This window comes from Gigantopelta aegis, unplaced genomic scaffold (assembly GCF_016097555.1).
Source record: "Gigantopelta aegis isolate Gae_Host unplaced genomic scaffold, Gae_host_genome ctg1250_pilon_pilon, whole genome shotgun sequence".
Taxonomy (NCBI): domain Eukaryota; kingdom Metazoa; phylum Mollusca; class Gastropoda; order Neomphalida; family Peltospiridae; genus Gigantopelta; species Gigantopelta aegis.
Genome location: NW_024532763.1, coordinates 115,240 through 187,328, shown reverse-complemented (window position 1 = coordinate 187,328; position 72,089 = coordinate 115,240). Strand labels below are relative to the sequence as shown.

General features: G+C 33.6%; 3 protein-coding genes and 3 pseudogenes across 3 annotated transcripts; 4 read left to right on the top strand and 2 right to left on the bottom strand.

The window, feature by feature from the left end:
• Nucleotides 1–3,260: 3,260 nt before the first annotated feature.
• Nucleotides 3,261–5,986, bottom strand: LOC121391050 (annotated as a pseudogene).
• An 8,830-nt stretch (nt 5,987–14,816) lies between these two features.
• Nucleotides 14,817–15,242, top strand: LOC121391049 (probable low-specificity L-threonine aldolase 1). The gene has a single exon (XM_041522808.1). It carries the CDS (start codon nt 14,817–14,819, stop codon nt 15,240–15,242), a length of 426 nt encoding a protein of 141 aa, XP_041378742.1.
• A 738-nt stretch (nt 15,243–15,980) lies between these two features.
• LOC121391048 (serine/threonine-protein phosphatase 2A activator-like) lies at nt 15,981–24,366 on the top strand. The gene is made up of 9 exons (XM_041522807.1): nt 15,981–16,055; nt 16,238–16,324; nt 16,366–16,491; nt 16,755–16,833; nt 16,893–17,031; nt 17,728–17,852; nt 19,888–19,988; nt 22,846–22,953; nt 24,292–24,366. Exons 1-9 carry the CDS (start codon nt 15,981–15,983, stop codon nt 24,364–24,366), a joined length of 915 nt encoding a protein of 304 aa, XP_041378741.1.
• A 9,959-nt stretch (nt 24,367–34,325) lies between these two features.
• On the top strand, nt 34,326–34,882 carry LOC121391047 (annotated as a pseudogene).
• A 255-nt stretch (nt 34,883–35,137) lies between these two features.
• LOC121391036 lies at nt 35,138–36,465 on the bottom strand (annotated as a pseudogene).
• Nucleotides 36,466–36,589: 124 nt separating this feature from the next.
• On the top strand, nt 36,590–38,577 carry LOC121391046 (DNA polymerase epsilon subunit 3-like). The gene is given in 6 exon segments (XM_041522806.1): nt 36,590–36,655; nt 36,751–36,836; nt 37,056–37,080; nt 37,082–37,175; nt 37,223–37,285; nt 38,252–38,577. Coding segments are annotated over 6 exon segments (660 nt in total).
• The last annotated feature ends 33,512 nt before the right edge of the window (nt 38,578–72,089 follow it).

Sequence of the window (72,089 nt, the reverse complement as noted above, 5' to 3'; positions counted from 1 at the left end):
ATTTCCCTTGTGAAGAAATCCAAGAACACTGTAGTAACTGATTTTTAGAATGAAATATAAAGCAATCATAGCATGAAAGCCATGGAATGACTTCCCAAACCAAGTCATAATTACGCTATTGACATCATGTTGTTATCATTACTACAGCACAATTCATGACCACATGGGATGAGGCACAAATATATTTAAATATGCTATGAATGCCTGAAGGTCCAGTTTATAGATGTATTCTAAAAGTCATAACAATTTGAGATTAATTACATTCTTTTATTGTTTTGCTTTATTTGGAAACACAAAATAACAAATTAAATTTGAAATTCACATAAAAATTGTTATATTAAAAATTATGTGCACAATAGGAACAATATAAAATGTAAAATATCATAATATTTGTTTTAGACTGGTGTCGACATAAATATACCATGTTTGGATGCACTACGCGTAAGAGTGCTAATTTCTAATTGACGTTCTAGTCTACCCAATCTCAAGGTTTAAGTGGTGATTTTCTAATAACAAACAATTATTATGGTACTCTACTAATTTGTAATTGCGATCAGATTGGTTTACTCCCCACATCGAGCTTCAGCTTCAAGGCGTGCAATTCTCTCTATGAGTATTTCATTTTCTTTTGCTTGTAATCTGAGCTCAAGACTTGTTTCTCCTCCTCTAATTCTGTTAGTCTTAAATGAAGATCTTCCGTACATTGGTTAGGTAGCTGTAGATATGGTGATGGACTACCAGAATACTATTTTCTTCTCCTTCATCATCCACTGTTTTCCGATCACTTTCGATATCAGTTAGTGGAATAGATGGTGTACTAACTGAATTCTCACGTGTGTGGGTAAATGAAAACAGTTTCCATAGAAGGAAATGGGAAATCCCGTAGTAAATTGAACTCTTACTATAGTATTTAGTGTAGTAATTTAGTATAGTAATTTCAATAAAATTATGTTGTTTATCAGTATCATATATCATGTGATCAAGTAATAGTAGCTATAGTGATGCACTTTTCTTAACCAAAAGTTATGTCAATGTTGATAAACTTGCCTTGTTTGGGTAATACACTAGTTGTTTGTTGCTGAAATTGAGCTGCACAGTGATACAATGCTATCTCTCGGGCAGAGATCTTGACGTCCTATTGCGTTGAGTCCTTTTCGTAGCAACTCTACATTAGCTGGAGTAACAAGCTCTAGTTTGCGCCAGTGTGACATCAATTGTACTCAGTCTTTACTTTATCCTCATTGCGAGTGTGTGTCTGGCAGCTGTTTTCAAAATGTTTCTTCTTGTTTTGTCAAACCAAGGCCAATGCATTTCGCATTTTTTGGAAACTTTTGTCTGTTCCTTCTTTCTGGAGAAGTAAGTTTACCTCTCTTTATTCTCCATGTTAAAGAGTTTTCTCGGCTATTGGGCTGAGAAGAGCTTGAGAGTTTGAAATAGATAGCGTCAAGAAGGTAACGTTTATCCTCTAAAAGTTCCTCCAGAAAGACAAGTTATTCAATTGATAATTTCCCGTGATCTTCCAATGACCAAAAGAGGTCCAGAATGTTATCAATTTTTTTTTCAAGTTTCCAGCAGAGAAACATCAAGACTAAGCAGTTTCATTGTTTCCAAATCTCGAGGACTTAATTGGTCAGCTAACTTTTTCATAGCTAAACGAAATCGATACTCTCTTCGTGTCCACATTTTATTATCATCATCAGATTTCTTTTTTAACTTACTGCATATCGATATGTGCTTGTCATCTTGTGAGTGCTGAATAAATGTCATTTTGAACTCATCAAAATAAATAGCAGAATCTTCTCTACCAATATCTTTTAAGACAGTAGTGAGGAAGTCTGGTTGTGTATCGTTAATGTAGTTTCTTTGTCTCACAGCACCCAAAACATCAACACCATCTTGCATGGTAGCTGCCTTGAATCGAGTGAGTAGATCTTGTAGAAGGTAACACAAAGTTTTGACGTTTTCTTGAGACATACGTGTCCCATATGAGAAGTAACAAGTTGAAATCCGATATACCAGTACTTGCTGTTTTTGAAGAGAGCATGCAATCTGATGGAAAACTAGTAGGGGTCTTGGACCGTCTTCCATTTCCAGACCCTCGCTTATTTGCAATCCCTTAGACTTTCCTCCCATTCTTGCTTCATAGAGTGGATAAAGAAGATCTGCTTTACCTAATTCTTCAAGTATCTCGCGTAGCATTGTAAGATCTTCTGGAGAGATGAGAGAATGGTTGTACATGGATTGAAATAGTTGCTCATACGATGTCATGTTCGCTAAACCCCCGATCCCAGGCATTGTTCTAACCGACGAGTTTGTAGTATTTGTGGAAACTTTTGAAGCTGTTCTGATCCAAGTTGATCAGCTATCTCGACAAGACAGCGTGAGAAAAGTATCTCGTTCAACTTCCATATCTAATAGAGATGGCGACCAATAATAGTTTTCCAACGACCACTCTGTATATATATATGCTCGCACGGTCAGCTAATTAGTAAAACTTTAGATCATATGAGAGGCGGTTACAAATGTTGTCATTGGAACTGAATATCAGACAACCACAATTACTTTTTTTTGTGATGATAACTACACACAAGGTCAGTATCGTAATTATCAGATACTGAACCCAAGATGTTTTAACTCTCTAAATTGTAGTATATTACATCATAATTACACAATAGTACTATATAGCCTCAGCCCGAGATATACACACAAAGCGAAAAGTAGTTCTGGAAAATCCCAAACATTTTCTTATATTTATACTGATATTAAAATGTGATCATAAACAATACACATAGTAATTAAATTATCTATATATATTTGTATACAATGATAGTACTATCATTCATACTTCTTTGTAAATAATTATAACTTTTGCTGTGACAGAAAGTAGCAATGAAAATAAAGATTTCATTGGAATATATATATATATATATATTATATTCACTGTATGTAATTTACTATTATAATAAAAAAAAAAATATGGTAAAAAGTGGCAACATGTTGAACATGTTATTGATGATATTATGCCTTCGTACAAATAAAATAACAACAAAAATAATAACAAACAAAAACAGACTCACAATTAATGAAAATTAAAAAGGTATTGTCCGGAAAGAGCTGTTTTTTACTTTTTACTTATTAAACAGGAAAAAAAACTTCCTTTCGAAGGCGATCTACAACCTCTGAACATTGCTTATAACCTTCTTTTGTGTAAGCTTCTGACACCTTACTATTAACTTTTTTCATCATAGCTCCTAGTGGCATTAGAGTGCATTGTCTTGAAAAACTTGGCACAGTTCAGAAATAAACCATGAGCCATGACGACGACTTCGGTAAGCTGCTTTGCCTGTGGGTGTGGCATATCCAAAGAGGAAGTCAGCTTCTGCTGGAAGACTGCTATCCCCATCCTTCTCAATAGGGATACCCTTCTCTTCTGTTTCCCCACGGCAGGCTTGAATGAAGAAAAGTTTAGGTTTATTGAGGAGGGATCGTGTGAATGTTCCTTTCATCAGTCCCGTTAGATCTCGGAGGTCAACCGGTACACTGTCAGCCCGCCGAAGACTTGACCTTCTTCTCCATGCGTAAGAATGCAGCAAACGAAACTATCATAGTTAGAATGATCACGACTGCTACTTCTTTAAACGTATCTATCATCTCTTATCACTCTGGTCGTGATGTAAGGTTCACATACTCTTCAACTTTATATTTTTAAGAATGTAAATGTTGTCACAAGGTTTTTTTCTGGTCCACTTGAGCTCCACCTCTATTAGTCAGCTGTTCATGTTGGTCGTTCACCTGATGGAAGTTGAAGTTATTTATTATGATACAATAACCATGGGGATTTTTATCCATTGGGTAGAGTTCTCCAAATGGAGCTGTCAATAGAGAGCCTGACTAGATGGATTCAGCATTCTATTATAAAGCTCAGTAACTTCTTGGTTCTTGTGTTGTAAAGCTTCTTGTAATTGTTGTATCTCTACTTGTTGTATATTTAAGAGTTCTATGTTTTGAACTGTCTTGTGTTCTTGTGTTGCTCTCTCTTGAATGAATTGTTGTTGTTGTATATCATGGACCCCCTGGGTTGACTCACTTGTTTTTAATATTTGCATTTCAAGTCCATTTTCACCTTCACAAACGTCAAATCCAGTAGAAAAACCTCCCATGTTTAACATGTTAGGATTCTTAAGATAACCGTTGCTACCATAAGCTGGTGACCCATCATTGCTACCACTAGCAGCCGAGGATGGACGAGGGGAACCACGTTGGTCAACATATCCAGCCCATTGCTTAGCAACTGGATTTTCTGGAACACTCTCTTTACGACCATAAGGAGGTAAAGGTCCTGGTGGAGGACTGAGGGTGATGTTAGCTGTTTGGTGGCTGATGGAAGAAACTTGAGAATGGATATCGTTCACACTTGCTGGAGATAGAGGGAAAGGGAGATCCATTGGACGATGTTGTCCGTTATAAAATTGTATGTAGTAATGATCTTGAGAAAAACCTTGTGTACTAGGATATCCTGACAGGTTCTCTGGAACATGAATTAAAACCAGATAAACAGGTTTTCAATTTTACATAATTTATTTTTTACAAAATTATACTACATTAAAACCATTCTTGCATAAGAATCATCCAATCAAACACATGACTTCACTATCTCATAGATATTCTTAAAGATCATTCCACTATTTATTAGTACATGCAACTATATAGTTTCAGCTACTAGTTGGCTGATAAAACAGAGCTTCAAATACAAATACTTGTCAAATTACATATTTGCTTGTCCCTTTTATTAGAAGCAATTAAAAGTCTTCCCTACAGTGGGGAATTATTGATATTCTGTGTATTGTAATTTGGTGGTGGTGTTTAATAACAACTACATTAGGTACAAATCACGATATAGATTGTTATGTTTAATTAGAATATCTTTCTTTTTCTACATAGCATCAAGTCAGTTATATAACTCATCCAAATAAGGTCGTCCCACGGAAATGCACAAAATTAATTGCTTTCAATTTGAAAAAGTTGAAAGAAAAAGACAACATTGTTGTGCACAGAATCAACTAGAGATAACTATTTTGAAAACAAACCATAGAATTAATAATTGACCATTGCTTTAATCACTTGCTGTCTATCCCAAGGAATGAGAAAACAACAAGAAACATGTTTTAAATGTTTAACATTTAAAATGGACTCTCTCATAAAAAAAAACATGTATTCATTGTACTCATTCTATTGTTGTACACATTTATTCTCAAAATTATAGTTGTGCTCCAAAGTAGAGGGATTTTATTGTAAATACAAGAATATACAATCTCTTACCTTCCTCTACTTCCTCTACTGCTAAAATTGCTAGGAGTGGGGTGAAGGAGCATGTTGAATTGTAGAATTATAAGGGTGGCTGGTTGATGCCCATAGTATGGTAATATTCTTCAATTATTTTACATAAATCTTGCCGTCCCATTTCGCTTAACTCGATATACAGAACCTGTAAATTATCAGGAGTAATTACAAGTCTTTGATTCATTAGAGTAAACAATTGGTTGGCAGAGAAGATTTGATCTACAGTTCTGTTCAAATAATGATTACACCAGGAAAAGGCCAGTCGATCTACTTCATCAGAGTTTAACTTCTGTGATATTGTTAAGAGACATTTCGTAAACGGGGACTCTGCAGCATCAGTTTCTGTGTCATTTGTTGGAGAGCCAGATGCAGGAGGACAAGAAAGATCCGGTACGTGAAAACCAAATGCTTCGAAATGAGAGAGAAGTTGTGCACGACCAATGTCTGACAATCGTCGAGCCAGGTAATCCAATTTGTCTTGAGAGAGTAAGTTACGTTCTTCCAAAGCAATGAAGAGATCTCGCGCTGCATGAATGTGCTCACGACGTGACTCATCTATTGCGTCTCGACAGGCAAATTTTAAGTCGCTGAGATCTCTTTGACCAATCTCTTGGCCAATTCGATTGAGTGCTCTCCTAAAATTCATAGCGTTTCTTTAAGTTTCTTTTACTTGAATAAATTCGGCAAGTGCTCGACTCGTCTACTTGTTGACTGAATAATGAGAGTAGGTAGAGAGATATTTAAGAATGGAAATTTTCGTTGTCAGGGACAGACCACAAAACAAATAAGTTAGTGGAAATTTCCCTTAAGCTAATAATAAAAATCATAGCCTTGCCCATGGCCTAATGCCTGTTAAGCCACGCCCATCCAAGATGGGTGTCTGTTCTAGCTCGTCAGAAAAGGCGAGAGAAGATCCATCTTCTCCATATAGAAGTTCACAAGATGAAATAAAGATCCATCTCATCCATTCAGAACCTATACATTGTCTGTGTGTAGCAGACTCCACCCATCTTATAACAGCCAGTGTTGATAAGGTAGCTTGCATTGTTGTGATAGATTTGACACGTTGAAATTGTTTCCCTCTCAGCAAATTTTTGTCTACAACTGGACAAATCATGTTCTTGAAAATGCACTCACAATGCCATCAAAAGCAGCAACTAAGGTGATCGCTAATGATTGAGGACTTGATCAAAATTGTTAATATGTTTACAGATTGTTTTATAACAATTCATCTCAATGGATACATGCGGTAGCAGAGATGGAAAGGTCTACAATTGGAAATGGCCTCATAATGTTGGAGGAGAATCATCAGGAGAACAACTTAGACAATGTCCGAAAATGTGTTTACTGAGCATAAGTTAGGAGTGATGGCTTTAGCATGTACTGGTAGTAAGTGGTGTTTTTCTTGTACCAAATTATGAAAAATTACTTTTAGGTCGAGCACACCTATTAATGTCTGGATCACGGGATAATTCTGTTAAGATATGGGACGTACCCACGGGTAAATGTACAGCTTCTTCAGAGATCCCACGAAATCTAGTAAGTAAAAGAAAATAAAGATCATTATTTACATGTTGATAATGGAGAATTTAATCAGTTATCTTTTATTGCATCCTTTTTGCATCTATCCATCTTACTCATCCATTCATCCATGTACATGTACACACCCCTTCATTTATCTACCATTATCCATTCATCCATGTACATGTACACACCCCTTCATTTATCTACCCATTATCCATTCATCCATTCATCATTATAACATGTGTCCATTCATTCTAGTCAACAGAAATGAAATGGATACAAGGAGAAGACAATGTTGTACAGTCTAGTGAGGATAAAACATTACGATATCTGGGACATAAGGACATGTTCCACAGTTTCAACAGACACCTCCTAAACAACACATTCAAGTAAATATTACATTTGTTTACTAAAAATAGAATTTTGCTATTAATAGTTACACTGTGTCTTATAAGGGCATGACAAGCCTGCTCGTCACTACAAATGCTAACATAACTAATCACTGATAATCCTCTTTGTTATTTTTTTCATAACTTCTCTGTTATCGTTTTCTCATTTTTACTTGTTACATATGTAAATAACAAACTTTCTTTCATGTGTTTGTTGATATCATAATCATACAACTACAATGTACAACAGTTGTCGGTCTCCCCTCTCTGTCCCTTTGTAATGAGGTCATAATTGGTTATATAGGCGTATTAATTATATTTGGGTTAATTAGTTGCAATTGGAAGTGATGATAGGACTTTTTTGTTTATACTTTCTCTGCTTGTCTTCTCATTATATCACATACTATAATATTATCTATTGTCATACTATGATTAATAGAATTATATCATTAAACATTGCAATATTTGACTAATAATTTTTACAATATCATCATTACATGTGTCAGTTTACTTACCTCATCTCAGCTTTTCAGTATAGAAAAAGAAATGATTTTTTGTTCTAAGATAATGAATGCATTTTAATAATCTTAATAATCTTCAAGACTTATTGCTTTATAATCTATAAAAGGACAATCTTATATTGTTTCTGCATCATTCTTTCTATAGTTATGTTGTAATGTGTCCCCATGTGGTAACTATTTGCTCAGTGGTAGCAATGGACAAAGAGACGAAGGTGCAGAACTGACTGTAAGGAATTGGCAATAATATTACTAATTGGAGACTATATTTTGTTACTATAGTTATGGGATCGTAGATTTTTTTGATCACGAAAAGAGAAGAAGTGGACAGATCATTGAATACTATGGTCATACTGGCAATGTTAATAGTTGGTCTGTTTTTAGGACAACTACACAATAATAATATGTTAGTATCTATATTATTATTATTAATTTAAACTAATATTGTTTTTATTTTAAGAATAGCTTCCTGCTCTAATGATAGTACTATATGTTTATGGGATAAAATATCAGGAGGTAAGTAGGTATTTGGAACTAAACTGTTTATTTTATTTATCAGTAATCAATTAATTAAAGAACTATATCGTGTGTTGTTTTAATGAGTTTCTTCCCTTTAATTACACAATGTGTATTAAATATAACAAACTGTCGCCATAAGAAACAGCTGTGGTGTACTTATTAACAATAATATTCGTTAAATTAATATCACTTAACAAGTTTTGCTTCTATATTTATGACTTATCATGTGATATTAGCTATGGTCCAATGACCTATAGTCAATAATCACATAATGACTGTTATCTAAGAACTATTAAATATTATTAGTATTTAAATAATTTAATTTCTATCTATTTGATTAGATTGTATGATATCAGAATATATGTCAGGAGCAGGACCCATTTCTGCTATAGTCAGTCCCAGTTCCATGCTGTAAGTGGGTATCAAATAATAAGAATGTGTCCCAGTTCTATACTTAAGTGGTAAAGAATGTGTCCCACTTCAATGTTTTAAGTGGTATCAAATGTTAAGAATGTGTCCTTTATCATAATTGATGTGTATAGAATGTGTCTCACTTCAATGTTTTAAGTGGTATCAAATGTTAAGAATGTGTCCCAGTTCTATGGTGTCCCACTTCAATGTTTTAAGTGGTATCAAATAATAAGAATGTGTCCCAGTTCTATATGTGTCCCCACTTCAATGTTTTAAGTGGTATCAAATAATAAGAATGTGTCCAGTTCTATGGTAAAGAATGTGTCCCACTTCAATGTTTTAAGTGGTATCAAATGTTGGGAATGTGTCCCAGTTCTATGGTAAAGAATTTGTCCCACTTCAATGTTTTAAGTGGTATCAAATGTTAGGAATGTGTCCTTTATCATAATTGATGTGTATAGAATGTTCAATAATTTATTAGTTGAGAAGTGAAAGAGCATGTAGTGATTATCATTGATCGTCTGCTAACTAGAGTAGCCTCATCTGACTGATTTCAAAACATTCACATCCATGTAACAATCAAGTGATGTACATTAGCATTTAGGAGATAACAACAAAACTATTTACCTCACAAGTTAAACTATTTCTACCTGTGTGCAACAAAAGATATATAGGTTATTAATAGTTACCGTCACCAATGTAAAGGAAAGAAGACAAGGCCATTTATTTGTAAGATCAATAACAAAACTGTCCCCCATTGTCATTGTTACTGTGTCTAACTATTTGTATACCAGTAATATATATTATATATAATATATATATATAATATATATATATGTATATTTGTAATAAAACACAATGACAAAAACATATTATATGGCTCAGTTATTGGATTGTCTGATAGTAATATATTATATAATTAGTTTTACAAGATTTTTTTTAAATTATGGCCCACTTTTTAAAAAATTACAAATTATTAACAGCATGTTCTTTTACTATAGTCTTGCTTGCAGTACATTTTATGAAGGAGTAAACATCTGGGGTGTTTCAAAAGTGGGTAATGATAAACCTGCTCTCCTCCATCTGCGAGCAAAATATTACTAGAATTAATGATATATATGGAATTATTATTTTTATTGACAGCAAACCGATCACTTAAATAAATTAGTAAGGTTCATGAATAATTGATAATTACAAAAAATTCTTAATTGTTTTTATGATTATATCACAGCTGCTATTGATATTAAAATATTCCACTATATCTGTTAGTGAACGGTCTTGTTGGGTGCATTTGGAGGTGTGGGCATTGTACCAAACCATGACATCTACGAGAGAGAGAGAGAGAGAGAGAGAGGTGACAAATTAGCTTTTAAAACTAACTTTGTATTGCAAATAATCTCGGACATATTTCTCCTCTTCATTGCTTAATTCAAGTAACGTTGCTACAGCACGTACCAACTGACACGCCTACATAAAATAAAGTCACTTAAGGAACAAGACACCATACCACTTGTTAATTATAATTTATTTTATACACAATATTCTATGATATTTAGGATAGTAATCATTTCTTAACTTACTTCATCTTCTCTACTGCAAAGAAATCTTACCACAACATTTTTTAGATATCTAAGTATCAATTAAGTACACAACAAATAAATTAATATTTATAAAACACACATTAGAGGGACATACTTAATATATAATAAAGTGTGTTTCCTTAGCTAATGCACTGTTAATTCAAGAGACAATGCTGACTAGAATTTGGCGGAAACAGAGATATCTAATTTGTAAACATTCACTCACTATAATTTGATTAGAAGAAGCACTAGTTAAGGTTGAACTATATTCCTTTAATGTTTACACTATACTACTATTGCTATAAATGTATATGATGTGATGTCTACATTCAGCATTTTCAATTTGGATGTCCACAAAGACTAAAAATAGATTTACAGTAGATGACAACACCCATATAAGTGATAACCACATAATACCCATATAAGGGATAACCACATAATACCCATATAAGGGATAACCACATAATACCCATATAACCACATAATACCCATATAAGGGATAACACCACATACTACCAATACATTGGTGTTCAAGGATACTGAAAGTTAATATCTGATGATATAACAAATCTCTGTGATGATTTTGGTGTGTTTTCTTCTTCCATTGATTTGAGAGTAACTTGTGATAATGGAGGTTGTGAGAATGAGATCGGTAACGGGAGAAGAGACGGAGGAAGAGACGGAAGCTTAGGAGGTGATGGTTTCTAAAGATCACAGATAGATATATTGATATAAAAATAGCACCTGCTAATTATAATTATAATTAATAATAACTCTGTTACTAATAAAAATTAATGATAATGTAAAAATCCACAGAAACATAGAAATATTGTTCCTCTCAATCTCCTGTTATATATGTGATATAGAGAGTAGATATATTGTAAAGTCACTTCACATTTAATACATACTACTATTATTATTATTATTATTATTATTATTATTATTATTATTATTATTATTATTGTAAATACAATTACTTTATATACTTACAAGTTCTTTGTTAAGAGCTTTTTTCATATCTGTCAATTTTTGTTGTTGTAATCTTATTGTCTATAAAGAGAGAGAGAGAGAGAGAGAGAGAGAGAGAGAGAGAGAGAGAGAGAGAGAGAGAGAGGAGAGAGAGAGAGAGAGAGAGAGAGAGAGAGAGAGAGAGAGAGAGAGAGAGAGAGAGAGAGAGAGAGGAGAGAGGAGAGAGAGAGAGAGAGAGAGAGAGAGAGAGAGTAATACATCTTAAAATTATTTATTTTGTCCAACTTTATTTTTTTCCACTAATTCTTCTCTAGTGTCTCAGAATATCGTCTCAATTCTAATAACTAAAACAAAATCATTTGTCACATGACAAACATGTGTTAGTCATGTGATTTACTTCATATTGGGACAGCATATCAAAATCCATTGATTTGTTTATATCATCTCCAATATCTGTGTGGTTTTCAATAGGTAATATTGCAGGTGGACTCTCTGTTCTATTGTCAGTCATAGAAGGTCTGGGATCTGGTCCTATGAGAGGATCCACCTCTTTACGATAAAACTAATCCAGGAGTTCGAAGAGTGGAAGAAAAAGAGTTGGCCATGTGAGTACGTGAGTACCCTTCGAGAACAGTTCTAATGACAGGTTGATTGGGTAATTCATTGAACAATTCTTTCCAATTTCTGTTCTTTGTCTACAAAAAATAGATTTTGTGACTAAATTATTTACATTGAATTATTGTCAATATAATTGCCTTTCAGTTCTTCTTTGGCATTTTTTAATTCTTCTTTCAAATTATTCACTTCCTTCGAGTGTTCTTCATTAAGTTGATCTACCGCTTGAGAATGACTGGCAACTTGATGCTCTAACTAAAAATCATTAATATAATATAATAACTAGTTATAATAACTGGTTATATAAAATGTAGTCTTCTTACTTCTTGCTCTTTTAGATTAATGTTTTCTTTTTGTTGATCAATCTTATCTTCTAGTTCTTGACGTCTTTTCTCTACATCTCCAAGTTGACTTCTGATTTTCTTCAATTCTGATGTCAGGTAACTTAGTTTTTCTTCTTTTTCTTTCATGGATGTTTGTAGAGAGGTGACATGATCTTGAAGATTATGCTAAGAAAAAAGAATACTTTTCAAGTCAGAGTTCAATGATAACAGCTGTAATATTTAGTAGTATTTATTGTATATGGTAGCTATCCTAGGTCACTGTGGTAAGTACTGATGTTCACTAGTCTAGAGCTTACTAATGGTAGCTATCCTAGGTCACTGTGGTAAGTACTGATGTTCACTAGTCTAGAGCTTACTAATGGTAGCTATCCTTGATCACTGTGGTAACTACTGATGTTCACTACTCTAGAGCTTGCTAATGGTAGCTATTCTAGATCACTGTGGTAAGTACTGATGTATACTAGCATAGAGCTTATTAATGGTAGCTATCCTAGGTTACTGTGGTAAGTACTGATGTTCACTAGTTTTATTAATGGTGGTCACTGTGGTAAGTACACTAGGACTCACAGTGGTAAGAGTATCAATACTTACTGTTTTTTTTTTAATAGAAGCCATTTGGTCATCATGACGTTGCTTAGATTGGGCTGAGATCTGTAGGATATAAAGAGATCACCCAACAATAAAGAAACAGAGAATTAGAAATAGTAAATATTCCTTTCTTACTCTAGTCTCATAAAGTTCTATATCCAAGTCTCTTTGTCGTAAACTTGATTCAAGCTCTGAAATCTGTAAGATATAATAAATTACTGTTAGTAAAATCCACAAACAATTTGTTCTTGCCTGTTTTTGTAACTTCTGTATTACTTCATTGTCTTGATAGTTGCTGTAAATTTGAAGCCCTAGAGACAATTAAAATAAAAACAATTCATTAACCCCTCACTCTCTCACCTTGAGGTCAGGCTATCTACAGTCCATGATAGCTCAGATATTTTAGTCTCCATTTTTATGGCAGGTCTTCTCTTTCTGTAATTACAATATACCATAATACTGTTCACAAAAAACAACCTTAAATTGAAATGATATTAACAAGGTACATGTTATGTGAAATTGATTTTTTTTATCAAATCCAATAACAGATTAAATAGATGTTATTATTACATATACAGGGTTTTATTTAGAAAAATGGACAAGGGGGGGGGCAAAATAATACTTAGAGAAAATTTAGGGGAGCGAAGCGACTGCGGGTGACAGTGTGCCCTCTAGAGGGGTCTGGAGGCATGCCCCCCAGAAAATTTTTGAATTTTAGACCCTCTGGGATCACTTCTGGCACATTTTCAGACCATTTGTGGTTTTCAAATGACATGGAAAAGAAAGAGTAGAAGAATAGCTGTTTAGGTTAAAAACTGTACATTCTCCTTGTGTTTAGTCTAAGGTTATCTTATGCTGTATATTCCTTGTGTTGAGTTTCAGTTCTGTATTCATTACATCCAATTACCCGTTGAAAAAGAATGGCTAATCTAATTTCCAAGGGGGGAGGGGCATTTGGCCCCCCCTAAATGAAACCCTGCATATATCATCATCACATGTCTATTTTAAAATAAATACTATATTTGTTAATATCTAATTTATGACTTCTCAAAAACAATATATTACTGTTATATTATAAGAACCTCTTGTAGTGCAGTTTGTAGTTCATTTTCATTTCATCAGTTAGTTCCTCTTCTCTCGTTTCCTTCTCCTTTAATAGTTGATCATACTGACGTCGTAATGACATAAGTTCTGCTGTCAATTGTCCTAAAACTGACTGGACTTTATGGTTCTAAAAATATAACAGAGAGAGAGAGAGAGAGAGAGAGAGAGGTCATAAATACATTAAGTGGCTACATAAAAACTCAGTATTTTAAATGATTAATATTATAATTGTTCTAGATTCTAAACTTTGGTGCCAAAATTATATATTAAAGTATAATTATTATTAACCCTGTAGTCACTACTATATTTATAAGTTAAGGTTAAGTGAAGATTTGGTTCATACAATTTATATGCGACATTCAATAAATTAATTTCCCCAATCTCTCTATTGAGCTATGAATATAATTAACTAGGAAGTTATCGTAGCGATATTAATTAAATAAAGATCCTTTTCTTCTTACATCATTTTTCTTCTTTGTAGATTGATGCACATTGGTGTCCTCTTCTTCTTGGTCACTTCCTCTACCACTCTCTTTCCCTCCCACTGAACTTTGATCACCCACTATCATAGGAGGTTCCTCAATCATCACATTATCATGTGCTCTTGTGGGGAACTCTAATGTCGTGTTCTCAGATTCAGACGGAGGAGATCGAATAGCAAGTCCAGGTGGACGTTTCAAAGAAGCAGAACCTTTCTCTAAGTTGCTCTCTCGACAGATTCTATCCTTTCTTTCAATTTCTTGAACATTGTAACAGTGACAATAACAATGGGGTTAAATTATAGGATTAAAATTAATTTTAACCCCTAGTTAATACTGTATTGGTTTGGACTTTTGATGCCATTTGCTAGGATTTATAAATTTGTACCTAACATATCTCTTTCTTTCTGCAGCTGTCTTTCATCTTCCCAGTACAATGGCAGCTGCAAACAAAGTCATAGACATGAGAAGTGATACTGTCACAACGCCCACACAGAAAATGAAGGAGGCCATGATGCAAGCCAAAGTAGGAGATGATGTTTATGGAGAGGATCCGACTGTCATCCTCTTACAAAATAAGATTGCTGGTTTGTTAAAGAAGGAGTCTGCATTGTATTTTCCCTCAGGAACCATGTCAAATTTAGTTGGTATTATGGCACATGCTAACACTAGAGGTGATGAGGTTATCCTCGGTGATCGCTCTCACATTGCTATATGGGAACAGGGAAGTATATCTCAAGTGGGTGGAGTCTTTGCTAGGCAAGTAAAGAATCTTGATGATGGCACTTTGGATCTAGACGATTTACAATCCAAATCCATAAAGGTGGTTTTGATGGTCACTATTGTCATACTCGTGCAATAATTATTGAAAACACTCATAATTATTGTTATGGGTCACCCATTACTTTAGATTATATGGATAAAATAGCCTTCATAGCTCGTAATAATGATCTGAAAATTCATGTTGATGGTGCAAGGTTATTTAATGCAGCCACTGGTCTCAGTGTTCACGTGTCAGAGTTGGTCAAACATGCTGATTCAGTAAACGTGTGTCTCTCTAAAGGTCTTGGAGCACCCGTGGGTTCAATATTAATTGGCTCAGGTGATTTTATTGCTCAATGTCATCGTATTCGGAAAAGTTTAGGTGGAGGGATGCGTCAAGTTGGGATGCTTGCTGCAGCTGGTATTTTTGCATTGGACAATCATGCTCCATTGTTACATGTTGATCATGACAATGCTAAACGATTAGCACATGGGCTAGCAAAGATGGTAGAGACGGGTGTGTCTATTAATGTGGATTATGTCCACACCAATATGGTAATGTTTAGTCTCAATCGACCAGATCTTAGTCCAGAAAAAATTTGTGACTTGCTTCTTCAGCCGATAAATGAGACTGCCCCCGTTATTAAAATGATCCCTAGAGGTTGTCCCCATAAGATCATACGTGCTGTGATACACCATCAAGTCAATAACGATGATGTAGACTTTACTTTAACTAGAATTCAGCAAATTTTGCAACAAAACTATTAACTTTAAAATTAATGTTTTGTTATTTATCTACTATGAATATTCATTATTTTATTGACGTTGAATTTCCAAGATGGCTGTTGAATTCAAACGACCAGAGCGGTTAATCAAGAGAGAAGAGGACATGGACAGATGGCTCAATTCAGAGGTATTCTCGTCCCAATTTGATCTGTAATCTAATGAAGTCATTTATTTGCTTAAATTTACAATTAATAATCATATACCATTACTTGATCACATGATACAAGCATTGTGTCACATGAAATAAAAGAATAATCACATGATATATGTCTTGTTTCACATGATATTTTTTCTGGTACCATAATGTAGGCATACGCCAGCTTTGTTGGGTGGATTAAAGTACTTGCTCAGTCTGTGAAAGGAAAGAAGGTTTCCGATTCAATTCCTGAATCACCAGTAAGTTTCATGTAATTGTCATGTGACATTTTCTTTTTCAGATTATAGGCAGATTGACAGCAATGTTAGATAAGTTGTCAAAATGGGTTGATGAGATTCCACCTCTTGAACAACCTCAACGATTTGGGAACAAGGCTTTTCGAACCTGGCTAGATCGAGTTAAGCCAGTAAGTATGTAGATCGAGTTAAATCATATAATAAAAACAATTAAAATTAGAATGAGATTAATTAACTAATAATATAACTACAGCTAGTAAATTTTTAGTATAACTTTGTGTACAAACAAATAGAAATATTGAACAAAGTTCTATTATCATTTATAATTTACAGTATGTTAAGAATTTAGCACTCCACAATTAGAATTTTCTGATGCTCCACCTACTTTTAATTAACCCATTGCTGTGACATTGTGCAATAATTCACACTTTAGAATTCCAAACAGTTAATAGAAGAAATACTCCCTGATAATCTGAAGGCAGCTGCTATTGAACTTCAAATATATTTTATAGGTTAGAATATTTATTATTTACAACAAAATTATAACAAATATTTTGCGATGTATTTTTAGAGGGATTTGGTAATTATACAAGAATTGATTATGGGACTGGACATGAAGCTAAATTTATGGCTTTCTTGTGTTGTTTGATGAAAATTGGAGCTGTTCTGGTAGAAGATGGTCCCGCTATTGTTCTTAAAGTAACCACAAAGTATGTCTCTATTCTATTATTATTATTATTATTGTATACTTGTACAGTGTTATATATACAATATTTTAATATAATGATTTCTATGATATTCTGAGCCATGTCTATTTCAACAATTATTAGTAATTAATAGTTGTTACAAATAATATTAAAAATTATAGTACATGGAATTAATAGAGGTAATAAACCATAACATATTAATTAATTAATTAGTAATAAATTAATAGGTTAATAAACCATAATAAATAAATTAATTAATTAGTAATAAATTAATAGGTTAATAAACCATAATAATATTATAGTTAATTTGTCCTAAATTGGTTCATCAAATTATTCATATTTCCTAGTTATTAAAATAATACCATTTAAAGTCATGTAATATATTATTATTATATACTTAATATCATTAAGGATAGTAATTATTATTAATATTCCTTTTTATAACTGGTTGGCTCATTTTTAAATGAATTACTCTGTTTTATGGATTAATTAACAATTACAAGAATACCACTTGAAACTAACCACTACACTCTTAAGTTCCCATATTTTTAAATATATGCTTACTAGGAGTCTATATTCAAAATGTATAGGCTATGAATCTCATTATAGGATGTGTGTGTGTGTGTGTGTGTGTGTGTGTGGATTCATACTACTTTAGTGATGATAATATTATATTATATTGTGTGCATTTCTTTGCAGATATCTTGATTTAATGCGTAAAATCCAGCAAACATATCGTATGGAACCAGCTGGTAGTCATGGAGTGTGGGGTCTAGATGACTTTCAATTTATACCATTTATTTGGGGATCTGCTCAGCTAATGGGTATGATCAATATGATGGATGGATGGATGGATGGATGGACAGATAAATGGATATTTGGATGAATATATTGGTAGATAAATAAATAGGTCATTAATTAGAGTAGTTCTGAATTTTATTATGTTCAGTTGAAAATATGATACTTAAAGTTAACATTGTACTATGTGAGATAAAATATGATATCTACATATATATATATATATATATATATATATATATATATATACTGAAGTATCTAAGTCTATTGAAGAGTGCTCGATATCGTTTAGACAGAGCGGGTTAGAACAGAATTAAAGGACAAAAGAACAGAGCTCTCGCTATGTTGCTGTTACTCCAAGTTTCACGCATTATGTGATCATCAGACAGCTGCCTGAAGCGTGAAACTCAGAGTAACAGCAACATAGCGAGAGCTCTGTTCTTTTGTCCTTTAATTCTGTTCTATATATATATATATATACAAGTGTCACTACATATTCTGCTTTTTAAAACATACATTTATTACCATTGAGTATTTTATGAAGTATATTTCACACGATTCTTACTCATTCTATTACTTTATAAGTAATGTATGTCTGTATGCCTTCAGCTAATAGTGGGCTGGGTCATCAATGATTTGCTATGTCAGAATAAACATTCCATGTCCTAAAGAATGAGAACGAGTTATAAAAAACACTTTTAAAATTAAAGAAGTTGTAGGAAAGACTATGTCAAAAAAGAAAAGTAACAAAATATAGAGATAAAACAAATTTATATAAAATTCCTTACATAAATAGCAAACCAATATTATTAGTCTTACAAACTTTATATAACTCAGTGTATATGTATATGTCACCAAAAGACTATAATTAGAGCTTTAATACTTAAACAATAATAATTAATTAATATTAATTATATTATTTAATTTTATTATTAATATTATTTTTTTAATATTTAAGTTATGACTACTGACCACTCTCAGTCTTCTTTACTAGTTAAAGATTTGACTTCTTTGTGTAAGGATTTGTTATGGATTCATATTTGTTTCTTTTGTTAATGACATTGTCATCCATACATTTCCTTTCATTTTTAAAAGTCTTTCAAAGTCTTTCATTCCTTGTATATAATAGAGAGAGGAGTACTACATATACTAACCATATATGGTAATATTCATCACCACAATGTCTACATGTTCTTAACATTATTTCAAATCCATAGCTATTCCTTAGAGTAATAATAGTAATTATTTCATTTGTTTGACTATTACAGTGTGTTGTAGTTAAAGGTAGTTAGTTATAGGTGAAAACTTAAGAAGTTAATTCTGTTATTTATTATTGAATTAGTGGTCAACCACAAATATACTGGTGTTGTATGTTAGCTGATATCACTGACCAACTAGCGGTTTGTTACTGACTACAATTTAATTTACTCTACCCCACCAGAATCACTTTGTTCACACGAACACTTTCTATGGTCTTCTTATATCATAAATTTATATGACCACAATTTTAAATTTCATTTAAATGCCTTTTTTGTAATATTTAAAAATTTCTAAATGAACATGTATATATTTTTAAAATCTTAAGATCACTTCAACATCTAGTCACTTTGAATCTTCAATTAGTCATGCCCACTTTGTAATAAAAGTAATAATATTCATTGGTTACTATGTGTTTGGCGGTTACTATATGTGGATAAATTTCATTCGTCAGTCTTGAAAGTCACGTGCAACAATACAGTAAGATAAAAACAGTCATTACCTGTTAGATAATAATATATTGTTTTTTAATGTTGACTTATAATGAGAGGTTGTTCAAAGTTAATTTTATTTGTTGTTATAGCAACATTAATTTATATTAATACTTAAATTATTTCCCTGTAATTAACAACAATAATAATGATGATGTCATTATGACAACTCATTAAAAACCAAGGGACATTGTGACTCTGTTATGATAATATTATGACCATATTTGGGCAGGAGAACAATGATATCATAACGATGTCATCTATTACTTATGTAATAATTTCAGCAATTTCCTTTTCTCTTAATTGTCAATAGGACAAGATGAAATTAAGCCTGGACAAATTCCTGACCCTCCTATTGCTGCTCGTTATTCAAATGACTACATCTTTATGTCCTGTGTTAATTATATTAACCAGGTAACACAATATACTTAATTTAATTCGTTGATATAGTATTATATACCCTATAATTTAATATTTTACAATAATATAGTATACTCCCTTTCTGTTGAAAGGTGTTAATTTTGAGAGCAAATAATATGGTGATCATGTGATATGTTTATTTATATAAGAAGATTGGTTGTTCCAATATACCACTTAATACTGAAGCAGCTGTAATATATTATATTTACAATCAATTATATAATCACAAACTAATTAACAGGAGTTTTACCATGTATCCTATTGTCACATTATCGATTAGTGCTCAAAAGTGTTTGAAATATAGCAGATATATTATATTATATTATTAAATTCAATTGGTATAGAGCGTAACTAGATTGTTATCATGATTATTATCGCCTCTTGATGTGATGTTTACAAACAGTAGCCATTGTTGTGTAGCTGGAATGATGTAGGTCAGCCAAATGTGTACTATAATTGCAATATATCACTACTACTAATAATTATTGGTATTTCAGTAATATGTCTACTTTCTACATGTACATGTTTCAATAGTACATGTACATGTTTCAATAGTACATGTACATGTTTTCAATAGTGTACATGTATATGGTGTACATGTATATGTTTCAATAGTACATGTACATGTTTCAATAGTACATGTATATGTTTCAATAGTACATGTATATGTTTCAATAGTACATGTACATGTTTCAATAGTACATGTACATGTTTCAATAGTGTACATGTATATGGTGTACATGTATATGTTTCAATAGTACATGTACATGTTTCAATAGTACATGTATATGTTTCAATAGTACATGTATATGTTTCAATAGTGTACATGTATATGGTGTACATGTATATGTTTCAATAGTACATGTACATGTTACATGCACTCATTTATTTCATTTGGAAATTAGCAATTAGCAGCTGTCTTCACAGTATATACAACCACTTACCACCTGTAGTTGAACTTATAGTAGTTATTACACATTAGTGATCAATATTATTCAATTATCCTTTGATCAAGTCTCAATTACAGTAAATGGTAGATACTCAGCTCAGTAGCTAATCATGAGGGCAAATTCCTGTAATTATTGCATTGTAGCTGTGTTTGTTAATACAGTGAGTCATGATGATATTTAGTAGTAGAAATGTCCCTGTGCTTTGGACATTCTGCTAATCCAGTGACTTCACTGTCAGGTGTCTTTATGATTCCATGCCAAAGTCATGTACCTTAGCAACTGTTTACAACAGAGTGGTTGCCAGAGTAGTTGAGCCATACAAGTTAAATTCAATAATATGAGATCAGCTCTTATCAGAGACAGAAGCCAGACAGCTGTTCAGACCTACCCATCCTTTGTCTTCAATTGTAGAGCCTGCTATGTGGGTTGGACATTGGGTAACCCACAACAGTTATAGAGTTTCAGGCTAAAATCCATTTTAGTTAGCCACAAGATATGTAATCTCCACTTTGTAGTTGACTTAATAGAGTTCACAATTCACAAGGTACAGTGTATACAGCAGTATAGGACAATGTAATATACAATTAATATAGTGCTAGTATAATATAATATACAATAATATAATGCTAGTATAATATAATAATATACAATAATATAATGCAAATATAATGTACAATAATATAGTGCTAGTATAATATAATATACAATAATATAGTGCTAGTATAATATAATATACAATAGTATAGTGCAAATATAATATAATGTAATATGACAGACATTAATACAATTTTTACCATATATTATAATATACCATTCTCCCCATACATGTGGTCACAATTATTGTGAACTCTATAGTGATAGTGCAATGATCTCAACCAGTACTTGATTGGTGATGTTAGTTGTATATCAGATTTGGTAATACTACATGTTTATAATGATCTTTATATTGGTTTGTAAACACGAGAATTAAATCACTGCATTGCTAGCAGACAATATTTTGTCAGTTATCCCTATAGCTATCATTAACTGGTAATTAGATGTTTCCTTTACAAGACATGTGTCTATCTCTCATCACTTGCACTATCAGCAAAAGCTTGAGCTATCAAATTATATTGTAACCTCTTTGATCAGATAGTTTTGATTTTCACTTTATAATCATCTATTTATGTGACCTTTGAAAGAAAAAAATTCAATTTTTAAATTCATAACTATACTGATTGTGTCCTGATAAGAACAGTTGTTCCAGTGTACCAACTGGAGTATATTAACATAACATGTAGTAACATGGAATATGCTGTTACAACTGTTACTAATATAAATTGTTATTTCTATGTAGTTAGTTGGTAAAGTAATTTGTTATTATATTTTAAATATAATGTTGTTATTGCAAGAGGAAAGATATCTAGGATATGTTAAGATACAGTATATCCTAATATGGTATGTATTATTTTATTAAGAGAAACATCAGGTGGGTTTGTTGAAGTTACTGGACATTCTTTAAACATGACCATTGTATATGCATCTCTCTGACTCTACCAAATATCACATGAGTTTTTAATATATCTCAATAAACTAATGACTCCTATATTAATCCATTTATATCTTAATGAATACACACATGTGTGGCACACACACACACACTACACAGTAACCTACCTTGAAATTTGTCATAAAATACTGAACAATAGTATTAGAGATTCCTATTAAAGGAAACAGATGACCACAGTTGCATATTAGAGGAGTTTGTGGTCAGTTCCACCTACACCCTTATGATAATGAGTTACTCACAGTTATAGCAATAAACATACTTATCTCAGAAGTCCAATAGAAATTACTAGTAAACATAGACAGATTGTTAAACTTTGTTTACTATTAATTCATATTCTATTTTTTCAAACCAGGTAAAGACAGGACCGTTTGCTGAACATTCTAATGTTCTGTGGGGAATTAGTAGTCTAACAGAATGGAGTAGAGTCAACTCTGGACTCCTCAAAATGTATAAAGGAGAGGTAGGTATTTTTAACCCTAAGCAATCCTACAGGTTTACTCTTACAAATAACAAAAGTGTAAAGCAACATGGTGTCCTTTCATCTTTGTAACATGTTATGAGAGAAATTCATACCTTCTCAAGTGATTTATTAATGTCCTTTTTTGTCTTAAATCAATGAATATTAAATTTTGATCATGAATATTGTTATTAGCTCTAGCTATCTCTCAAGCCATGATTATAGCAGAGAGAAGTTGTTATGTCATTTAGGAGTTTGACTATCACTACAGATCAAATTTCCACCCCCTTATAATTCTAGTTATAATATCAACTTGTATTAAGTGTACACAAAGGAACTATGCTTTGCCTATCCTTGTTATTAGTAATAACATTAGACAATAGATAGTTGTAAGGATATATCAGGACAGTTTACAAATCTCTATACACAATACTACTGTAAATGTCTGTACTATTGTGTTTCATAGTTTAAAGAGGGTATTTTATACTAACGTAAGGGAACATTACTAATCAACTTAATAATTCTTGTTTTCATTGTTTCCTTTTCTTAACATAACAATTAATTATCTTATCAGATTGATAATTTCTTGGAAGTAGTCTAAGTTGGCTTGGTTTGTGGTCATTGAGAAACCACATATAGTTACTATAGGATTACTAGAAAGCCTAATGTTCTTACTATTAGTATTGTACACACACACACACACACACACACACACACACACACACACACACACACACAGATAGCATTAGTTGTTGTGGGTTGATTTCTACTTTCACTATGGTAGTTTTTTACCCACTAGATAAACATTGACATCATTCTGGTGTATTGTATATTTTTCACAATAGCTGTAATGCTTTTGAAACAGTTTGCTTTTTAAATCCAAACTTTATCAAAGCTACATTCAAATTACATTCTTGCATATCCCATCATGACCCAGTATATGTTAGAAGTTATTTCTAAGTAAGGTATTAATTGTAACCAGTCACTTTGAAGCATACCTTTGAATCAATGCATTGTTTACTATTGAGTAAGGTGTGAATTGAGCATACTATAGTATACCCAGCTGTCACATGATCAACCTCTATTGGCACAAAGCCAAGTCATTTCCTATGATTCAATAGGTATTGATTAGTCAGTATACAAAAGCTATTTATATATCATGTACATATATAATACACCAAACTATGTATTAATAATGTATTATAACTTGTATATAAATACTTAAAGTGTGGTGTACATTGATGTAGTGGTTAGAGGACATGACTAAATAGTGTCTATGACCTCACTTTGTAGACGCCATAGTAACAACACCATGTGGTCACTCTTTCCCACTATGTACAGGTCTTGGATAAATTTCCCGTTGCTCAGCATTTTCCATTTGGGTCTATACTGAGCATAGAGCCAGATAGACCTTGAATGGACCAAGTATCATGTCCACATCACCCAGACATTAGACAGTGTGAGTTTAAAGTTAATTGGTACTTTTAAGTTTTTGACAACTTTTCTTAAAATCATTTTTTATCTAAGCACAGCTTAGCTTATTATTATTATAATACATGTGATTTCATACATTTAAATAAAAGAAAGATATAATACTATTTGAAATAGAGTATGATTATGAAGACACAGAGGAAAACAATAGAACAAATAAGATGGTAAGTATCACAAAAAAGTGAAAACTCACAAAAGGTGATTATAAGATATATGTTGTGATAAAGAAAAAAAATGTGAAGACTTAAAAAGGTCTAGAATGAAAGGATAAGGTGTGGATATCTAGGGTGTTCGTTGCACCATTTTACAGGTTGAGAGCGAAAAACAGGAGAAGTGATTTAACACATTAGCTCAAGACATTGATAACACACTCAGTACGCTAGTACTGGAAACAGCTTTGAAGGTGATGTATTCACATAGTGATCTTCTGATCTATGTGTAGTATTGCTATCAAGTGACCCAAATACAGGCCAGTCTGACCCATTGGGATCACTTGGGGTGGCAAACCCTTTGCCAAAACATATATGTGATCAGAGGAGCTGAACACAAGTTACGCGGAGACAGATAATCACAAAAAACCTGGTAGTGAATTCCATATGTACGGGGTGTTCTGATGTGGAAGCTTTAAATCTTTTTGTGTCTTCTCCAATAAGATCATTGAAAAGATTCTCTTGATCACCAGAGAAGGCAATGTCATGATGTCTCTTGCCTGGTGAAGGTGGGGGACTCGAGTCTTGAGAGCAATCCTGTGTAGACCAATGTCTATCAAGTTTGATGGAAGAGGGAGAAATAGGCTTGGTCCAAGAGGGCCAGTCTCTTGTATTAGAAAGATCAGACAGAGGGGAAGTAGTGGGGGACGAGATCCATTGTCTAGATAGTGTTGTCTCTACTTTCTGAGAAGAAAGTGACGTTTCCATTTCAGAGTCACTATCGCTTAATATGTCAGACAGTACAGAATTAGAGATGAATTCCATGACTTCGTCTTCTTGTTCTTTGGGGGCTGAGCAATGGGATAACACCATCGGACTCAAAGGTTTAGGCTTGTGTGAAGAAGGCCTATGGTGGCCAGCGTCGATGTCGAGTAGACTTACTGCCGTGTCTTCTACTTGTGTAGGGGTTTGCATACTAGCTAGTAGCTTAGAAGAAGCTCTAGTTGTCCTTGTACTACAGTTTATGAAAGATAAATGAGCACACTCTTGAGCTCTGTTGATAACGTTAGAAACTAACAGTGCCTTCCTCAAAGGCATTTCTCGCCCTTGGTTCAACTTCGCTAGCGATGATTCAACAATTCTGTTTCGCTTCTAGAAAACTTTCCATCTTTAATAGATAAAGTTAAAACGGTTCGAGAAGAAGAGAGAGAATCAATCAACATCCAATAACAGAAAGATTCAAGAAAACAAATCAAAATGTCAGCAGCTGCAAATTTACTTATATATTCGCGGTTAGCGCTTACGTGGCAAATAATTAATATTAACGATATTCATGGCCTGTGGCCGCCAAAGCGCGACATCTCCTTTTAAGGTAGGCATCGATTAGATTGTCGGGTTAATACAGTACACATCCGTTGTAAGGGGCTTGTCAAATCATGTCATGAATATGGCTTCCATTACATCATAACTAAGTCATCCAGAGCTGACTGGACAATTTAATGACAATACATAATAGTGTAACAAGCAAGCACATGGTCACAAAACTACTATATAAAAACATCACTATAACATATATAGCAATAGTTCAGATTAAATACGTAATAAAGAGAGTAAAATCCTAACACATTAATATATGATTATCTAAAATTAGAGTTAGCTTTATCAGAGTACGACACAAGTTTTTTACTCATTCTCAAATATGCATAAAAGTGGGCAACTTCTTCACTTGACCCAAAAACTGAGTTGGATTTATAATATGTGTTGATCCTAAAGAGAAAAAACATTACCAATGAGATATAAGATATGTCAGTACAGCCAAGTATTTCCTTACAAGGTCATTGATAATTCATGTATAGAAAACATGTACATATTAAAGGTAAATTATTAAAGTATTACTTTCATTAATCTTAATAATATTATATAATAATTCTATTTTATTTACCAATCACAAAATCAAAATTCTTGAATTGTTCTGCAACCTGTTAGGTGACAAGAAAAAAATTAAATTCACAGTATAGATTAGTTTTGTAACATTGTTCACAACAAGTGTTATGTTGACACAAAATCACATATAATATCAGTATCTCTGCACTCAATTATTAGTAATTTATGACACTTCGTTACTTGTTAATTGCCTACAATTGCTAACATATTAGTACCATAATTATAATAACATAATTATGCTAATAAAAATGGGATAGTTTTTGAGTAAATAAATGGACAGATAGATGGGCAGATGATGAATGGATAGATTAATGGACAGATAGATAGCTTGATGAATGGATAGATTAATGGACAGATAGATGGGCAGATGATGAATGGATAGATTAATGGACAGATAGATGGGCAGATGATGAATGGATAGATTAATGGACAGATAGATAGCTTGATGAATGGATAGATTAATGGACAGATAGATGGGCAGATGATGAATGGATAGATAATGGACAGATAGATAGCTGATGAATGGATAGATTAATGGACAGATAGATGGGCAGATGATGAATGGATAGATTAATGGACAGATAGATGGGCAGATGATGAATGGATAGATTAATGGACAGATAGATGGGCAGATGATGGATGAATGGATAGATTAATGGACAGATAGATAGCTTGATGAATGGAAATTAGAAAGGAAAACAGATATTTATAAAAGAACAAACAATATACATCTGGTGAAAGGAAGGTTGTTTCCATGACATTAGTAACGCTAATTGACACAACACAATCTCTCATACCAAGTGAACACAAGGTTACATTAGAGTACTATTTGTAATGCTCCATTCATAAAGAATGACCTACTAACTATACTACCTTGTTCACACTTACCTGGTATATGGTCCTCATCTCAGAGTACGTTATGCCCCCAATCACAAATATGAAAATGTTGGACCATCTTTTTTTGCTGCAGTAGAAGCCACAGATGCTGATGCTCCAGGAAGTTTAGACTAAATGAAAATTAATAAAGTTGAATTATATTGACTAATAAATAAACAAACCTCTTTCTGATCTCCCTTAGGTATCCAGTCATAGCGTTTTCTGACACTATAACAATATAATCACTTACTATACATTCATCGTTAAAACCATACATCCATTCATCCAAAACATATCCATTGAAAAAACCATACATCCATAAAGCCTAAGTATATGTCCATAGAATCAAACCATACATCCATAAAGCCAAGTATATGTCCATAGAATCAAACCATACATCCATAAAGCCTAAGTATATGTCCATAGAATCAAACATACATCCATAAAGCCTAAGTATACGTCCAAAGAATCAAACCATACATCCATAAAGCCTAAGTATACGTCCAAAGAATCAAACCATACATCCATAAAGCCTAACTATATGTCCATAGAATCAAACCATACATCCATTAATCATCTAACTATCTTACCTAGAAGCACCAGCTATAAAAGTGAGGGGAATAAAAATAGAGCAATTACTATGTCTTTCTTACTGAGCCACTCATTGTTGTAGTTACTGTGCTAGCTGCCCTTGGTTTTCCTTTCATATAAGGACAATATGATTCATCCAACCTCCCTCAGCTGCATACTACATATAGGACAGAACAATGTGTTATTAAGGAGAGCTGTGCATCATACCTCGGCAACATCCCTCATAACAGGATTCCAACGAGAGTCAACGTAAGTTTCCTCTTCTCTCTCCTTTCGTGTTAAAGTTTTCCCGGTTTTGACACTCTCCTAAATGTATGTATAGATTAAGGATGATGAATGAATGGATGGTTCAATAGATATGGAGGGACAGACAGATAGACTTATGGATGAATAAATAGATGATTGGATGGATAAATAGAAATTACCCCTGTCACAATGGGTACTCCAAGATGCATCAAATTCAGAATTGTTGTCCTGCAAAAGAAATACAAGATGGTATGTTCTGTTGAACATAAAGTTCATTGTCATATGACATACTAAAACCAACAATGTATGTCATTATCACTACAACTACAACAACGATAAACTTCCCTAAAGAAACTATGTGTCATAACAAGAATCACTCCAAACTGTTTTTAATAGTTGATTTAAGCATTCCGAGAGACAAGCCGAGTCTACTTTCCACGTAATACATTAATTTCATTATTATTGGAACAATGTGTCCTTTCCTTTTAAGGTCATTTCATAAAACATTGCAGACATTTCTTAACTAACTAACTATACATTATATATCTGTGTTTCTCAGTATACCTTTCACCAGTAGGAATTTCTGAGTGTTGTACCATCTTAGTGAAATCATCCAAAACAACGCCTATATATGGAGAATGATTTATAAATATTATCATTAAATAATCATAAATGTTTCACAAGACTGTGTGAGCTTCTAGACTGTTGGCTGCCATCCATTCATTGATCACTATGTGATATTAATTGAGGACTAACCATTCTTTTGAAGTATGTAAAGAATTAACAAACGTATCTTGTCATAGACACTATATTATAACAATATAATAAAGTGTTAAGAAGACACAGATTACATTGTACATTACAAACATGTGCTACATATAGACCATGTGTATGCAGATCGGCTGATCTCAAAGGTGACATAATCAGGGGTAGGTATATGATGTAATACTTTATGTGTACACCTGGCTTCCATTATTGTCTAAATACAGGAAGTTACATTAATAAGTATAACATGTATTTTTGTACATGTACATGTAATTTATATGTTCTTCAAAGAATTCTACACAAATTGTGGTTGTTTCTTAAATCAACTGATGAGTGTTATGTAAACTGAGATGGGTGAGTCATTACTATACAGAATGACTTTATCATGGGAGAACATTATTAGAGAAACCACAACATTACTCCTACACATACCATTCACCCACTCTAGTGAACATATTACTACTTACACCTTATAGTGGAATGATATAGGGTTCAGTTGGGTAGGATGTAGACTATACTGTCAAAATTACAGTGTAATATTGTATAAACTAATATTTCTATGAGATAATAGCAAGTACTGTCTGTACTCACACTCCCTCTCTGTCTGTCTGTCTGTCTGTCTGTCTGTCTCTCTCTCTCTCTCTCTCTCTCTCTCTCTCTCTCTCTCTCTCACCCAACACTTCGATCAAATAGAGATGACATTATTATTTTCAGAGGTTCATCCACAGGTGCTCCATCTTTATCTACTCCAGTAGCTAGATCTTGTTCCACTTTACAAAGATTGTTCACTCCTTTTTTATAATGTTCCATACATGCATCAACCAAACTGAGATGAAGAGAATACTATATGGATATATAAATGAAATGAATGGATATATAAATGAAATGAATGGATGTATAAATGAAATGAATGGATATATAAATGAAATGAATGGATACATAAATGAAATGAATGGATGTATAAATGAAATGAATGGATACATAAATGAAATGAATGGATATATAAATGAAATGAATGGATACATAAATGAAATGAATGGATGTATAAATGAAATGAATGGATATATAAATGAAATGAATGGATATATAAATGAAATGAATGGATATATATATAGGATTAATGAATGGATTTAGTGGGTGATGATGACAGACATCAAGATAAACTGGTTTAATAAACACGATTAAAAGGACAATGATAAACTGGTTTAATAAACAGGATTAAAAGGACAATGCACACATACTTGAGACAATTCTTTCTGATATTGAGGAGCACGTCGAATATGTCGTGCCAAATCTTTAACAGAAAGCTACAAAGAAAATAATAAAATGAAAAAAAAAGGAAAACAAAACAAACAATTTCTTACTTCAGAACCTGCAGTACCAAGCTTCTTTTTCTTAGCAAAATCTTGAACAGCAGAAGATACTTTTCTATACAACAAGAAGACTAAAATAAATGTTGTTTGTATACAGTAGTACCTTGAGGCATCAGCGATATGTAAATGACGCATTTCTTTCCAAAGTTCATCATTTTCTGTTTTAAATTAAACATAAAAGTATTGATGTTATTAAGAGCAGCTATCCTAGGTCACTGTGGTAAGTACTGATGTTATTAATAGCAGCTATCCTAGGTCACTGTGGTAAGTATTGATGTTATTAATAGCAGCTATCCTAGATCACTGTGGTAAGTATTGATGTTATTAATAGCAGCTATCCTAGGTCACTGTGGTAAGTATATGGTCCTGTGGTAAGTAATGATGTTATTAATAGCAGTTATCCTAGATCACTGTGGTAAGTATGATGTTTTAATAGTCTAGATCACTGTGCTAAGTACTAATGGTAGCAGCTATCCTAGGTCACTGTGATAAGTATGATAGCAGCTACTTGGTCACTGTGAGCTTATTAATAGTAGTTATCATAGATCACTGTGGTAAGTACTGATGTTTACTAGTCTAGAGCTTACTAATAGTAGCTATCCTAGGTCACTGTGGTAAGTACTGATGTTTACTAGTCTAGATCTTACTAATGGTAGCTATCATAGGTCACTGTGGTAAGTACTGATGTTTACTAGTCTAGATCTTACTAATAGTAGCTATCCTAGGTCACTGTGGTAAGTACTGATGTTTACTAGTCTAGATCTTACTAATGGTAGCTATCCTAGGTCACTGTGGTAAGTACTGATGTTTACTAGTCTAGAGCTTACTAATAGTAGCTATCCTAGGTCACTGTGGTGTACTGATGTTTACTAGTCTAGATCTTACTAATAGTAGCTATCCTAGGTCATTGTGGTAAGTACTGATGTTTACTAGTCTAGATCTTACTAATAGTAGCTATCCTAGGTCACTGTGGTAAGTACTGATGTTTACTAGTCTAGATCTTACTAATAGTAGTATTACTAAGTCATTAATCTACTATGCACCATCCAAAATGACTTGTTTCTGTCTAATTTGTCCATCTCCTCCAGTACTCTTGAATCTAGAGTAAATAAACAAGAAAATTAATATTAAATGTACACAGACAGACACAAGGTAATAGTAGTTCACAACTTACTGGTAAAATATCATTATCAGGCTTCAACAAGTCATAGACCATACACTATATAATAAGACATTATAATATGAGCTATAGTAAGTTATAGTAAGTGTAATGTAGAGTGTATGTGTGTTAACAAAACATAATGTTCTTTAGTGATTGTCACTTTGTACCAAAGATTCTTTAATAACTATGTTAATTATTTAACCAAAGTTAATAACTAAATGGGTGTGGTTTAAAATTAATGAAATAATTATGCGAGTGTGGTCAAATAACTATTATCCTGCTTACTTGGAATGTTAGTTCATGAAGTACAGGAGAGACAACATCAAAACCCTCTGTGTGTGCGTGCACGAAAGAGAGAGATGATCAGAATAACCTAACTCAGTATAATGTACCTGTCTAATATAATGAATTCTGAAGTTTGCTTGGGTCCCTAAAGATATCTCTTGTAAAACAAGTACATCAAAATATATGTTGTTTAGTTACCTTTCCAAGGTCAGGATTACTTCCTTTAAAAACATCTAATCGATCTTGTATTTTATGAGCTAACTCAGAAACATCGACCTTGTCCATCCCTAGGTAAAAAAACGACAAGTATTACTATAATATTAATGAAGGAAATACAGATATATTTGAGATCAAAAAGACTGACTTCCAGGCTCGTAAAGCTGGATATTCTCCTAGCATAGCACACACAGTAGCCAATTGATCTGCAAAGATATTGAGTAATTCCTCTTTCCTCAAATTCACTTGGCAATAGTAATCTTCAAATGCATCAGGAAAATCAAGAGTGAAGACACGAGACTCGTAGGGTAGGAAAGCAAGGTTAACTTCTTGTAATGTCTTAATTCCTGAAGGATGAATGGATAGATAGATGGATGGATGGATGGATGGATGAATGGATGGATGGATGAATGAATGGATGGATAGATGAATGGATGGATGGATGGATGAATAGATGAACAAGACTTACTGCTTGAAACTGCATTCTTTCCAAGCTGTTCAAACAAGCTTTGAACACATCCTATATTAAGGAAATATATTCTAATAATTACTATTATAACTTACTCTGCAGGAAAAAATACATGTACAAATTTATACATGTTCTTAGGTTCACTAGGACGATTAAAGTCCGCAATCAATTTTGTGATAGTCTAAAGAATAAAGAACACACAAGAACTGATTTTAAATCTATAAAATAAACACTAATTTATAAACCATATACAATGAACTAGCTAATACAAACATTTCATGGTCAGGTCAAAACTAGTTTTCATGTATCCATTGATCATCCAACCATCCATTCATCCATCCACTTACTTGTTCAGTGGGTAACATAATATAAATAGCTTCTAAATGAGTTAACGGTTCACGTTCTTTCTCAAGAGCTTCCACAACTAATTATAAAAAGAGAAATAAATGGTTACAATCAAGTTTAATAATAACAGGGTTATCCCACGTTTCATAAGTAACTAGCCAAAATGAAAGAAGGAAATAGAGAAAAACAAACAGTTTTGTTATCTTAAATTAGTTTGCTTAAAGATCCTCCCTTGGCTAAGATGAACACTTCACAGCAACAATTAATAACTAGTAATTAACTACTACTAGTTATTAACTAGAGTACTTACGAGTTATTCCTTTATCCATTATATCACTCATACGACAACAAGAGGAAATGATCCGTGTACTCATATGATCCAACACAAGAACCTAATAATAATATAATAGTATGCACTGATTACTTGTTGCCATGACAATAAATAAAGAATATTAATTTTTAAATATCTAGAGAAGCCATCACTTCATTGATTGCACATAATTAACACATTGGTACAACAGGTGAGTAGTGAATATTAAACTACATGAACATAATTTAATTTAAAACAACATAATAGGAGCAGTACAATAATGTACATGTACATGTAGTATGTCTATACTACATGTGAGGGTATACATTAATATGACACATCTACAACAGCGAGTTAGCTCAACTGGACACTTCCCATTATGACATTAAATATTATCACAAGAACAACAATTGTAGTTGATTAATTACAACTTTAAATAATTAATATAATTGTTTTATAAGTCATTTTATTATTTCTTTTCACGTAATATATTAGTGACAGCTGTTAAAATCAATATGGTTTCAAGAAACACCTTTAAAATTATATTTTTAGTTCTAGCAGTAGTGGACAAGGGCAAGCAGAAATCTTACACACTCTTGCTGTAAAAATCTGAAATCTTAGTTGTAAAATACATGTAAGTTATGTCTACATATTGATCAGTAAATGACAGCTAATGAATATGTCATTCTACCTTGTCCTATACCCATTAATGGTCTACCATTTCCTTAAAGCATTTGTCAATCAATCTCCATTTGTGTGTGTGTGTGTGTGTATATATATATATATATATATCCATTTCAGATTCATGTATCCATTTTTGTAAGAGATTTATCAAATAATACCTTCCATTCTCTTTACTTTGGAGAGGGCCCAATATATCATTCAAAATACCTGTAAATAGAACAGATAATGGAGTATACAGCTATATCACATTGGTAGCCATTAATAAAAAGGAGGGAAAAAAGAACTTACGACTAGATACGAGGTCTCTTAATGCCATATTAACTGCTCTAGCCTTGCAAATTAGGGCAGCAAACCCGACTGCCTTCCCCTACAGATTTTAATTACGTGACGTCACTAAATTAAAGGCGTGGTTGGCGGGAGAGGTTTGGAACTAAAACATTCTGAGTTTTCACCTAGGAAAAGATAAATCATGTTCAAGTTACAACAGAAGAGAAAGGAAGAAGCTGAAAGGAAGCAGCAAGAGGCAGATAAACCACCAGGCTACAATAAACAGATGTCTGTGAGAAGCAGATTTCTAACTCAAGAACTCTCAGAGAGTTACATCCAATTCTACCCAAATCCTGTACATTAGAATTTAAAGACGTTGATGATTTACGTACATTCACTCTCATCATCCAACCTGACGAAGGTTACTGGAAGGTGGTCGTTTTGTCTTTGAAGTATCAGTCCCATTAGAATACAACATTAAACCACCCATAGTTACTTGTAAGACAAGACTATGGCACCCGAATATAACTGAGGAAGGAAAAATATGTCTTAGTATTCTACGAGAGCATACAATGGATGGGACGGGATGGTTGCCTACCCGTTCATTAAAGGATGTAGTTTGGGGACTGGATTCTCTATTTACGGATTTGTTAAACTTTGATGATCCTTTAAATACAGATGCCGCTGAACAATATACTCGCGATAAGTATTCATTTGAGAGAAAAAGTCCACGAATATGTACGTAAATATGCTTCATGAAATTAGTCACTGTTCCTTAGCAACTATTAAATGTGTTTTCATAATTTTATTTGACACTATTCCTTTTTATTTCCACCCAAACCCCACCCCCACACCCCCCACCATTGTAACTGGTGTATAATGTGTTGTTGTTTCATAATAAGTCTTTCAATTTATGTAGAAGTAATCAAAAATTGAATGGGTAATCATTCATAAATACATTGATTTTAGTATACAATATTCAAAGATGTTTAAATGTAGTAGAAACACGTGCTGTCATTTGTACGGCTGTTTCTGAGACCTAGGTCTGGCTGTGTTAGCTGTACGACTCCTTGAAGCTGCTTGTAGTTGTAGTTGATAGGCTAAAGGGTGGATTTTGAACCCGTACAACCTGTATAAAAAACCAAATACCAGTAAATGAGATAGCTAATATAAACTAATAAGTGAAGACCTATAGTGTAATACTAACTGTTAGTGACTTAGAATGTTAAATACTCTGACCACACTAATCTAAAAATATGATATAATAATGAGGACATGTAGTGATATGAGGATGTAGTGTGTTTGGAATAGCTGCTGTTCATACTCTGCATATCATTGGTGACTTTATAGTAGACTACGACATGCCATTGTGATCTAGTTCTCATTACTTACCGGGGTACAAATTGATTAGTTGGTTTTGGTGGACGAAGTTCTTGATGTACCATAAATAGCATATGTGGAAACCCAGTACCAAAAATATACTCATCAATATGATGATGACGTGATGACTTAGGTGTATAAACATCGCAACACTTAGGACAATATAGTTTGACCATGGATTCTCCAGGTTACATCGGACAGACCTAGATTGTTGTAGTCAAGAGTTAAAGAGATATCTCCTTACCTATTGGCAGGACAGGCTGATTTTCACAGAACACACGTGAACAATGACCAAAATCTCCTTGTTGATATTTTTCAATCTGTTATGAAAAGAATGTGTTAATGAAAAGAATTTGACAACTATATTAATAAATTATTCTGTTCCTGTGCCACTACCCGACACCTTGCCCTAGAACCAACACCTCACTACTACTATTCCTGCACAGTCTCATTCCAATACCAATTATATTCTATTCCTCATTCCCAACACAGGGAAATTTTTAAAAATACACGATACAAAAATTGTGGAAATTTGTCCCAATTTGACATACCATTTGAGCTAATCCTCGATTTGTTATATATATAACGAGCATGAATAAGTCCATATAACATCTCAGCTGCTTGCTCACAAAGATCACTTTGATTGTCTTCAAGTTCATCATCTGTAAGGACAGATTGACAACCGTATACCAACTTTGAACTCCTGTACCTGGTTCTAAGTCAAGGATTGTGTCTAAAGCTTGACGATAATGTGGGACTTGTTCATTAAGACCAGTTAAATTAAACTTGTCTTGTATATAGTCTTCGTCTACCTGGAATAAAAGACAGCATTCACTAATAATACGTGTGTTGTGGAGTCATGTGACTGACAAGGAGGCTAAGAGATTTACCTCACAAAAGAACTCGTTTCCTCGTAAAGAGCAGAACCATGAGATCCACGAGACCTCTTCTGAGCTACTCATGTCTTCTAAATCCTTCTCCAGCTTAGAAAAAATAAACCGTTTCTACCCTCACTCAGCAATCTCCTCGGCCACAGATGACCAAAGGGGCGTGACTAATAATTTAGTAACCACGCCTCACACTAAAATGGCAGAAAAACCTGAAGATTTGAATTTACCTGCAAGTGTAGTTGCTAGAATAATTAAGGAAGCTGTAAGGGCATTGATAAAATCATTCCAATATGCAATTTAGCTGATGGGTTCAAGATAATACGTATTCTTACTCTCTTTATTATTTTCTATTTTTAGCTTCCAGAAGGTGTGAACGTATCAAAAGAAGCAAAAAGTGCTATAGGAAGAGCAGCGAGTATTTTCATATTATATGCTACCACCTGGTAATCAAAATATTTAAATAATGTATAGTATTATGAGTATAATGTGCAGATAAATGATAATACTCTTTTTAATTATTTAATTAAGTACCAGCATATTTTCACACTTAGTTAATTTATTAAGTTTAAGCTTAGTACTTTATACTAAGTATATGCACACAAGTTGTAAACAAATTGCTACTGTGTTACTATAAAAATATATCTTGAATTTTGCCCATACAGTGCAAATACTTATGCTATTAAAGGCAAAACGTAAGACAATTACTCCAAATGACTTGTTTCAAGCTATTGAAGATATGGAATTACAAGAGTTCCTCCCTGAAATGAAAGAATGCTTAGACGGTACTTGTATAATATGTTGATGACATTATATATCTTGATATCATTAGCCTTTAAAAAAGAACAAAAGGAGAAGAAAGAAGCAGCTGCTGATCGGAAGAGAAAGCAAACAGGTGTTGAAAATGTACCAGATAGTAGTAATTCTCAAATGAAGAACCGTCTGGTACAACAGACAGAATGACTACTAAAACAGGAACTATTAATGTTTCTACAGAAGATTGCTACTACCTCGTCACTGCATTCTCAAGAAACAGATGGCAATGAATCCCAAGAAGAAATGGAGACTGATATTTTGCCTCAGTTTAGTGACTCTTTAGCACCACATGGACCCATACGGTTGTCATGAATTGTTTGTAATATTTATGTTTACAAAATACACAGGTTATTGACCTTTTCATTTATGTCATTTATGCTTGTATGATTCTCCTGATTATATTCATAGTCCATTCCTCCCCTCTGAGAATATAAGATACCTTATTTGGTCAAAATTCAAACACTTTTATGAATATAATATTTTCAAGTACTCAATCATGTGTTTGTATTATAAATGCAAACTAACTTGGATATTTCACTATTTTATATTGTCATGTACATCTCTGTTGGTTAGTTTGTCTGTAAGGAACCATTAACTAGAAAAACTTGAAGCGATATACTTACGAACGAGCTATTTATATAATTATTCACAGTGTGTGGATACTGGTTTTGTGGTGGGCGTGGCAAAATACGCGTAAAAGTTACGTACGATACGTGGAGAAACTGCGAGCACTTTACAGCAGTTAACACCTGCAAAAACTTGTCAGAATGTCGATACCACCATGGAAAAAAAAAAAAAAGCTATTTTGGAACGAAAGAGGAATTTAGAAGAAGAAGAGAAGAAGAAACAAGCAGAAAAGGAAGCCTATCTCGCTTCTCTACGCCTTGGAAGCGAGCGATGGTACTGAAAAAGATGGAACAGGAAAAAACCAAATATATTAGTCCAAAACTACAGGTAGAGACGCCTCAAAAGTGATACTCCTGTTGATAAATGGCAACAAGCAGTCATGAAACTTAAACAAGTCAACAAAATGCCTCCTGACCAGCCCGCCCAGTAAACACTGCTAAAGTACTTGACAGTATACCAAAGGAGAAACCCGTACCATCTTGGAAGAAGGCATTACAAGAAAGAAAAGCAGTAGCAGCAGCTAAAAAGAAAATTGAAGAATCTAAACAAGAACAAGTCAATGCTGAGAAAAGTCATGACATAGTTTCACCAGTTAGGAAGGGCCTTGAAGACAGGCACAGCCTTGCACAAGTTATGCAAATATTTGAACATACTTCAAAAGATCCTGACAAAGAGAAACATATTCAAGATGAAAAGGATATTCCCCAGTTAGCACAGCAACAACAACAAACAACATACCTCTGAAGGAACACCAGATGGTCCAGAACCAACACCAAAATTCACTATCAATAGATACAAGTAGTCCCACCATCTTCCCTGCCTCACAAACTCCACCCGATCCTATTCAATCCCCAAAAAACAACCAATTCTCGATCTGTTGCTATCCATTCAGTAAAAATGCCAAGTATTTTCACTCAAACACAAACAGAGTCAAATGTAAAACCATCTACCAAAAAATTAAGTATGCAAAGAATGGAAATTCTTAATGAAGAAGATCCCAAGTTTCTAACCATGCCACAATGGAAGAGAGACCTTATGAGACGAAAACAACTAACCATTCAATCATCCATTCAATCAGAGTCAGTTTCTAAGCCACAAGACATTGCCACTAAACCAGAAGATAAGTCTAGTTCTACAAACACAACCCAAATACCTAAAATAGAAGAACAGAGAGAGACAAAAAATAAGCCAGAAATAGTCAATTCATCAAACAAGAAAGATGAAGATTCACCTAAGCTGGTAAAACGAGAAGGAAAGTCCCTAAAACCGCCAGTATTCCAAGTCAAGAGCAAATGGGCAGATATTACAGAAGATGACCCCGAATTTCAGAATCTTCCACCTTGGAAAAGAGCACTGATTCGACGACGGAAAGAAGATGTGACAAAACGCACTGCACCTCCTCCTGAATCTCCTACAAAAAAAGAAGAGACAGATAGTATTCCTATATCAACACCTTGGTCACCTACACACACACAAGATGACCAAATTCAAAAACAAGAAGACACAACAACAGCAAATAAAAGCATACCTAAGTGGATGTTGGATTTAAATAAGAAAAAAAACACCACCATCTACTAAACCAGTAGAAGAAAGTCTTAGCAATTCAGTTGGCAGTAGTGGTAAAGTGCAGGCTCTGTTAAGTCACTTTTCTGGCCAGGCTGTTGTTGTCAGAAAACCTCATAATCCCAGTCCTGAACAGAGGTAGAAATGACGTTGATCGACGAAGAAGACTCTGAAGAAGATGAACCGATAACTCCATTGAAGACATCACGATCAGGAAGTATCTTAAAAACTCCAGACTTAAAAACCTTTGGCAAGGTAAATATATCTTGGTACAAACTTATTAATAATAATTTATTTTACTTGTTTAGAGACACATGAAGAGAGTGTCATTTAGCGACACGCAAATTGCAAAGGAACATGTCTACCCCTAAATACGACTATTCAGACTATGAATCTATTGAACAAGAAGCACCGCCTCAGTCTAATGAAGTTAATGGTGATAGTCCAGATGGTGAACTAGCCACTCCTCTTCACCCATGGTTATCATCGTCCACACCCATGAGCCCCCCTCCTCCCACAGTAGAGAGCATTCATAGTTACTCACCGAGTAATTTAGGTACTGTTGGCAGTTTTATGTCAATGTACACACTTAGTTTGCCTTCTAATAATTCTAAAAACACTAAAAAAGCAGCTGATAAAAGCAATCAATCTAAAGAGGCTGAAGAGCCAGAATCTGCAGCTGATGTTTATGCTAATTTGGATTCAGACACAGCTGCATTATTGTTCTAACGACTACTGACAATTAGTGTATATACAAGCAGATTACCTTGCTGTTATAAACTTTTTTATTTTAACTCAGTAATCATTTTGTGTAGAGTGTTGTGTGTTCATAGTGCGACATTATTGTTATATTATTTTAATCCAAATGTTGTTATTTAATAATTATTATGTATAGCAAATTATTGTAATTTACTTGTTATGAATTGTTTCTGTAACCACATACATGTATAAAACATGTTATGTTGTTTAAATATCTGCTAAAAATAAATAATGAGTTAAATAAAAATACATCATAAAAATCCTATTATTACTATAATTAATTTATTGATGACATACAGATTAACAAACGATGACAATACTACATTAATAATTACTTCCTTTTTAGAAGAAGTTACATGAATCAAAAATAATACCAAATGAATGGACTCGTTTTGATAGTCAGAGAAGTGGGCTAGGTTCTACCTGGTGGGAGTTGTGGACATCTTCTCTTTAACATCTCCAAAGTAGTTTTTATTTGATATTATATTATATTATATTATATTATATTACATTACATTATATATATTATATTATATTACATTACCATTATATTATATTATATTACATTATATTATATATTATATTATATTGTATTATATTATATTGTATTATATTATATATTATATTACATTACATTATATATTATATTACATTATATTTACATTATATTATATTATATTACATTATATTATATTATATTATATTACATTATATTATATTATATTACATTACATTATACATTAATTATATTTATATTATATTATGTTATGTTATGTTATATTATATTATATTATATTATATTATATTATATTATATTATATTACATTACATTATATATATATTATTATATTATATTATATTATATTACATTATATTGTATTATATTATGTTATATTAAGCATTTCATTCTCATTTTAAAATCATGTAAAATAAAAGAAGACTATATTACATGTGGCAGTCAAGGAATGTAGTTGTTCAAAAAAATGTGACAATCTCCAAATTAAATTTAAGTGCAGTATGTAAGGAAGAGAACAAGAGAAAATCTAAAAATGAGGAACTCTTGGAGAACTTTAAAATAAAATAGAAATCTAATATTCTTCTCCTTCGTCTTCTTCTTCTTCATCCTCGTCTAGATCAACTAACTCGTCCTGAAATAAGAAGACACCATGACAACTGCACCAGTAATGATTGGAAAGTGGTTAATTAATATGACATACAGGGTCTTCCTCTTCATCACCTTCTTCTTCACCTTCTTCCTCCTCTTCTTCTTCCTCTTCCTCTTCCTCACCCTCGTCCACACTTACCTCTCCATGCTAGAGAAAAACAAATCAAAAATGAAGTTGCACACACACCTCACCAAAATCAAAATCTCACCAAAAAATATTGTAATGGATTGGGCCATATTTCATCCTTAATATATTCTGCTAACTCGTCTGATTCATTTGGATTACAATAAACTAAACCAACAGAAAAAACTTGAAGGTTCCTCTAATGGTCTTTTACGTCCTTTCATTTCTGTAGGTTCTCTTTTAGTAAGATCCTAAAAAAAAACAAATCAAAGGTAAAGAGAACAAACAATTTCATTTATCATTCATTACTGTTACCATATATCAAGACACAACATATACAATAATAAGTAATAATCTTTGCCAGTTAAATTTTCATGATGACAAGAAAATTTCATTGACCAATGAAGTAGGTGTGGTATTTTCAAAGTATAATACTTCCATATTAATAATGACACAAAGATTCCTATACAACTAACTGTCATTATATCAGCAAACAGTAAGTAGCACTTAGTATATTATACACATGGGTGTATATACATGTACATATATATATATATATATATATATATATATATATATATATATATATATGTATGTATGTATGTATGTATTAGGCATAAGCTTAATTAGATGGGCACATTACAGGACACAATAATTCTTTTTTTGATAGATGATCTTATTATTATTTGTAGAAATAGATGAGTGTGAGTGTGTAACATACTCTGTCTGGCTTCCATTCTATCTCGGTACCAATGACTTTACTATCTCCATTGCTGTCTAAACTGAACTCTTTAGATAAAACTTGGTTTTCAAAATAAGGATTACGTCTAAAATACTATAAAGAGATAAGGTATTTTAAATTCCCAAACCACTTACTAAACTAATTTTAAAGCCAGACTTAACGTCTTCAAATTCATCTACAGTAAGGTTCTCTAAACATAAAAGTGCTTGTTCATCTTCTTCGTTTAGAAGCTGAGAAATTGATGGGTGATTAGTCAACTGAATAAATGTTAAGGAGTATGAATGAAAATAGAATTAAATTTAAAACATGGGGATACTGTTGTGTACCAAAACTCTGGTATTTCTTGTGCTAATTTGGCTCTATGTTGGTAATGGGGTTTTCGTAGTTGATTATATTTTTGTTCAACATGAAGTATCTCTTCTGAAGCTTGTTCATTGAGTTTTATCGATCTCATGTTGAATACCAACTATCTTCTCCAATGCAAGTTGAGCATGTTCGTCTGCTTCTTTATGATTACTACCTCTACTGTTCTCGTCACCTTCTGCTTCTACTTTTGCTGCCTTGGTAGGTCTTTTCTCTTCAGACATATCTGGCAAGTACGTCACAGAGAGCTTCCCCCACGAGGTGTTCCACGCGCCCTTACTTACGTCACGTGATTACTTTCGTTTCCTATGAATAATCTGTTTTGTATTTTAATAAGAAATTATAACAATCATATGAGAACATTATGATTGTGTCAGCTATTACAACGTCGTTATCGTGGCTCCTAGATATGTGGGCACGCCTAGTTATGGCAGTTCTTTGGTTGATTATCTCACCATTTTGGTTTATATGGGGTATTCTGGTCTATATTATTACCCATGGATGGGCGTGGCCATAGCAGTTACAACAATTAGCTGTGTAGTCTTGTCTTTTCGTTACAGCAGGTTGTCATCAGTAAGTGTTGTCACAAAGTGTTATTAAAAATTAATGCAAGAATGTTGCATTAATAAAATCGTATGTAATGTTATTATTTGTCATTAGCATGGTGGGGTAAATGAGAGGTAATACCTATGAATGTCAAATAAGGTTTCTCTGTGTATATATAGAGACAACATTCCAAGCAATCCTCATTTCAACCACCTATTATAATATCAGAAGTCTTTAAGGTATAGTAGAATAGACCATTCAAAGCCATATTATGTACATTTGTCATTCTCCTTCTTTCTTGTAGACATTACCTGTTCATCCAAAAACAGATTGGCATTTAAAAAAGCTGTGTCTCAAGGTGTTAGAGTGTTCTGTCGTGCCTTTCCTGCATTATCTTTGTCATCTGGTGTTTCAGTAATAGCTAGTATGACTTTATTAGATGCAACACCTAAAGTAAGTTTTATTACATCATAATTTTCCTTTTATCAAGTTTAGTATGGTCATGTAATTAAGGGGTTAAATATTTCTCAAGGTACATATACTCCATCAAATTACTATGATAGTGAAACCTGATCTTGTTTATGTAACGTGGAATAAATCTAATAGCCAAATGACTTTCTAAATCATCACTTGGTATTGTCTAGTTTTGACGTCAAACCATTCAGTTAAAGCATACTTGTCAGTATACCTTAACAATAGCACCTGCATGTTGTAATTTGTCAATGACATGTCTAACATGATTTTCCCTCTAGCGTGCTCTCCAGTTGGCTCTCAATGCATCAGATCTTTCTTGTTGGTTTGGAAAGTTAGTAGAACCAGTACAGCATGTAGTCAAGCCGCGTTATTCTGTCGACAAAATATCTTCTTCATCTAACTCAGATGTTATAAGTATGGTATTACAAAGAGATCATACTCAATATAACAGCAAGTTGGATAAGTTATGGTTTCAAACAAAAAAACGAGGATCAGAGTTTTTGGACAAGTACTTGACTTCACTAGGTTTTCACTCTGTTGTTATAAGTGATTATAGCACTGAGATTATAGAGAGGTAGATGAATGATGGACTGTTTAATGTATAGATAGATTAATGTATTTGGAGAGATGAGTAAGTGAGTATAATGAATTGACAAACAGATTAATAACAACAAAGTAAACTAGAGACAATGTGTTTTCTGTAACACAAATAACAGCTGTTACCACTGAATGTTGTTATAGTACCTAACTTAATGAGTTTCATAACATGATCTTTTCTCTTAGGACATGGCATTACCAAAATGATCGTACTAGTTACATTTTCTTCTCACCTCAACAAAACAAGTCATCTTTTCCATATCACTGGTCATTATGCATTTTTACTTCTGTTCCTAAACAATCAGGTACGGGTATCAGTCTGTTATAGTAGTTATGAATATTATAATTAAGCTTTAAAATAAGAAATAAATTTGTTAAATAGAATACTCGATATTGTCTATAGTGAAAGAATGTGGATATAAGTGTATGATGAGAACTGTTGGATCCAATTTTAATGAAGGAGTGTCCTCTGTTAATACTAATTATAATTCTATTATTTCTTTTTAGAATTCTCTGTCTTTACAATGATAATGCTACCAGTGTCCTCTGACTTTCGTTTCAGCCGTAGACTGCTTGACATTTCAATTATGTGCACTAAGAGAACACATTTTGTTAAGAGAGCTTAAAACATACACAATCACGCCTACCATTAGCACGTCTAATCACAGGACTGTAGCAAGTCACAAGACAAGGTCCATATCCCCATTGTCTCCTGTAGAACCAGTTACTCCAATTGAACCTGTTGAACCAGTCAAACAGGATCAACCTAGCGATGTCATGAGTGAAGTTATTTTTTTCTGGTCCTCATGCTGAATTAGATCGTCAGTATGTTTCTATGGCCGACCAATGTGCTGAAAAGCTACTGGCTGCGGCAAATGCAACTCAAGAAGATGGATGGACTGTAGTCGGCAATGTAAAAAATATTTCCATCATGAAAAGCTTCCAGGCAAAGGTGAACCTCCTCTTAACTGTGTTAAAGGGTCTGGTAAAATTAACATACCCCCTGATTTTTTGTTTCGACTTCTCCTGGACCCCTCACATGCTACAGAATTGGACGATATGTTGAGTAAAATGATTGTCGTTGATACTATTACAAAAACTATACAATTGGTTAACTTCAAATACAAAGCTTTTTGGCCAACTAGTGCTCGTGATTTTTCTATTATCAATGTATTTGGACGACTTGATAAACACACGAGGGTACATGCTGCTATGTCAGTGATTGATCCTCGTGTACCAGAGGAGAAAGGTTTTGTTCGAGGCACTGTAATAATCTGGAGGCTATGTTATCAAAGATTGTCCTGGTCAGCCGGAATGAGTCATGTGACTTATCTTACTCAGGTAGATTTGAAAGGAAATGTGCCTACTTTTTTGGTTAATAAAATATGTGAGTCACAACCTCAGTGTGTAAATCGTTTTCGTGCACTTGCTGAGGCTGAATTTGCACGATTGAACAGAAATCCTGTGAAACTAAAGCAATTTGAAGATCAATTCCCTATTCATTATATCAAGATACATCTCCTTCTTCTTCTCTTCAGCTTGCTAATCTCCCTACAACTCCTCCTACTATATCACATCTTCCTCTCCACCACCTCCTCCTCCTCCTCCCCCATCTGAAGACCACACCCAATCAATTCCACATCAAACCCTCCCTGTAGATGAGCATTCTCTCATAAATGAAGATGTAGAGGAACCACTTCCGTCTCCTTTACTACCACCCTTTCAAACTCTTTCGACCAATGACACACAGATACTTAGTGATCTTCCATCACCACCTCCATTTTTATCTTCTGTAAATGAACTAGAGGAGACTTATACTGCTGATGAAGGTTCATCTACTGTAGCATTACTGTGTTCACTGTAGGACAACAAGGTGATGAAGAAATAGAAGAGAGGCAGAAAGTAATTAATCATACAAGTGGTCTTGAAGAGAGTAGGGAAGATCTGTTTGGTTCTAAGAAAATTCCTCCTGTACCAATATCAACTTTACTGGATAGAATTCCACGATATCCTTCAACAAGTACAAGTACAAGTTCTAGTAATGATGAGAATCACCAGTGAGTATAATATGATCATTGAATTCATTCTCTCTCTCTCTCTCCTCATCTCTCTCTCTCTCTCTCTCTCTCTCTCTCTCTCTCTCTCTCTCTCTCTCTCTCTCTCCTCACACACACACACACACACACACACACACACTTGTTCAGGGTGTTGGTTTAGTTAACAGTGCTGCTATTATTGATTATCCAAGTTAGTTATCTCATTATCAATGTCAGGTATAATTCTTTGTCTAATTATAGGAACTGAAGAAGGTATTGACTTTCGTACTATGGGCAACCAGAATGCTGCAAGGTTACTTGAAGAAGTTAGTCTTTTAAAATCATAACAAACAATATTAGTACTTTTTTTGCAGTCAATTAGGATAGCTAGCATTAATAAGCTGTAGAATTTTAATGTTTATAATATTTTCTTTTTTTTTCTAGATGTTTCATATCAGTGAGTTAGATTTGATGAATCCATTAACTCATCATGATCAGCAGAATGGATGGAAGTGAGTACACAGGACTTACTACTAATTGTTTATAATATTGTTTTCTGTAGATATCAGGGAATTGAGAAAGATGTTATTATTTTGAGGAAAAAAAGTTTCTGATTCAACCATTTCTAGGTAATTTATATTTTAGTGAATCCTTCTTCAATTAGCACTACATTATTTCTTAATAACTTTTAATAACTATTGTTATACCTTCTCTTAGTTTCATTGGTAAAGGCCTCGTTGATCTAGCTCCTCAAGAAGTCTATAATTGTGTACGAAATCCTAACCAAAGATTCATCTTTGACAATATGTTGAAGGTATATTATATTAATTCAGACATCTCTTCATGACGTCTGATGTTATTCACATTTATTTTTTAATATTATATTTCTTCTTTTAGGAACTCCCATGTTGTGAAACAAATAGAAGGGGGTTATACATTTGTAAGTACACCATAAAAATAATAAATTATATACCCTCACAAAATTTTGAAAAACATTTCTTTTTTTTCATCTGCTACATTTTTTAGTACATATGCATCATGAGACCAACCAATGTTTCCTAAGACAGTCCAGAGATTTTTGTATATTAGCTTGTGAACGATCTGAGGGTAAAGAGAGAAGACTAGTCTATTTGTAATTATATGCAGGGGCTTACTCATTAACCCCCTCCTGTACAATTATAAATTAAGTAGTTATTTTCTATAATTTATTTATTACATTTTTTGCCATTATTAGCCAAATAAAAAATTAATTGTTGGATCATCAATTGAAGTTCCAGAGTGCCCCCCTAAACCAAACTGCACACGAGGAAAAGTAAGATAAAATCTTAGAGTTAAATATACTGAGTCATTTTTTTTACACTTGTAGATAATACCCAGTGGATGGTTTATAGAACCTTATCGATACGGTGAAAAGCTTTTACCCAAGTCACTTATCTAGTACAGGGTATGTACTGTTCTATTATCTGTAACTAGTTATACTGTTTCTAAAACTTGTTTAACAGGTTGATATGGGCGGTGTACCTCCACCTCTAGTAAACTTTGTTGCTAAACGTCAGCCATTGGCCATAGCTTATCTCAGAGATTACTTGGAGACAACGAGTCTTAAACTCAACAAGAAATGGTCGTGATAGTAGATTAAGTTTATAGAGGGTTCTGAAGTTCCAAATGAACTTGCTCTCATGTTCAAATCATAATCATTTTGCACATTATAATTTTGTACATCTTATAGTAACTTTTCTGTTGACAGAGAAACCCAAACTTTTTTTTGCAAAATTTATTTGATATTATTTTCCTATTATTATTAATGATGTGTTTATATTGATTTCTTTGTGTGTGTGTGTGTGTATATATATATGTATGTATATAAGTACAATGTATTGAATTCAATCAGTAAATGAAGAATTTGGATATGATCATGTGCTGTGTTATATTAATGACCTTTGTCTTGTAAACATAATATTTGGGACTACAGAGAAAGAAAAGGTCAATGAGTCATTATACACATACATAATATTAAATATAATATAGTGATTTTAACAGAACAATTATTTAAACTAGAGCTTACTAATTCCTATTACTGGACATCCGTTAGAACTGTGACCAAATCGTGTTGTCTTTAGGAAACAATCGAAATCATTTCTTTCTTGAGGGTTTTTGTATATTGAGTCCTATAGGTGGAGTTTATTGTACAATGATTAATGAGCTGTTTACAATTAGTAGAGTCACACTCAACAACTTGTTGCTTTTCTCCATTACAACTAGTTGTTGTTTTTTTAGTTGTCATGTACTGTTTTTTTGAGTTGCTTTTCTCAATTTAGTAAATGGTTGAGATGTGTAGTGCAGAGAAGATGTTGAACAAGGTGGTCTAGGTTGAATTGGTACTGTCCATCTTGAATATCTTACAAATTATCTATCAGCAATATGGAATTTATATAATTATTGTCAGCATTACATCTGATCATGATGATAATTATAGCTTAACAGCTTAAAATAAATTATTGATAATACAGTCGTCATGTTCATATTATAGTGGCTGTACTTACATCTACTGTCGTTTTCAGGCACAGAAGATGACAACCTTTGCATTGCTGCTGACGACATGTTAGTTCGTTGAGGACGCTAGACGCGATATTAATTATTGCGTAACTATTACAGGGAGCTACTCATTACACGTGCTTCCATGGATTTTAACGATACTGTTGCTAATGAGCTTTTTAAAGGTTTCTCTTAACAACTATGTACTTTTATTACTGTCCTTTCCACAGAACATTTAGAATTACTCTCAGTACTAAACATCTTCCAGTATTTTGGAGCCATTTTGACCAAGACAAGGTACATAATAAAACGTTTTTTTAACATTATCTATGTCTTGATTCTCCAAATCAGACTGTTGAAGAAAGTCTTCATGATGTTACTGTGGGCATTGGATCAGCTGTACACTTTGGTGAACTTCACTAATGTGTACAATGAGATGAGTCAATTGTATCCGGACTATCTAATAAAAAGGTGGGTGTAACCATGGAAACAGTTGATGCCATGTGATTAGGTCTCTTTAGGTTGAAAAATGATAGTGAATTAATTAAAAAATGTTGCGTCTTTCTCTTGGGGTCTCAATACCTGACTCTGGTTTTTTCTGTTATGGTAAAGTTGTTATGTCATTCTCTGACTGTGTATGAAAACCTAAATCATTCCATGGACGAAGATGGATAGACAAATGGAGACTGAAACTGATTCCGACTCATTCCGGTTTCTGGAATCAGTTTCAGTCTTTGACAGAACGATTGTGTTCTGGAGGTTTATTACAAACTTTTTTAGCTCACCCTTCATCTATTGCTATGGAGAGAAAGGTTGTCCTGACGAGTCAATTTTGTAATTAAATCTATATTAATTATTTAGGTAAAAAGTTACATTAATGAACATTGCAGTGAAACATTTGATACACAAATGTTAACTAGTGTTGTCGATAATCTTCAATCACTATTACATTCTTGGTTGACATCCATATATGGTATGTAATCGTAAACATTTCTTATAATTCTACGATAATGATTTTCAAAGGTCACATGACTGAAGATTGGAGGTTAAGAGTTCTATGGCATGTTTATTATAACTTGGGACAATTAAGGTTAGGAGTACCAAGGTTTAATTTTTTTTAAATCATTTTATTAGAATACAAGAATTATTTGATATAATTGTTGAGTTCCCAGACTCTAAACCAGCTCTATTGGATCTTAAAGAATGTCTTAGTCATACTGATCTTAGACAAGAAATGATGACCTCTTTGAAGGCTGTGTAAGCTATTTATTATTTCATACTGTCACACTCGTTTATCTGTACAGATTTTGAACGCCGTCTTCTTCATCCTGGAGCAAATACTGCTGACATTATCACTCAATATGTATCCTCCTATACGGTTTGAGAATCCTAGATCCCTAGCGGAGTGGTACTGGAACGAGTCTGTGAACCAGTTAGAACATACCTTAGGTATGAGACTTGAAGGATTGTAACCATGGCAATGTTGAATTAATATTTAATTTAATTAGAACCAGAGAAGACACCATAACAGTATAATGGCCAGTTTAATTGATGGACAGTAACAATGCGTTAGCAGAAGTAAGAAATGATCACATGGATAGTCCACATGATCTACATATGGCTGTATGTATTTATAGGAGTTAGCAAAAGGTGATGCAACATTATTAGATTTATCAGAGGACTGTGATGATGAGATCAGGATTTTGAAGCTTGGGAACCAGACCCTGTAGATGCTGATCCTTGTAGTAGTACACAAGGTAGCTTGTATGGTAAGTCTTACTTTTCTTTATCAAGCTAAAACTTCAAGAGTCCGTCAGACATCTGACCATAATCAGGTACTTAATATGAAATACCTGAAGACCCTGCCCCCAGTACATAGTATATATTAAGTATATTGGTGCATATATATGGAAGTCGAGAGATGTTTGTTAGTGAGTATCGTACGTTATTAGCAGATCGTCTGCTCCAGTTGTTGAATTAAATTACATCAGTAGAGAAGTATGTACAACATGCTATGTTTGATGTATCTGTTGATTGTCTTTTATAGTTACGTAATCTTGAACTTTTAAAGCTGAGGTTTTGAGAATCCAATCTCCATTTTGTGAGGTTATGATGAAAGATATGACCAGATTCACGACGGATAAACGCATTGATTCATGCCAAACTTGAACAAGAGGTGAGTGGGTGGTGGGGTAGTTGATAAAGGGTTAATTTTTTTGCTTATCTTCGTGTAGCATTTTACTGATGAAGGGGAGGAAAGTGTGGAATTAATTCATTTATTCTTTCACATGTTTTTTGGCCCTCTTTTCGAAAATGACAATATAAAATTCCTGAATTCATCAGAAGTACCATTTGTCTCCCATCCATTCTTCTTTATTAATCCATTAACATTTTATTAAACCAAATTTCTATTAATATAGAAACTTGATTTCTTACAATGACAGTTTTTAAAACTCTCAAAGGAATGCGTAAATTAGAGTGGTGTCATAACTTAGGCCTTGTCCAGTTAGACCTAGAGGTCAAGGTTGTAGTACTCTTTCCTTCCAATTTCTCCTCCTCGTGCCTGTGTCATATGGCAATTTTCAGAGCAGAGTAAGTAAATGGATGCATAGCCAGATAAATGGATGAATGGCAGACTGAATGGATGGATAATTTGTTCTATGGATGTACCTTTCTTGTTGTCATAGAAACATGGACAGTGGAGGAGCTGAGTTTAAAATTAGAATCCCAGCCATCTGTGACAAGGCGACATTTAGTATACTGGGTCAGCCAAGGAGTTCTTTTTAATGAAGATCCTTTAGATAAGTTTAATGTCGTTGAAGAAGAACGTAAAGATGTGGCTCAACGGAAGGTAAGAGGATTAATTAAGTAATAATTAAAGAGATCTGATAGGTATGGTTTATCGATGATGACTCATCATTAACTTCATACAAGACCAGAAAGAAAGTGATATTGAGGTAAGAACTGTTCCTCGGTGTCCATCATTTTTCCATCCATCACTTTCCCTCTGTCATCTCTTATAGATGATGTGGTCATATATTTCTGCCATGTTAACTAACCTTGGTCCCATGCCCCTTGAAAGGATCCAAGCAATGCTTAAAATGTTCATGGCTCAGGGATCAAACAGTAAAGAAATGACAGCTGCCAAACTTAAGACATATTTAGACAAGAAAATCAAGTCGCAAGAACTGCTAATACAGGTGGAACATACCAGTTAAACAAGTCAAATAATTGATGTCTCCTCAGTTATGTTGTTTCATGAGTTCTTATTCAAAATTATGTGTTTGATTACCCAGCTTTATTTTAAATCAGTCTGATCTAGAATTCTCTCCCTCTTTGCAAAGATTATTAACATACTCCAATAACCTAGGATACAGGATTATAGTATATAAAAATTCTCTGCTCAGATACCAGCAAAACATAAAAACAGCTGGTTAATAATCCTATAATATTATTAATAAACACAGCTGGTTAATAATCCTATAATATTATTATAAATTTAATAAAACTGTATCACACAAAAAAAATAGAAACTTAACAAACAATAGCAATTTTTTTTTTCACTGCAATATCAAATTTAATTTACACTATTTTGCAAATTTTTTTATAATAGTAGTGCATGAGTAAAATTAATTTATTTTTCACAACAACCACAAGGTAGTAGTAATAATCTTAACGACCAGCTCTTTTTTTTTCTAGCAATCCATCCTAATAGAGAACATATTGCAATAATACCAATTATAATAAACAACACCAAAGCCAGTCCATCACCAACCACCAAACCGGTATGAAGCATTGACTGGCTGAAGACAAAAGACAATATCGTCAAGAGAACAGGGAATATTAAGAGCTTTTCCATCCTGGTGGGCGTGGTCATTGCTTTAATGTATGAACTAACAAAAGAAATGCCATTTAATAGAATATTAATGTAATTGAGAATGAATCAAACCTCTTTTTTCAGATGTTGGGCTTTCAAATGATCTAGGTAGCTCTATACTTTGCAAGGACTTGAAACTCTTGTGTACTTCTATGTATCTCCTTTATTCTAACAGTCACATGCTCCTATCAACGTGAGTGATAGTTGTTTGCTATAGGGCACCAACCGGAAATTTCACTACTAACACGTGGCTACTTCAGAAGATGGAAGAGATACTACAGGTATTTTATTTTAACAGTTCTTGTAATAGTATAACTGTCGTATTTTAACAGAAGCTTCAACGTGATATTAACTGCCTATATGATGATAACAAAACAACTCGAAGGAGAGCATTAGAAAGATTGAAACGAGAAACTGTTGGTCAGACACCTTGTCTTTCTCCTGTTGTACTTCAACAGTACTAGAAGGAGGCTTGTTGAAGCCCCTTCTCAAGATGTTCTCAGACCCATTGGAAAAATGTCGAGAACTTGCTATTACAACAATATCAGAGTGAGTAAAATAATAGTTCTTCATTTTAATAAGCTGTAGATTTATGACCAATGTAGATGACCACACCCCCTTTTGCCTCTCATTGTGCCCATAATTGTTGCTCGACTAGGTACTCAAGATATAACAGAACCATCTGAAGAGATAAGGTAACTAGGGGGTGTGTTGATGGTGTGGTTTTACCCCTATTGTAGGCTTATATTAGTGTGTTTAGTCACGTCACTTGTAAACCTAAGTGGGTGTGATTTAGCTCCTTACTTACATGATATGGTGACAATACTGAGATATACATTAGTAGACCCCTTATCCTGAGGTCCCCCCAAAAGGTCAGTCCCCCTTATTAAACATATAATTAATTATTTTTTTTATAAAAGGAGAGTTGTTCATGTACTATCAAGCTGGCATCTGCCGTACCCTCAAGTCTTCAATCAAGAGAGTGAAATAATTGTTAAATCTTTACTACATTCTGTTGGACATCAGCATTCTAAAGTACGAATAGCCATTGTAAAGGTAAGATAGGTCCTATGGTAACCGTAAATACTAATGTTTACTGTTCTGTAGGCATTAGGAGCTGCAATTCATATGGCTCAGCTACTCCTATCAATGACTCGCTCCCTTCTTTAGCTCAGAGGATTTGTGATTCCTCCCCATCTGTACGTTTGTGTACCATCAGTGTTAATAGGAGGATGGTTCTGGATCTCCCAGATAGGTAGAAAGATGAATTGATAGATGGACTGACTGAGAAATATTGTTCCTATAGATATTCATATCATCATAAATTGCTGCCATTAATACTCCACTGGATTAACTGATAAGTTTGATGAGATAAGCAAAAACTCGTGACCTTTGGACTAAGTACTAGATGCTGTATTAATTAATTATTCATGAGATCAATTAACAGATAGGAACAAAATACGAAGAAGAGAATGAAATGATTTAAAAGATAAAATGGATTTTGCTCAGCTATGTGACCCTTTCCCTGGACTAGTTAAGTACACAACATTTTTTTTCTCATATCACTTTTGTCTCTCCTAGAGTACCGTCGTCCTCAGCTTGGCTGTCGAGTTGTCTTGTCTATCGTAACTTTAGCAAGATCTTGCCAGCAATACTGCATGACTTATTTGATTGGACAGTAAATAGTCGGATTAAATCCAGTCAGCTCCTTCACACATTATCGTATCATTTAGAGGACAATATGACTCACCATATACAGTCTGTGTTGTCAGGTTTGTATAGAGCTTGTCAAGATGAGGAGAATGTTTGTCATTAATGGGCTATCAAACAGCACAAATCATGGTATATTGGAGACATATTATTTGTTATTACTTATTCTTTGAGGTGTGTCAGTTTTTTATGTACCTGTTGAGGTGTGGTCTCATCTAGTTCTGCTGCCGGCAGTGAAGGTGTTCTGCTGGGTGTCCCATCTATTAAAGGAGATGGGTCTAGTGTAGCCGTGGGTCCTGTTCAATGTACAAGTTGTCTTATTGTGTTATGTGGTCTTATAGAAGGCAGTTGTGATGAGAATCTTCAATCACATTTACAGGTTAGACTCTTTTGTATATATGTCTGTTTAATAATATAAACAATTAATATTGAAAACAATTACATTTTGTGACAATGATTGAGAATACAATACTAGTACTACTGAGTCCATTTCTATCTCTAAATTTAGACTATCACTCAGACTCTAGCTCAGCCTGAAGTTGGACAAACATCACACTTAACATTATTAAGACAACTGGTTTCTTGTATTGAAGCACTCATCAATCCTCATCTACAACATCAGTTCTTACCTCTTTAAGTCTTCCATTTTTTACTATTTTACTTCGAGTGTTAGCTAGTGTTCACTATGATACACTTGAGGAAGATGTACAAAGAGTAATGACGTCATTAGTCAAGGCCAAAATCTGGAATCAATTCATGAGTTATATTCAATACACTCACATGATATACTAGAGAAATTGAAGGTAATGTACAAATAAAATTTTAAATTATTACACTCTTAATTACAGGAGGATTACTTGTCCTGGACTCTTCACGTCACCAAATTGTGCTTTGTTTGCTAGTTACCTGGTAGCAAGGATTGATAGGACCAGCATAGGTGGAGTCATGAAAGATATCATCCCTATTATCAGTTATTGTATACATCCTGATCAAGACCCTGAAATGAGACTAAGGTATTAGAGAACAAAGGACAAAATAATTAATGAGTGGGAGGGGTACAAATATTGCAGTGCTCTAATAGACAATTTTCTCTCAGTAGATTATACATATTTTTTGTTATTATTTTCCTATAGGTTTATAAGTCTGCTGATTCAGCGTATTCTTGATCCTTCCATTGCTAGTACATCTACCTCTTTGTCACATTACAGCAATATTCATTAGATCTTGTACTAATGTCTTAATGCCATGTTTGTGTCTGGAGACAGGAAGGTGAAGAGAGAGAGAGAGAGAGTGAATGAATCTCTTTGTGACTTAAGTTTTAGTTAACTCTGCAATTATAAATGAAACATTGTTCTCCTTAGAACAGCTGCTGCTATCAGAACAGCTGCCTTAACTGGTGTACAAGCTCTCCTTCATGCTGCTTTGGTCACTTAACACCCTTCTCCCTGATCTCTTACCTCAAGTAATACTCTCATTGCAAGTTATAATAACTGGTTTCTCTTGTTTTAATAACAGGTTGTATCTTGTTTGGATGATGATAATTCATCAACACGACTTGTATCATGTAAAATATTAAGACTGCTATTTCAAGCTGCTCCTCAGAATTTTAAAGGTTTGTAATTGATAGCATCTTTCAAGATAACAAACTACTGTTGTTCTATAAGATAACATAGCTGTCCCGAACATCACTGTAGTATATATACTGATGTTATGTGGTAATTGGTGGTAGTGATTTTACAGTAGATATTCTTTCCTCGTAGTTGACCAGCTCCATCAACTTTACAGTGACTTATTCAAAAGACTCGATGACAATTCTAATGAAATACGTCAAGAAATAATCCAGACATTAATAGTATATTTCAAAATGTTTCCTAGTAATTATGATCGTGACCTGTACAAAGCTCATTTAGAAGCCATGTATAGTTCACTCTTAATACATTTAGATGATCCCTCTGAGAACATTCAGGTAATATGTATAATAGTACTCTGAAGTAGTCTTTCTCTCTCTTTTGTTCACTTACTCAGAGCTCTATATTGTCAGTACTTCATTGTGCTTCATCATAAATCCTCAGTTACTTCAAACAATGATAGAAAATGTTAGAAATAAACACAGAACCACAAAGTAAGTGATAATACTCTTACCAGACAAATGAATGAATTTTTAACATTTTTATATTGACTTCAGATATTGTGATGAAACTTGTAACTTTGTTATCACAGTAAAGAAAGACAACACAATAACAGAAACACAATAGACAATACACTCATTGTTTACAGTTGTATTATGATGATGTAAGGTAGGAATTCTATTATGTAATTTAGTTTAGAATTATTAAAAACATTTTGTCACTCCTTTTATATACAACAATTTCTTCTTCGCCCTCATTGGCCTCAAGTCCTCCCTGTGTATCTTTTTGTAGACGTTGATATCTAAAAGTAAAAAACCTTGTCAATTGATGAATATCATAAACATAATGGACACTACCAGTCTTCACATTTGTTAAGTAATATACATATTATATTTTACGCTTGCTTGTATGTTTATGATTTACTAACTACTGTGAAATTACTACAATGCACTATAATTAATGAATAATTAATTTATTAGGTAAAAGAGTGTGGTGTGGCTTTGGAATATAAAGTCCAAAATCGAGTTTAAAATCATTAGTAAACATGACTATTATAAGTAGGTTAGAATTATATAGACACAAATGACTTGTTGTACTAGTAGTCATTGCCTGCAACAAGTCAAGTTACCTTGTTAATTTTGTTCGTCTTCTCTGTAATCGGTAATATCTGAAGACTAGATAGCCAGCTATGATAGCTATAATGATAATTACCTAATACAAAAAAAAGAGATAAGACTTTAATAAACTTGTTTTAGATAATATTAAAATTTATCATTTTTATAAAATATGCAAATAAATAATATAATTAATCAATTATGTGTCATAGAACTAGAATTACCATAGATGGTATAGGTTATATAATCTATACTATCTATGGAATTACAAAGGTAGTGTAACCACGCCCTCCTCCACAACTTGTAGGAGGGTGTGGTTACAATATGATCTATTACCTACCACATTAATATTTTTTTTTTTGTAATTAGAGCAACACTCCAACCGAGACTGCTGTCATTGCCACTTCGATATAGAGTCTGGTCCGTATTAAAAGTAGTTCCATTAGCATCTATAATTAAAAGACCATTAAGCACTCAAATAAAATAATAGTTATTGTGCTCATTAGCTATTAACAGGAAATAATTACTTACTTTCTGTGTTATTAATGGGGCGCAGTAACTCCTGATACAATTATAACGATCGCAAAAAACATCAACAATCGAGTGGCCATTTTCTTCAACTTGATAATAATACCTGGACACTCCCATTACCTCCTACCCACGTGTATTTGTGATGCAATACTGACCATGCCAATCTACTCACAAAATGAGTCTATCCCGTCTAGCTGGCTTAAGACCTCTGCTTTTTGCCATCTGGTAGTACCTCTAATATCCTCTTGCGTTGTATAGTGGCTGAACACCCTAAGAAACCACTTGGTACGTGGGTTGATAACTTCGAAATAGATATAGCACTAGCAAGAATGAACAGGTGTGTTATATATATTATTAGTAAGTCATTTATGTATTTCTCATCTCTAGACTGAAGGTACAAAGAATCAAGTTTGAAATCATCTGAAATGGATAATGTTGGGCGTGGTCAAGAGAGTGAGCCCCTCCCATCTGGATATGACATAGAGTCACTGAAGCAAGTATTAAAGAAAAGGAGGAACTTCTTACTCAAAAAGAAGCAGAAACAAAAGACATTAAAGTAAAAAGATGTTCATACACAAAACTAACATGTCATGATACATGTTTAAAAAAATAGATACATGATCACATTTACAGTAGCATTAATTATAGTTTATAATGTTTTAATATACTACTATAATATATTAATTATAGTCTGTATTATTAAACCATCTTTTCTACAATAGGATAAATATATGAGAGCGTTAGCAGAGATTGAAATAACAAGACAACGTATGCAAAGACAAGTAGATGATGCCAAACTGTTTGGTATCCAAGACTTCTCTAAAGACATGTTTTTAGATGTGGCAGATGTTTTAGAGAAAGCCATAGAGACAGTCCCTCAAGCAGAATTACAAGAAGTGTGAATCCATCGCTGTCTTCATGTTTGGTTGGTCTCCGCATGACAGAGACTCAACTACAAAAAGTTTTTTCAGAAGAATGTTTATTACGTATTGATCCACTTGGAGAGATTTTTGATCCCAAATATCACGAGGCACTATTAGAAGTGCCAGGTGAAAAAACCTGGTACAATAGGAATGGTCTCCAAAGTTGGTTATGTTCTTAATGGACGGACAATTAGACGGCTTTAGTGGGTGTGGTTAAGGCACAAGAGAACGATGACAGCAAAAATATATGATTTCAAATATTTTGTTGAGTAAATTATTAATCAATTATTGTTGATAAATGTTATTTATTTTAAAAACTGTTACAGATAAAAAATGGACTAAAAATAATATGCAGACTAATACTGACATGATTAACACCTGTTATTAAAAATAAGTGCTTTTAATGTGCTCAAAAAAGTAATATTAGATCTAATGGTGATAATGACAACAACATCCTTGTTGCTGAAAACAAACAAACATAAAATACCGATACTATTAATAACCACTTACTATGTTACATAAATAAAATGTAATAATGACTTGTTTACTTTTTCGTATCTATACTGACAATACTTCTATTGTTGCTCCACACACTCTATCATATGAACATTCTCTTCTCTTCCTCCTACTACAATCATACGACCAGAGACTGAGAGAACAGCAGCAATACATTTAGAAACGTGGTGTTGGCATTTCGCATAAAAAGTCCCATTTGTCAAGGGCTGGAAATATATACATGTATCATGTTAGTAGGTGTATTTGACCCTGGCATACTACCACCTACGGCTAAAAGAAAGTTTCTGGAGGGGCAACTGCATGAGACATTGTTAATGGTGTTTCTTTCACAGTACTCCAGATTGGTATGTGATAAATCTCCTGAAGAGAAAAGTGCTTGTACTGCAGTTTGGGGTCCAGAATCTCCACACAAGTACCTCCCAGTATATAGAGAATATCACGTACAACACAACAGTGGCACAAGATGTTGCTAGAGGCAGATTTGGGAGAGATTGCCACTGGAATGTGGCTTTGATCAAACATTTCTACCTCACTCAGAACTTTTTTGTTCCTATAACCACCTGCTACTATTAATAACAAGTTGTGTGTAGCTACAGCTGGATTTTGTCGAGATGTTGGCATAGAAGGTAGAGTGGCACACCATTCTTGCCTATCACGATCCCACATGTATAACTTGTTACTCGTCTTCCGACTAACAATGTCCAGTCCTCCCACTAATACTAGACTCTTATTGACCACGCCCAATGAGAAATAAGCCACTGGACATATGGGGAAGGGCAGTCCATTTGTGTACCATACCACTCATGTCATACTCATAAGCATGCGATCTGTTTGTAAGTCTCTAGTTTCTCCTCCTCCAATATAGAGCTTGCTTCTATTGCAATAGCTGATGCACTGTGCATTCCTATGGGAGCATTAGCACCTCGTTTTTCCAATGGAAGACCACTTTGTGTGGGTTTTAATATTGGAGACGAAGGATATGGAGGAGATACCTGAGAATGTTAGTATTTATAAACATTAGATTTACCAATACAAATATATAACATCAATGTTTATATGTAGTGTGTTAGTTTTAAATCTGTTTAGAGTCTATCTTTCATTGTTTTTTTGTTACATAACTTAATTACTATTTTTGTGTTGTATAACAACTATTTTTACTGAAACAGTTTATCTGTGCATGTGTATATTATATGATACTAGTTAGTCATGTCAACATAAAAGTGTGTAATCATTACAAACCAACCCCCTCAAAAAAACAAAATATGAAACTACCAAAGTCAGTACTAGTTTGTGACATACTCTTGTGTAATCTAAAGTTCTTACAATAAAGTTTATCTTTAATATACACCCAACACACATAAAGGAATCCCTTTGTTTATATTAAATAGATTGTACTCAGATACAAGCATCCTGTCAGTATCAGCACAGTTGTGTTAGTCTGTACACTCCTACATTCACTCACCTTAACATTAATCGTATTTGACATAGTACAAGATTCATTAGGAGGTTGAAGAAGACTGTTTGCTATAACTTGCGGATTATTATCTTTTAGCCACTAACTAACTGTTCTTCCATCGACTTCATCTGCTCCTTCACTGCAGCAAGCTGTGTGTCATAATTATTAAGTCTTTTGCCAATGCCTTTAACTTCTTCTTGGCCAGCTTTAAGTTTGGTCTACCATGGCTACTAACTCACTTTCTCTTCTCTCCATCATAATCATAAGCTCCAATGCTGTTTTATAAGGGATAGGATGTTGAGCTGTTAATCGTGTTTACTCTCTCTACCAGAGATAAAGTTTGTGGTCGTTGCAGTGGATCGTTGTGGAGACAATCGTTTATCATGGAGATTAAACAATGGTTTTTGGGTATTGAGTCAATGTATGATTTTCTCCGATCCAATTCACATCCTGATTTGAGTTCACCTTCGGGAATTGGCCACTGGCCAGTAACAATGTGTAGTGCTAATACGCCGTACGAAAATACGTCATTTGCTGGGGATTGTAACTTGGTAGACCAGATAATAATTCTGGAGAGGTATATGAAGCCAATTCTGGTGTCTTTGACATTGAAACCGTTAGCTTGCCTGTACTTGGATCAAGAACACCAGCCACACCCAAATCTCCTATTTTAGCCTGCAAACCTCTTGAAATAAGAACATTATACCAGATAAGTTACCATGTACTAATGGTCTTAAACGACAATGTAAGAAGGCTAATCCTTGTGCAACGTCTTGAAGAACAGAGAGCTGTACTGACAGAGGTAACCGGGTGTGGAGATTCCAGTGTGGATGCCACACTCGCCGTGAGAGGTTCGTTTGACTAAAATCGGCGCAGAATCAGCAGACGAGAGACAGACGCCGATATATTGGACGATGTTTGGATGGCGTAGAGAACTCACTAACTCGCAGTGTTTTCTTCAGTCTTGTAAGTATTTCCTCTCCTTTCTTTTTTTCCAATCTCAGAGGAAAGGTCATGGAGCTTTTTACCAGAAAATTCTGTTCCTTGCCATCTTACTTTTACGATACTGGAATAAGCTCCTCGCTCGATTTGACCTAATTCTACCGCATCCTCAAGGAGAAAAGAAGCAAGAGCTAACTTTAGTCTCTTTTGTAACTCCATCTTCCTCTGACTGCCCTGCCCTTGATGGCTCCGCTATATAAGGCTTCCTCAAGTGTGCAGTTAGGGCGTTGTCCAAGTCTGCAAAAATAGTGGCGTGACTGGGGCTAAAGAATGCGAGAGTCGAGTTATAAATTAGATTATAGATGGAAAAGTGACGACAAAGATATTATAAACAGAGACGATTTTGTTATACAATTTGACAGTATATCTAGTCTTGTTTTCTTTATCGTCTTTGATATGGACACGCCATCTTATAGAGAAGTGTAAGTTAATAATAGACTATTGTTAACCCAAAGTACTTGTTCTCACACACACACACATACAGTACTATGACAATAGCATGTAGTCCAGGTAGTGGATATGGTTTTGAAATAGATGGTACTCGAATACCACTACAAATATCAGCTGTTTTCAAAAGACTCATCTTCAGCTGATGCCGGGCTCTTAAAGGATGACCTCTTGCTGATGGTGAATGGACATAGCATTAAGGAAGCACCTCTAGGACAAGTACAGAGTATTATCAGTTATGGAATGGGAACTCCATTAACAGTAAAGGTAGCTCGATTGATCACGGAACAAAAACAAAGGTAAGCAAAGTTTTATAACTTGTTTGTATTGTAAGGAATTATCTTGAGCATACTGGAATAATATTTACTTCCTTTGCAGCAATTTTATCTTTTTAATATGGAATATGATTATATAGATGACACATAAATCTGAATTTTTTGAACCACTGTGATAGCCAGCTGTCTATTTTTATAAGCGGCGCGTGTCAAATAGATAACATTTGACATATTGTTGGGCTAGCTACTAATAGTCACTATGATACATTTTATCTTTAGTAATGATTTAAACAAAATTGTTTTTTTCATTTTATAGACTAAATTCCACCAATTTCAGAGAAAAGTAAGTACATTTTGTTCAGTAATTATAGTACACCTATTTTTATAGCATAATTAATTATAATACAAATTAAAATTTTATTACTATCCTTTTTGGGTTTGTTTGTTTTAAGTCAATCTACTTATTTCTGGATGTTTTTTTTAATTTCTTTGTAAACAGGTGGTCTGCTAGCATACCAAGATGCTGTTGGTGATGCTGTACGCTCAGCTCAAGATGCTTTGGATCTCTTGGGACCTTTATCAATACCAGCTGTTCATGAGATCAGAAGAAGAGGTAGCAATTAATCTTGAAAAAGGTGACAGTGACCAGTCCTCACTCCCAGTATCCAGTCCTGAACGGTCTGATGAAGAGTATGACCCTTTGATGGATTTTTCAAAAGGTATTGACCAATACACATATGACTCTAAGGGTCATGTATCAGCTGTTATGGTTGGTGGCGTCATTCGTACTCAACAGGCACTACAGGGAATAAAAAATATATCAGAATTAATTAAGAAACAACCAGATAAAACTAAACCATTGGTTTCATCAGAAGCAACATTTGAGCCAACTGGTTCCCATATATTGTTATTAAAGGAATCAGACAGTACTCCAGAGTTGAAAGTGGAAAAGTCTCCCCCGATACTTCCCGTCATTCTGAAAGTCCTATACCTCCTCCTGTTCCTCCATACAATCCAATTAGTCCTGACAGGTTCCTTCTCAGCAACAGACCAGAATACCAGCTAGAAGTCAAACGGCAGTACCATTCTTATGAAGATATCGAGTTAAATGAGAAAATCTCAACAACCACCATCTGAATCTTTTGTCTCTAAAGTTCCTCTACGAAATAAGGAAAAACCAGCTGCAAAACCAGTTGATTCAACACCACCACTCTTATTGACTGCAGATCACTTGACTGCAGCAGAGCCAAGTTCCAAACAGCGCTCTTTTACTCCAGCAGCTGGTCCTTCTGTATCACTTGATCCTATTAGAGCATCTCGTGGTTTACCTGGCAGTGGTATGTTAGTCATATCATTAAAGTAACATTGCCAAGTGTTTTGTAATTAATTTTAGGAGCAACTAAATTGCCAAATTTTGCAGCTGTTAAATGTTGCTAAACTTTAGTACCAATAGTTACATGTACCATATAAATGTACCATTAGTAAGCCCTAGACTCTTACCACAGTAACTTAGAATATCTACTGTTAGCAATCTCTAGACTAGTTAATATCAATGCTTACCAAACTGACCTAGAATGGTACCATTAGTAAGCTCTAGACTCAATACTTACCACAGTGACCAGTGGATAGTTACCATTAGTAAGTTCTAGACTAGTAAACATCAGTACTTACCACAGTGACCTAGGATAGCTACCATTAGTAAGCTCTAGACTAGTAAATATCAGTACTTACCACAGTGACCTAGGATAGCTACTATTAGTAGATCTAGACTAGTAAACATCAGTACTTACCACAGTGACCTAGGACAGCTACTATTAGTAAGATCTAGACTAGTAAACATCAGTACTTACCACAGTGACCTAGGATAGCTACTATTAGTAACTGTGTATAAGACTCATAATAGATACCATTACCATGGTCATATACACAATCATTCACTTTATCCTATAGTTCACAGCTGGAAAATAGATCATGTCTCTCAATGGTTACAACAGTTGAGTTCTTCCCTAAATGAACTATACAGTCAATGCTTTACATCACACAGCATAACAGGTAATCATTAGAGCTATAAGTAATTAAACTATTTGGCTCATAGTATCATTTGTATCCACAAATGTCCAAAAATATTTTGCATAATCACACTACATAGATACCATCTAATGTGGCCTCTTACATAATATTGAGAGAGAGACAGAGACAGAGACAGACAACAGGCAAAGAGAGAGATGAAGAGAAATGGAAATAGATAGACAGAGACAACTGACATGTTTTTTATTTGTACAGGTCATACGTTACTCCCACTTGACCAAAGTAAACTACAGAGTATGGGAGTCACTAGTCGAGAACACAGGTAACAAGATTATTTTAACAAGCTTAAGTTTAGGATTGTAATAGGAAGAGGTAATTGTGTTATACAATATACAACTGTATGCATATTAATATTTGCCGTAGTATAATTGATTTCAAATTGTCAATTATGCAGCTGTTATTATTTTATTAACTAATTAAACATTTGTTGTTTCTGTTTAACAGGATGCAGCTGGCTATGGCAATTGCCAGATTAAGACTCCATCACGAACAGAGGGAGCTAGAAAGATTATCTAGTCAAGTATCATGGTTATAAAATTTTTTTAAGCATCTTCTAATGTTTTATTTTTTAATTTACAATTTCCCTTATATCATGATCATATCAACTGCTAATTACATGAGTTATTATTATAGGTAAATGTCTTTTTATTCAACTGGAAATTTCAAATTATCAATGTTAATGTTGTTAATTATTTTGATGACAAATAACAATTAAAAAGATTTGTGTCAGACCACATCACAGTCTAGTACTAATATTTTATGTTGACAAACTTTGTCGAGGAGGCTAAGAAACATGGCAGTGAGCAATCAGCAAACAAAATCTTTGTTGTTAACTGTTTATACATAAAAAAGTTAGTACGCAAAATATAAATATAATTATCGTCACGTTGAAGTGGTCGTATGCTACTCCTCCAGAGGAATCACTGCAAAACTTTGCACGAGCATTAAACCAAGATTGCATTGGTGTATGCCTCTATTTTAACAATACCTTTTTTTAGTTCGCTAGCTACTTCACTTTTTCACCCTTGCTTGTTTGTTTTGGGTGTTTTTAACCGACCATTCACTATGGCTGGTGTGGACGAGAAGACCAAACGTTTTCGGCTGCATGTTGTCCAGGAGATCTTTCAAACTGAAAAAGATTATACTCGCGCCTTGAACTTCACTGTAGAAGTAAGGAAAACTATTATAACAATGGCAATATACGTGGAATCATTTTCGTTTTCTATTTCCCACTATCTCCTCCTTACCTAATACTTGATTTCTTGCCCACTTAGCACATCCTTGACAAGATGAGGCTAAAGGCAACACACGACAAAAGTCTAACTGAAGATATGATTAGCAAATTATTTTGCAATATTGAAGAGCTGTTAAGGATTCATCAGGAACTGGTTGGTGACCCTTGAAAAGTCACTTTACCTTCTCCATCTTATGAAGCTCAAATTTCACATTGCTATTTGAGACATGTTAGTAACAGTTGGTAAAATAACAGTGGCATCTCTCTCTCTCTTTCTCTCTCTCTCTCTCTCTCTCTCTTGGCAGCACAAAACATTCCAAGCCTACAAAATATATGGAGAAAATAATGAACAAGCTCAAAAAGTATTATATGAACTAGAAGAGCAGCCCCTTATAAAGCATTCTTTGTGGTATGTTGCCTATAATGTTGTCTGTTGTTAATGGGTGTCACTTCAGGGAGTTATGCTACTGGGTGGGACTGAGTGACACATCAATCAGTTCTTATCTCTTTAAGCCAATACAAAGAATTTGTAAATATCCTCTATTATTTAAGGTAAGAACTGTCAATCAGCTGTCAATTCAGGGTGTGTATGTGTGTGTATGGTGCTAATGTTGTGAAAATATTTATTCATAGCTAAATTATAACTTTATTTCTATTATTTACTAGTATTAGCCTCATATATTATACAGACTTAGTCTGTTCAATTTATCTCTCTTCCCTTCTAGGAACTATTAAAATACACACCAGAAGACCACTTAGACTACAAAGCAACTAGTGAAGCGTTGAAAATGATGAGAGAACTCTGTTCTGTCATCAATGAAGCCAAACGCCGCGTAGAAAACGCCTTGAAGCGATTGCAGATTGGCAAGAAACTGTTGAAGGATGGGAGGGATCACATGTGGTTGACACATGTTCTGTGTTAATCAAAGAAGGGCCATTGATTAAAATATCAGCTGGAAACATGCAGGAGAGAATGTTCTTCTTGTACGATAATCTCCTGGTGTACTGCAAACGGACCACAGGGTAAATTTGCATCAGCACTGCTTACTGTGTGTGTGTCAAATGTTAGTGTATTTAACAACAAGGTGACATTGTGATAGTATAAGTTTTTTATTAGTGGCAGTCATATGTCTTTAGGTTGTATAATAATAATAATAATAATAATAATAATAACATTGAAGATCTGTTGTGACAAGTGTTAAATCCTTTTACTATAGACATCGTGTATAGGCTATGATGCATGACATTCACTCTCTCTCTCTCTCTCTCTCTGTATATGTGTGTGTGTACACAAGACTAATTACTTTAGACTTTAATAAAGTTAATAGTTAGTTGTCATATAAAGCATATTGCTTATAGTCATCCTCTACACATGACTACTATAATGATTTGTCTACTAACTCACCTTATTAAATAATAACAATAATGTTATCAGCACTTCTGATCTGGTCATATATCATTTGTACACACACATGTTCTATATGTTAACTACTTATATCTCAATCTCTCTATTCATTTAGTTTTCCTTTGAGATCGAAGACAGGTGAGTAAAGCTATCTTTGTAAACGTAAACATCGTCATCATATTTGTAGTCTTTACAATGTTATTGTTTGTCAGCACTATCTTGTGTACTCTGTTATAGTTATGCATTTTTTGTTGTACACACAATCACTTAGCAATGCAATGATGTACAGAGTAGTGTACTTGTACAACATATGAACTTATAAATATGGACCTATAGTGACCATTTTGATCATACTGTTTAAAGATCTTTTGCACATAACTTGCTTTATTTGTAGAGAAAAATCTTCTCTTTAAGGGTAGAATACCGGTAGCCAATATAGAGATTGAAATATTGAAGATGGTACTGGTAAGTGTGTGATTATATGGAAAAAGTTTGACAGCTTAACACACACACTCTCTCTCATGCTCACATATAGCTGATTACCACACTAGTGGTATTACAGTCACTAATGGCTGGAAGGTGCGTAATCTTGCTAAGAACAAATGGTTTGTACTTGTTGCTAAGACACCTAGTGAAAAACAACAGTGGATTGAGGCTGTACGAACACAAAAAGGACAGAATCAAACCGTAAGATCATTTGAATTAAGGAAAAAAAAGTGGGAAAGGAAGATAAGGGGCAGCTGGGAGTTGCTGTTACTCTTATCTTAAATCACACTACAGTTCCTTAATTTTCCAACAAAATTTTATGAGACCTTACAATTTTATTCACTAGTGTGTTGTTGTCATTTAAATCATATCAATTATACTGTGTACAGTCTCTGTTATACCTTATTTAGTGAGACAGTCCTAGTAAACAGGTATACAATAAGGCAACAAACTAAATCGGTTACCATATTAGTAATTACTCTCACTGCAGTATCTAGCCCATTATGACAAAAACAGCTGTTATAATTATATATATATATATATAATTATATTTATTTGTACATATTGGGGATTTTTATTGGTATATGTAATTAGTAAAGCTCACTAGTCTCAAGGTAACTATCATAAGTCATTGTGATATGATTATAGATTACTGTGATAATCAAAGTGTGTGTGTGTGTGTGTGTGTGTGTGTGTGTGTGTGTGTGTGTGTGTGTAGCTTATAACCATCTGCTAATCTAAGTATTTAATCTACATCTGTAAGTATTATTAGACAATTATACAGGTGTGTGGACATGTGCATCCATATTTGGGTATATGATATGTTGTCAATTGTCTTAGTATAAACTGGAATATAGCAATATTCCAGTTATTATATGGAGTTTCCCCACAATACTCTGCTGGTATTCATATTTCAAATATACAAATATATTTCTTATGATAACAACTATTAATTTGTTAACACTAAAACAGATGGTAAAACAATAACAGCTGGTAATTGTTTGCATTGGTACCACAGGTATAGCAGCTGGGATAGCTCGTGACACACGTACTGTAATGTTGGACAAGGGAGAGAAACTTCATCGAAGATTGCAAAAGGAGTCAAAAATTTTACAAGATCATCGCTATCATTTGAGAATATATCCAAAATCATTCACAGGAAAGGATTTCACAAATTGGTTGGTTGAGATTGGTGAAGCAGGAGATGCTAATGAAGGTGTAAGATTCGGGCAAGCTTTGCTGGAAAGTGGCGTTATACATCATGGTATGACTGACATGTTTACAAATGTACTTATCTTATTTTTCTTCTAACTTTTTAAAAAGATTCTTTATCTCTTTTGTTTCTATATTTTCTCTATAGTTGGTGATAAGCATCAGTTTAAAAACAGCTTGTTGGTTTATATCTTTCGCTATGACGACGGTACTTTTCAAACAAATGTGGATACTTCAGACGGTTTGTCTAAAGTGAGTTTATAATATAGACTCATTTCCAAACTTCTTGGAATGAAATTTCATATATAACATTCCTTAAAGGATTAATGAATCAGTCTCATTCCTAAACCTAGTCTCATTCCTGAAGCTATATAAATTTAACTCTATTTTCTCTAGGGGCTAAGAGTATATAACTGCCTGCATAGTCTGTATCGTTCCCCATTGCATGATCACAGGTCTAACTTGCGTCTAATCAAGTCATCCATCAGTGGCCAGCGTCTGGTAGACTGGCTACTGGATGAGAAACTTGTTGATACTCGTAAAGAAGGTGTTGCATTTGGAGCACATCTTATGGCAACTGGATTACTTAAACATGGTAACATTAATCTATTGTTTCCAATCATCCATTGGTCACTGCCCATTATTTGATTGTTGTTATTTACTTTCTATAGCCACAGATGATCAGAAATTTAAAGACAGTGGTATTTATTATCAGTTTGTAGCAGATGCAACTAGCGATCAACCATTACAACATACAGACTTTGCTCCCATTGCTACTTTTACTTGTCAAACTATTATGGTAAGTCTAATTGTAGTAACGTGTGTGTGTGTGTGTGCATATGTCTGTGCGTGTGTGTGTGGGGGAGGGAATACATGTCTTCCATGTTATTTGAGTAATTACTCAAAGCAAGAAGAATAAACTGATTATATTAGTGTCATTTGACTCACTCCCTAGTGTGATTACAACACTTTTTAAACTTGTGTATATTACCACTCAGGGAATTTACTATGAATCATCATTAGTTTATAGTTTATAAATTCTACTTGTGCTCACTCACTCACTTTCTCTCCCTCTCTCAGGTACCTTATTCCGCTGACCTCAATGGTTTTGGTGTTGATCTATCAGACACACTACCTATTAAAGTGGTTTCAGTTGTAACAGGAGGACCTGCTGAAGGTGTTGGTCTTTGTCCTGGTCTAGAAGTAGTGGGTATTGGAGGACATTGGTTAACAGGAGATGTTGCTCCTTCACAAATAACTTCAACTACAATAGAACATCATACTCAATGTCGAAGTCCTTTGGAGTTTATTGTCAGAAGAGAGAGTTCAGAGACCTTTTGTTTGAGATCAAATGAAGGCAGCACATTAGGTCTACAACTGAAAGGAAATCAACCTGTTATGATTAATAAAGTTGAGAAAGGTAAAAAGAGTGACTTCATTCTAACAGTACCATTATATGACTAACACACTTTAGGTAGTGAAGCTCATCGGTGTGGTATTACTCCCGGCTCTTGTATACTCAGAATCAATGAAGAGAACGTACTTCAATGTTCACACGACAAAGTTGTAGCAATAATCAAGGCAGCTCGAGAAGAAAAAAGGGAGTTGATGAATTTGAAAACGAGTGTACCAGCTATACAACATTTGACACGATATCAGTATGAGTCAACAGAAGATACCGTATTAGAAGTGGTCAAACGGGTTATTGAGTCACCCTATGTGTACTCCATTCCAGCTCAGGTATTTTTATAGATTGTTAAATCATGATATTTATTATGATTCTATTAGTTGTTTAAAATATACGAAGATGAAGCCAAAAACCGTGCCAAGCTCCTTCTTGGACGAAAAATGTCCAGTACACAGTTGGAAGATTATATTATTGAACTACAAGTACAAGCTGATGTTTATAGGAAAGTAAGTAAACAATTTGACTATATTTTGAGAGATGTAGAAGTATCTAGAACAAAATTTAGACCTTTATCAAGAATAGCTAATTACTTAATTCTTTCAGCAATGTGTTTTAAAGGATGTTTGCTTGTTGTTGACTTACCTCAGATGATATAATAATGTTATTACTAGTTTTGTAAATTTATCCATTCAGGCCCACATAGGACTCTCTGGTCCTCGTTATCCCTCCTATCGTCCCTGTGGTGTGCCTGCATCTTTACTTGAATCTTGCCCTATTAATTTACATACGCTTTTGATGGAATTAGGACCATCAAGCCGCACTCAAGCTAACTCAACACCCTCACCTGAACCTGAAGGTAGACTTATCTTCTAAGAATGAATAAATAGAATCTGTCCATCCATCCATCCATCCATTCATTCATCCATCCATCCATTCATCCATCCATCCATCCATCCATCCATTCATCCATCCATTCATCCATCCATCCATTCATCTAGTAATCTATTAATCCATTCATTACCTATTTATCCATTTAAAACTAATGACACATGTTTTTTGTACAGGTTCAGTTTGTAGTTCAGTAGATGGTATTGATAATCCACCTCAACCAATTACTGAACACTTCATTAATACAATGGCTGTACCATATTTGATGAATAGGACACATACAGTAAGTTAATTATATTTAATTAACTATTTTGTTAATTAACCATAATAATTATTGTTGTACTATTAATTAACTACAGTATACTTAATTAACTATTTATAATAGTAATTAATGTAATCTTTAATTAATCACATCTAATAACTAAATTGACTTATCAGAATTAAAATATTTACTTAAAGCAATTTAAAAATTCAATTGTTTATCAATATATACTATAATGGTAGTCAATATCAAATTAATTAATCTACAATAATTAAATTACTCTTAATTAAATTAATTAATTCTATACAATTTATATTTATAACTTGTTCTGGTTGATTGTTTTTGGTATTGTAGAAAAATATTTTTAAATATTTGTAACAAATTAATTTTTGTTCATGGAAGTCATTAGTTGTAATAGAAACTATTAATTTTACTAAATTAGTTTTATTGGTAACGGGAAAACTAGATGTTAAATAGATGAGAATTGAGTTATAAATGTTGTATATAGTAGATTTATACAAGAAAATTTGATAGATTTTATGTACCAAATCACAAAATCAAAACAACCTACCAATATAACCACTAATATAACCACTAATATAACCACTAATATAACCCACTAATATAACCACTAATATAACCACTAATATAACCCACTAATATAACCACTAATATAACCACTAATATAACCACCAATATAACCACTAATATAACCCACTAATATAACCACTAATATAACCACTAATATACCCACTAATATAACCACTAATATAACCACTAATATAACCACTAATATAACCCACTAATATAACCACTAATATAACCACTAATATAACCACCAATATAACCACTAATATAACCCACTAATAAACCACTAATATAACCCACT

Excerpts from the sequence above, each read along its gene's own strand:
- LOC121391048 (XM_041522807.1), top strand. The coding sequence starts at position 15,981 with ATGGCTGTTGAATTCAAACGACCAGAGCGGTTAATCAAGAGAGAAGAG. Across the intron at positions 17,032-17,727 it reads GTTCTTAAAGTAACCACAAA|ATATCTTGATTTAATGCGTA; the intron begins GTATGTCTCTAT and ends ATTTCTTTGCAG. Across the intron at positions 17,853-19,887 it reads GGGATCTGCTCAGCTAATGG|GACAAGATGAAATTAAGCCT; the intron begins GTATGATCAATA and ends AATTGTCAATAG.
- LOC121391049 (XM_041522808.1), top strand. The coding sequence starts at position 14,817 with ATGGCAGCTGCAAACAAAGTCATAGACATGAGAAGTGATACTGTCACA.